At 56.9% G+C, this 69626-nt stretch overlaps 1 protein-coding gene across 1 annotated transcript; it reads left to right on the top strand.

Moving 5' to 3' along the window:
- The first annotated feature begins 19375 nt into the window (after nucleotides 1-19375).
- PMEPA1 (prostate transmembrane protein, androgen induced 1) lies at nucleotides 19376-57991 on the top strand. The gene is made up of 4 exons (XM_040988194.1): nucleotides 19376-19481; nucleotides 53890-54044; nucleotides 56084-56137; nucleotides 56322-57991. The coding sequence occupies exons 1-4, from the start codon at nucleotides 19376-19378 to the stop codon at nucleotides 56823-56825; spliced, it is 819 nt and encodes a 272-aa protein (XP_040844128.1). The 3' UTR covers nucleotides 56826-57991.
- The last annotated feature ends 11635 nt before the right edge of the window (nucleotides 57992-69626 follow it).

Genomic DNA, 69626 nt, shown 5'->3' with positions numbered 1-69626 from the left:
CTGGGAGTGGCTTCTGGGCAGCAGGAATGTTATACTGGCACTTAAGGGGTTATTAACACCTTTTATGAACCTCACTGTTAAAAAGCCTGCTATGTCAAACATTGAAGCATCATTGAACCAATGTCAGCAGCAATCCCAGGACTCGTACTCCGGAACGTTCCCATCAGGAAACACTCAGGAAATGCAGTGTCCTGGGCTCCCCGGGAAGAACAGGTGCCCTCTCAGCTCCCCTGTGGTGTCCCCAGCGTGACCTCCCCCTGCTTCCCAACCATCACCCCTTGTCAATGCAGCCTGCCCTGTGACTTTCCAGAAAACTCACACACAAATCTCCGTGTAAGGACACCCTTGGGAGAGGCAGGTGGGCACAAAGAAGGGACTGGACCGGAATCACAGCCTCAAGCCACGCTTTGCCTGGCTCACACTTGCCACCAAGTGACAAGGGCGTCTGTGTACTGAAGTGCTTTGCTTGCTCCTCTACACTTCATGGTCAAAGAAACCAGGTTTCAAATCCCTGTTCTGCCCCTTAAAAGCTGTGTGGCCTCATGCAAGCAACGTCCCCTCTCCGGGCCCTCAACAGACCACTTGTCAAAAGTGCATCCATCAGGTAGAATTAAGTGAGGGAACGTGTGCTTTTGACCTAGTAGATCACCTGGTAGGTTCCAGAGGTGACACTGCGGGCAGACTGGAATGTGTGCCCTAAAGGACATTGCCACATACGTTCCTGCTACCCTTATCTCTCCCAAAGCCGGGACAGACCTGTTGCTGCAGCCCTCGTCGGTGTATTTCCCACCTCTCTGGGGAGCCACCGCCCCTGACCAGGCCAGCTGAGCGCTCTGAGAAGAGCTGCAAGGCAGGCTCTAGAGGCTCCGCGGGCCTGCTGGGCCCTGTCACCACTGCTTCGTCCTGCCACAGAGCTCCAAAGCAGCATGGCTCCACAGAGACCAACCGGCGCAGCTGGAAGGCAGGAAGCCTAGGAGACAGGGCTGGCATGGAGCTCCAGGCTCCTGGCTTCGACTCAGCTTAATGCTGGCTGTTACAGACACTTGAGTGTATTACTGAATGGAAGATTTCTGTCTCTCCCTCCATCTCTCCTTCTTTCTGTGTAACTGCCTTTCCAATGAATACATAAGCCTTAAAAAAATAATTGGCAACAAGAAGAGCCTCAGAGTCATCCCAAAACCCTTGATACCAGCAGCCCTCCCGAGAGTCGTGGGGGTGAAGGGGACACGCTGAGATGTGGCAACGTGGTTCCCAGGCAAGGATCTTGCCCAAGGAATGCCACCACAGGATGCACCCAGGCTTGCCCACCCAGGAACACCACCGTGTCCGTCCACCCCGAGGGCGCCAAGAACACACACCGTGTCCAAACACGGATGCCCTGGGGCTGCGGACGAGGATGGCCCAGCCGTGTTCCTTCGCACAGAAAGCTGTGATTGCTAAGCAATCCCCCAAACCGCATCCGTGCTGTGATTCTATTTTTGTTTCAATATATATTTAAACAAGCGCACACAGACCCATGTGTGCAAATATGCGTAGACAGGAGACAGCGGGAAAACACGTCACAATGTTCACAGGATGTGTCTGGGTGGTAGGAGTCTGGCTCCTCTCCATGTGTCCTTCAACGTTCTCTCTCTCTCTCTCTCTCTCTCTCTCTCTCTCTCTCTCTCTCTCTCTCACTCACTCAACCATGAGCAGTATTGCTTTTATAATCCAGGACAGTGGAAATGTAAAAACACCGTAGAAACTTTTCTTTTTGAAAAATGGGGGCACAGCACGGTGGCCTAGCGGCTAAAGTCCTGGATCCCATATGGGTGCCAGGATCTCATATGGACGCTGGTTCTAATCCCAGCAGCCCTGCTTCCCATCCAGCTCCCCACAGCTTGTGGCCTAGGAAAGCGGTCGAGGATGGCCCAACATAGGAGACCTGGAGGAAGTTCCTGGCTCCCGGCTTTGGATCAGCGCAGCATCGGCCATTGCGCTCACTTGGGGAGTGAATCATCGAACGGAAGATCTTCCTCTCTGTCTCTCCTCCTCTCTGTATATCTGACTTTGTAATAAAAATAAATAAATCCTTTTTTTAAAATGGGCAACTTTTTTCTGCACTCAGGCAAAATTCTGAGCCCCAGCCTAGAAGCACAAGGCCAGCACAACCATTCTTCATTATTGCTGGGCAAGGCAAGTGGGGAGCAAACTGGGCAAGTGTAGATGGGTGGGGGGAGCCCAAGCTGCGCTACAGCACCTGTTTCTGGTTTGCCCTGCCTCAAGAGATGCTGCAGTCACCTGGCACTCCCAGGACCATCATGGGCACTTGATAAGCACCAACTGCCACAGCCATCTCTTCCCACAATGCCCTGTCCCCAGCTTCCCAGTGTCCATGACACATGGTAACACAGCAGCTTCCACCAGGACGTGTGCGCTAGCGTCCAGTTCCTGGGAGCTCGGGAGCAGCAGGATTGGCTGTTCCTGGCTCAGCCTCCACTGAGGTTGCAGTCAGAGCACCAGATGGGGCTGGAAGACGCACTTCCTGGATGACTCTAGGCACAACCTTTCACTCACTCTCACACACACACACACACACACACACACACACACGAGGCCCAGCTGAAAGTCAAAGCTAACGTGGTCCCTGGGTTCTGTCTGGCAGTGCTGCTACTGCACCTGATTTTTAAAAACGGTAGCCCAGGAGGTTGGGGAGATGAGTTTACCCTCACCTCAGCCTCATGAGCAAACCCACAGGCCCTGGGAACGGCTGCCCTGGGCCAGTCTGGGGAGGGCCAAAGCCAATACCTGCATGCCCTGGTTCTGAAAGAATGGAGCAAATATGCCAGACTATGCCCTGTGCCTGATGCCATCTTCACAAACTCATGTAGGACTCGCTGTGAAACTGACGGCTGTCTGAGACCTCAGTGGCACCAGACACTATCAGGCAACCCTCACCCCAGGAGACACACGACGATCTCGGGGAACAGTTTTGGTTATCACATAGCAGGGTGGCATGCTGTCACCTAGCCAGCAAGAGGAGGCCAGGATTGTTGCTGAATTTCAGACAGGCCCCAGGACACAGTCCCCTGCTGTTGTCCCTAGGTCCACAGGTGGCAGAAATTGTGGTCTGCCTCTGGGGGGCCGGGAGGAGCAGCAGAGGTGGCCTGGGACGAGCGTGGGGCACCGGGGGGCACCGTGGGGAGCTGCAGGATGAAACAGAAGACAAACGCACGCACATATACACACATGTCACATACACACACGTGCATACAGTGGGCACAGACACATGGACACACTATTCATACAAACCACACAAGGCACACAGATATGTACACACACCACATATGCAACACAAACCCACATGCCACTGTACAACACATAGATATGAGGCACAGCATGCAACACACACACACCCAGGAGAAGGCGTGCAGTCGAGCACTCTGCTAGCTGTGCCTGTCGGGGAAGTGTGTACGACGATACACACGGCCCTAACAATAATGAAATAAATAACTGAGAGGCCTGAATCAGCTGGCTGATGGTTCTAGTGTGGAGACTGCTACAGCTTGCTCCATGCATTCCAGTCTCCTCTGCTACGCTGGCCACATACTAGCTGTCTCAAGCCAAAAATCAAACATGGGTGAAAAAGAAGTCACAGGACATCGGAATTTCAAAACCCAGGGCCCCTAGCCTGGGAGAATAAGGCCCTGTCCACAGCTGGACAGGGCAGCAGCTCGGCACGGACCCCAGAGCCTAGTGGCTTGATTTGATTCCTGCCCTGGTAATGACCAGGCACCTTTGAGGGTGCTACAGCCTTGGCACAAGGAAAGACGCAACCTACATCATGGAGAAGTACACAGCTGGGCTCAGTGAGTCCATCGTGGCACCATCATTTAGCTCTGGCTCCATCCGAGCAGTTAACAATGTAAGGGTCCCTCTTCACTGGCAAGCTGGGGGCTGTGGCTTGCAGCCCAAAGCCTGTTTACACTCACTGTGTGCTGACGGACAGCAAGAAACATCATGTCTCCTGACGTCCAAAGTGCAGGCCAGGCAGGTCACACAACCCTCTCTGCACGGCCTTTCCACATGACATGCCTGGCACCTGCCGATCCAACTTCATAGCTGGGAGCTAGAAGCTCACAGCCAAGGTTCCCTCCCCTTCGGGGAGGTCGGCACGCATGGCCCCTGTGCAGGGCCCTACAAGGACACCTTGGGACAGCGTCGTATTGGGCCTCAGTTGCTCCCAGGACCCTGCCTCATGGGATCAGGCTCAGGCTTATTTTTCCACCCATCTTACAGAGGAGCAGCTGAGCTCAGAACAGCCAAGCAGGGTCCCCAAGGGTCTCTGCCTTCAAGCAGCCAGCACTACTGGGGGCACTTAGGTGGCAGGAAGCTGCCAGCAGACCCAGGGACCCTACTGGGGCTGAGCAAGCCACTCTCACCTCTGGAAGCCACAGGGTTGCCCCACACAGCCCAGCGGTGGCCTCTCAGTGTCCATCACGGTACCCCAGCTGTCCTCCTGCACTCCAGGGATGGGCTGACCCACACAACATGTTTTCCAATGCCAGGGTGGTCCCAAGGCACCTTGACTGCCTGTTGCCATGCAGACGACCCAAGTCTCCCACACACCTGCTTCTTCCTCATGTATATATAGATTTTTAAATGAAGATTCACTTATTTGAAAGTCAAAGTCACAAAGAAGGACAGAAAAAAAAAAATCAGAGGTTTTCCATCGTTGGCTCATGCCCCCATGGCTATAACAGCCAGAGTTGGGCCAGGCTGAAACCAGCAACCAGAAGCCTCTTCTGGATCCCCACTTGGGTCACAGAAGCACAAGGACTTGGGCCATCTTCCATTGCTGTCCTGTGTGCATCAGCAAAGGAGCTGGCGAGACATAAACTGGCCCTATATGGGATGCCAGCATCAGAGGCGGTGGCTTGACACACTATGCCACAGTCCTAGCCCCCACTCTTCCCTCCCTCTAACTCCTCTCCTCGGGGCTGTGCTGGGACGTTTGAAGACTGGCCTGACGAGGCAGAGCTTGGGTTGCTGTGGGCCAGGAAGGGCTTCTCTGTGCTCTGAGGGGAGCTGAGGTGGGCTCTGGCACTCCTGCATGTCCCTGATGGGACCTCGTGATGCTGGTCTCCCGGGGCCACGGCGCAGGGGTGTGTGACCTTGAGAAGTGCCCCTGGTGGCATTGTCCCCAAGGGCAGATGGAGCCCCCTGTGGATTACTGGACTCCACACTCAGGACTGAAGGTACGTTTTGGCATGTCATCCTGCCATTGGCATCACTTCCTAAGACAGAAAGGAATTCTCAAGACTCCACAGAGGGTCGGGGTGGCTGGCCTCACCAAGGGTCCTCAGCATCCTGCTGTCAACTAACATTACTGCAGCCTGACAGAAATGTCGCCAGGGGCAGAGCCGGCCAGCTCCTGGGCAGGAGATCTGGGAGCTGCAAACACAGTTAAAGGCAGGAGGGTGGGCAGTGGGGCTCCACATGCTGGACCTCAGGAAAACAAGCTGAGACCCCAGGGCACTGGCAGCTGTGATTCCTCAAATTGGTGCAGGCTGGCCCTCCCCAGCCACCCAGCAAAGCAGGTGCCATAGGCCTTCCCACCCCCACCTGCCGCTGTGGCCCAGAGAAGCAGCAGCATTTCCTGGGAGCCAGCACAGTCCCACAGAGTAGATGTCACCTCAGTGTTCCACAGGCCTGACTGGCAGGCCTGGGGACGCTCTTGAGCCAGGGGGTATGTTGATAAAGAGAGCAGACCTGGGGAAACTGAGGCAGCCTGGGCCCAATCTTCTGAATTATCAAGAGGAGCCAGACACACTGTTGATTTGTTAACAGGAAATCTCTTCACTATTGAATCTGCAACTAATTCCAAACATCTGAAGTGCTCTGCACATCAAACACAACCCAGGTACAGCCACCCGCGCTCCAGCCCTGGCAGCAAAGTCAGAGTCCAGCCAGGACCCGAGTCTCTCTCCCTCCCTCATGAAAGCCAACAGCTGAGGTGTGGAGTCTAAGCAGACGTGGGATCCAATCCACCAGCCACCACCTGCTGTGGGACCTCAAGCAAGGTGCGGCCTCCAAGCCTTCCGGTCTGTGAAGTGGCGCGACCATATCAGCCCCCAGCTTGCTGAGCTGTTCCAGGAGGCCATGGCATGGGCTCCAGCAAGGCTGGAGGCTGTGACCATTGTTTCAATATGGGGATGCACTTTTGAAAATTCTCCCCTTGGAGACATCAGGCTCTAACCTGCAGTTGCTGTAAGATTGAACCCAGTCAGCCCTGCCTGTCCTTGGTCTCCTGGAAGTTGCCTTTAAATGGAGTTTGTGACAATCAGAAGAGCAGATATCTCCCTGTCCCACGTTCACGAAAAGCAGTTCATCTGGAGTGGCCTGGCCCCAAGGATGCCTGGGCCCATCTCCTGCTCAGAGCTGCCTCTGGTCACTTCCATGAAGCCCAAGAACACAGCTTATGCTGTTACCAGAGACCCCCCACCTCGGGGTGCCAGCACTGGCGAGTGGAGAGTTCTGCCTGGGGCCAGAACACCCACATCTCAGCTCGTGGCTTCCTCAGCTCAGCAGCAACAGCCATGCGGGCTGGGGAAGTGACCGTGTGGAAGCCCAGGAGGCCCCAGACCCTGCTGACCAGAACCCAAGCTGACGGCACGCCAACCATCTGGACCGGCATTCCTGCTCCTAGCATAAGTCTCCGGAGAAATGAGAGCAAGCTTTGGTAAGGAAGCCCAGGAATGTCCACAGAGGCCATGCCCCGAGGCAGCCAACAGCTGGAACCACTGCACCAACGCCCAGCACCAGGGCCTGACCCGGGCGGGGCCCCACACGGCCATACCTCGGGACTTGCTCCCTGAGACTCATCAGGGACAAAGGGATTCACACCAGGTGAGTCCTGGAATGCAAGATTCAAACACAGGCAAGGCAGGAACACCAGAAAGAAGTCAGAGCCAAAACGGCACCTTTGGGAACACAGCGACCCTCAAGGCCCCGTCTGCGTTGGTGGGCCCCCGGATGAAGCATCGCTGTGGACTCGGAACTTGCACACTGAACCCTGTGCGTCCACTCTACCCCCAGTAAGACGTTCTGAGGGGCAGAGCAGCCACCCGCGGTGAGCTGCAGGTGGTGACCCCTCCAGCAGGGCAGGGAGTGTTCAGTCCACACACACACTGAGCAGGAGGCCTGGGCGTCTGTGCAAGGAGCACACCTCCCTGTTGTGCAGCAGACCGACTTCTAAGCGAGCCACCTCCCTGAGAGACGCAGAGCCCCTGGGTACACACCAGCCCATGCCAGCCACTGGATTTCCTCTAGCCCCCCATGATACCCCAACAGGGCAGCTCACAGCTGCCAGGGAGGACAGTGGCGGGGTTGTCCAACCCACCAGTGCCTAGCTTGGGATAGGAAAAAATAAATGCTGGTAAAGGGATGGTGTGGTGGCCAGGAGCAAGAGCCCTGCATGTGCACAGAGCCCCACCATCTCCCAGCCCCGGGACCAACTGACCTGGCTTCCCTCCGCCTCGGTTGTGCATCTGTATAATGGGACCATTCCAGGGCTCAGCATGCTTTTGTGGTCAGGAAGGTCGATAAGGTCTGCTAAGTGAATCAGATAGTATCTGTCAGACGACACCTGGTGCATTATTTGACCATTTCTCGAATACCTCAACACCTCCCTCTGAGCCAAGCCCAACGGGGCGGACCCCAGCCCTTGGAGCTCACATCCTGGCAGAGGCAAAAGAAGGACCAGGAGTAGTGCAGTGGGTCCCCCTCACCCCAACCCCTGGGAGCCACCTGTCCCCAGCCAGCCCTGACTAGACATGTGGCTGGTCTGTACAAAGCACAGATCCTCAACAAACCTTCTCAGTACAAACAGGTTCTGCGAAGCTGAGGTACTTGCCAAGAGCCCGGGAGGTGCGGGAGGAACTGCTTCCACAGATACCTGTGAACGGAACCCCCAAACCACGGGCAGGCCAGGTCCTGCGACTTTAAACCCGTGTTCCTGGCTCCCCGCCCCCTTGCCACCACGTGGATTTAAAACCCACGCGGCAGCCGGGCTCCTGCCCCCCTTCTGCCATTGGCCGAGGCCACCAGCACTTGTGCCCAATCAAACTGGCTTCCCCCAGAATCCGAACTTGGGATTGGTGTGTCCGCAGTGTCATTCCGGGCTGCCTGTGACGCAGCGTTGTCTGGCACCCCCGCCTTGCGAGTGTCTTGAGTCCCATTAAAGGGGCTGCATTGGTTCAGCAACTGCCCTGAGCTTTCTGCAGTTGAAGCGAAGGACGCTGTAGAAATGCATCGCGTTTATTCGCCTACTATGAACATCCTGGCGTGTTCTTGTAGTCTTTTTTTTTTTTTTTTTTACTAATTTATATATTAGGATCAGATTGTTTTTCCAATTAACTTTAAAAAGGGCTTTTCAATATCAACTAATTTTTTAAAGTTTATTTATTTTTAGGGCTATTTATTTATTAGAGGCAGTTTACAGAAAAAAGGAGATACAGAGAAACAGAACCTTCCATGTTCCCCAAAACAGCGACCACCACCAGATGTGAGCAGATTCAAAGCCAGGAGCCAGCAGCTTCCTCAGGGTCTCCCATGTGTGTCTCCTCTGCTGTTCTCCCAGGCCACAAGCAGGGAGCTAGATCAGAAGTGGAGCAGCCGGGACTTGAACCGATGCCCCTATGGATGTCGACCCTAGTCTGTGAGCCAGCATGCCACCCCCTCCTCCTGCATCAAACAATCTTTGAAAACACGATTTTGAACAACTCCATGATCTTTAGCCATTGGGGTTTTTCCCCCTTTCATTTTCACTTTTGCAAGGGAAAGTGAAATCAACATTTCGTCCTGAAGTCTTCCCTCAGTTCCCTGATTGTTTCATGTCTCATACACGGGATCAGGCGTACTCCGTACGATGCACCTTGACCTACAGAGCTGTCCCACAGCCGTGCCTGTTGGGCCCTCGCCAGCTGCGGCTGGCAGCAGCTCCTGGGGCTCAGGACTGGGGACAGCTGCAGGCAGTGTAGGAAAGGGGCTGAGGGAGCAGCAGAGGGGGCCTTCACGGGCCACCAGGACTGGGCTCCCTGGGTTCCAGCGGTGCCTGCCTGGCCTTCTAGAGACTGGGAGAGCCCTGAGTGGCTACTCCAGGGGTCATGTAGGGAGACACACAGGGCATAGTTAACCTGAAGGACAAGGCAACCGACAAATGTGTGGGAAGTAACAGTTCAAGAGAAGTCCTCCAAACAGAAGAAGGAGGCAGTGGGACTCACACAGGGGTGCCCTAGGCCCCACTCCGGCCAGCGGTCTGTACCCTGTGCAATCTCCATTCTCTCCTTCCTGCGGCCCAGTGTGCAGGGCCCTTCCTGGCGTCAGCAGCCTCGGGTTTCCCAGATGAGGTTGCACACAGCCAGAAGTGGCCACAGGCTCGCGTATCTGCGGCTGCCATTGCTGACTTCAAGTCTGGGGGCGGGGGGAGCACCAGGAAATGGGAGAGTGCAAGGGCAGACTCCCCAAGGGCAAAGCGGGCTGGCCACTGCCACTGTGTGCCCCAAGGGCTGGTGCAGAGCCCGGGATCGCCTCTGTGCCAGGCTAGATGCCTAGCACTGACACGGCCCAGGCTCCTGCACTTCTGACCGGTTTGGCCTTGATGTTCTCTCCCCCCTGCTCCAACCGCTGCCTCTCTCAAGGCCCAGCAACAAATGAGCCCTGCCCAGTGCCCTCCACACACTGCCCCCTGCTCCCCCCATGTATTAGTTTTCCTTGGTTCACAGCCACAGGCTGCAGGCACATTCTTCCTGGGAGATGCAGGCTGTTCCCGCTCCACGTAAGTGAATGACAAGCAGCCACTTCCAAAGGGATCGACATGGGAACCTTCCAGACCTGCTTCAGGCTTGTGTCACCTTAGGCTGCTTCAGGTAACCAAAGGCACTGAGGGTCCTGGGCCAGGGGGTCAGCAGTGGACACCAGCCCAGCTCTGCCTTTCCCCAGCACCTCATGCTCAGCCAACTCCCAGTTCTCTCCAGGCTTCCGTTGACCCATCTAGCAGAAAACAAGACTGGCACCACTATTCCCTTTGCCCCATGCCATGTTCCAGCCTGGGCCCTGGGGCTCTGTCTTCTCTGCAGAGTGAGCAAGTCCCTTGCTCAAGAACCGATGATGCCTGGGTGCAGCATGTCCCCTGTGGCCAGGTTAGCCCAGCTTCTTTGGATTCTTCTTGGGGACTTCAACCATGTGACACTTGTCTAGTACTTTCCATACCAGCACTGGGACACATATGACACAGCCAAGGAAATGCATCCCACATGCATACACATGCAAATGTACAGATAGACACACATCCTACACGCATGCATGCACAAATGTACAATCCAAACTAGATGCGCGCACACACCCGTGCAGCTTTATGGTCAAGACGCCTAGTTCTGCATTTGGTAGCAGAAGCGTTTGTCCTCCTGGTAGGCGCTGGCCCAGGCTTCTGGCTCCTGGCATTGGTGGAAGCCGGTCCGGGCCAGGCAGGAAGGAGAGATTTCTCAGCAAGCAAAGGTGTGGCCTGCAGGCCTGCGTGTTTAGGGGCCGCCACAGCACCTTGTGCACCGAGGCTTGCCCAGGAGCCACTGCACGCCAAAACCCAACAGAAGCAGCAGGGCGTGGCAGCCATCCTGGGGCTTCCAGGCCAGTGACAGGACAGGGAACTCACAAACGCAGACTCTGGCTGCTCTGTGTCTTGGAAGGTGAACATTTTACAGAGATGCCATTATGCAGGGGGTGAAGGGGTCCTGGAGAACCTTCTGGAGCCAAAGGGGCTGCAGTTGCCCAAGACTGGGGACAAGGACACAGCTCAACTGCATGCAACCCCTGGCTCCAACCCCCAGCCCCTCTCTGGTAAAAGGGAACAGTTTTAGTTTGGACCTCAAGGGGGTGTTGCGGGGGAACCAATGCCCAGCTGCCCGGTTCACATATTTGTTAAATGACTAAACGGAAGAATGTGAACAGGGCCTAGCCCAGGGCGGTCCCCAACACACAGTAAAGCAAGACAAACAAGAAAAGAAGTGTGAAGATGCTAACCTAGGAAAGCCAACTTGGGCAAGATGAACCCCAGGAAGGACCTGAGGGACAATGACTCAGAGTGGCCCAAGGTGGTCATGTCCCTGAAGTGGCCCTAAAGGCTTCTTAAGGATGAATCCGTCTGCGGGGACTGGGGGAGAGGAGACACAGGGCGGGTCAGCCCTGGGAAGTCCTGCCTGTCCGGCCCTGGCTGTGCTCACAGCAGGCTCTTTGTTGGCACAGTCGGACCATCTCCACAGTGCCCAACCACCCGGGGCCGGTGGGCACAGTCAGGATATCTTCGCCAGCCAGCTTTGGCCTTGGCCCAGCCCCATGCTGGCTTTCAGGGTCACCCAGCTGGCAGCCAATGCAGTCTGGCGTCCAAGCAGGGCTGGCTGCAGAATTTTCAGGGCCCCTTGGGCAAAAACCAGGAACTAGTATGGATTTCCAGACAACGACACAAGAACATTAAACTAAGCCTCTGTGGGAGCGTCAGGCCCCGTGGGAGGGCCGGGAGGAGGCCACGCCCCACTCCTCACCCCACCCCCAGCCAGCTTTGCCTCCTAGGGGTCCTGTGGCTTAGGGACACACAGCCAAAGTCTGTGACCATCTCTGGATTGGGATATTTCTCCTCAGTTCCAGTGTTGTGCACGGGCCTGCTGCAGCAGAGTGGCAGCCAGCACTCACTGCTAGCCGCCGAAGCCACTCAAGGGCGCCGGCTGTGGCCCACTACTGCTACAGATGCAAGCACTCAGATGCAAGCACACAAGGGGGGTTTATTCAAACTCGAGTTTGGGTCTCCAACTGTCAGTGATACAGCAGTCCTTGGTCGAGAGAGCCCCAAGGTAGAAAAATCACAGGATTCTTGCACAGTTCAGGGGGATTCCGCAGTCACACTTAGGATTGGTTAACTGTATCTCTGCCAGTCAGAATTGTAACTATCAACCCCTCATTTACAGTCTTGTCTCTTCAGGGAAACCTGGCCTTAATGTCACCTAGGCTAAGATGGAGTCTCTTAAGTTAACTGGGATTCTGAGGTCTTTCATTTTTTTTCACTAGACTTCATGGGCTAACCAAAACCCCTTAGTTTCTCTTCCCATAAAGAAGCTGGCCTTGGCACCTGCTACCCCTCTGCCGGGGACTTCCTTCCCACTGCCCCTTACACAACTGATTGCCACCATCCCAGAGAGGTCGCTGCCCTGACAGCTGGAGTGCAGGTCCTCTCCAGACTCTCTTTGTTAGTTGTTTAAAACAGTTCAAGTTCTAGTTCATATGATATTATGATATTACATGCAGCTAATTCCCACAACCTGGTTCCTTACCATGAGCCGAAAACAGCAGCTGCAACGAAGTATCTTAGAAGTATCTTAGGAGGTTTACTCCAGCAGGGCAGGAACAGGGTGGAGGTGGTGGACATCAGCGGGTGGCAGGGGGGTGGAATGGGAGGAAGAGGGTGGGGGCAACCGGAAGGAGAAGAGAAAGAGCCACTCCTGGGGGTCCTTTTTGTCACTCAGGTGAGCCTACAAGGTGTGGGGGGCGGGGATTGGGAGGGATGGAGGGCAGGCCCCAGGCGATTGGTGCCTGAGACTGTCACAGGTGATTGCCTAAGAATGATTGGTAAGTGGGCAGAGCTGGGGAAGGGGCTGGGAGAGTGGCAGTGGGATTCCCAGGTGAAACGCCCAATTAGTGGACAGCTGGACTGGCGTGAATTTTGTGAGCTGTGAGGAAGAGGAAATGGCGCTGGGTCCAGGGTGGGATATTCAAAATACTCCTTACATTCCTCCCTTTTGTTATATATAAAGGGGCATTGTTCTCTATGGCTTCTTCAAGCTGAGTTTTCTCTTGGCAGTGGTTGCAGTCTGATGGGAGATGGAGGGACACTCCTAGTTCTGCCAGAAAAAAAACACAACTGGTTAATGGTTTGATTAGAAAAAAAATTACATTTGAGTGGATGACACAGGAATGGGGGCGGGTTATGAAGAGTCCTTTTGCGAAGGTGGCTTGGGTTCTTTTTCTCTTAGCCAGGCCTTCTTGTGCTTCAGGCATTGGTTCTTCATTACTCCTGAATGGTCAACACAGACAAGGTAGCTCCACCAGGAACCAGAGACCCCGACTGCCTATCATGCCATCTAACCCCTCACATATCCAGAGGAACGAACCCCAACTGTTCGTAGGGATAAAGGGACGGCGACCGCTCTATCTGCTTCGAACTGAAGGGGGCGTTGTTGAGTAACAGCAGAGGTAGGGGCTTCTAGAGGCTCCTGGTAGAAGGTGGACCTCATCAGGTGTCTGAAGTACTGCCTGGCACTTGGAGGCTTCTCTCTGTTGAAGTCTAGATAACAAAACATAACATAACCTTTCCCAACCTAGTAGGTCATGAGTTCAGTTAGAAACCCCAGTTGGGATACTTGGGCTTTCAAGCTTAGATATAAAAGAATCGTCAGGTTTCAACCTTTGTCAGAGGAAACATTACTTTAGTTTAAAACTGTGGACTAGATTTATATCAGTTTAACTTAACTACTTCAAGTCCCAAATTTTAAAACAAACCCAATGAGTGCAATGAAACACATGAAACCTTTTGAATTGTATGAAATTGTTATCTGAAACAATGAAAGGATTCGTATGTGACATCAGAATATCAACCCATCCCAGGACAGGGAACTGCAAATTGACTTCTTGACTAACTTTGAATTATTGCATTTGATGTTGGAAAATGCTATAGTAGTTTTGCATCTAGGTAGGGAGTGGGCAAGTGTTAGATTTAACAATTATATTTTACCAATCGTTGCAAGCCCTAAAAGTTTCAGGAAGACATCTAGCCTAGAACATAAAACACAGCACTCAAAACATTCTGTTACAAGACCTACTAGTCACATTGTAGATGGCACAAGATTTAAACTAGTTTTCATTTACAATAATCTACCAGTTTATCGTATTCCAACAAGATTTTAAGAACTTTATACACTTCAAGGCAGAGGCAAGCAGTCTGCTAATTTATAGTGTAACAAGCCATGTACTGGCGATTGAAGAACACAAGAATCTTAAGTAGATGAGCTCAGAGATCCCAAATAACTTGGCAAATGAGGAACACATGAAATCTGTCTTACGGCAGTGAAGGTATCCTACGTCAGTGCAGTCTGGTAAAAACTGAAGAGGGAGATGGCAAACACGTCTTGTCGGGTCAGTGATGCAGGCTGAGCAGTTACAGGCTAACTAACTTTTACCTAGAAAAGCTTCTTTTCTGAGCATCTAGCTTTCTCTCTGTCACCTGAGCTAATTTGGGGCACCTGAGAGACCCTGACGGTCACTGTGAGAGAGGGAAAAAGCCAAAGCTAGCTGGGACAGAGAAGGCTGTGTCCATATGCAAACTTACAGTTTTCCCTTCCGCTGTGAGAACCACCCAGGGCTGTTGGGTGCTGTTCCAAGGTGTCACTGAAGTCCGTGGATGGCCTTGAGCCTGTGAAAGTTCACCGGCTGCTTCCGTCCCATGTGGCAGATCCAATGGGAAATGACTGACCTGAAGTACTTGGCCTTCATGAGCAGTCATATCTCGAATGACCTCTTTGGTAGCTGGGACGTGGCCCAGGGCATCCTGTCTGAAGATCCTTGGCGAAGTGTCCATGCTTCTGCAATGAAGAGCCCTTGGGAGGCCTCCGGGGGTCTCACTGGAACCAGGAGCCCACCTGTCCTATACTGCTCTGCCATGGGATCCCCTCCTGGTCTCTGAGGTAAAAGACCATGGTGACCCCTTGAAGAGGAAATCAGGGCACTTTCAGGTCCCATTTGTAAGTTTCCAAAACGCTTTCCTAAAGTCCAGGGCAGTTAAGAATCTGTTATCTGTACATCACCTACTCTTCTCTACATAGAATCTAATGGAATATATCAAAGTCAAGCATTTTAAGAAGCTGGGGGATTTCTCTGTGGCAATAAATCTGAGATTTATTTCAATCAATTTCAATCAAGCAATTCTCATCTATGAACATTTTCATCTATAAGCCAATTAGAATAGGCTACATAGCTTGCCACACAAACATGTACTTAGATACCAGGTAACATGCATTATAAAACAAAACAGCTTTTGTAATAGCCTTTTTGAAAAAATAGTTTTAAGCTCTAAAAAAAGTTTTAAAGTTACCAGTTATTTAGAATTACATCTTGCTCTTAGTAACACTAGTTGCAGGTGCTTTTAGTTGGAACCTGTAGTTTGCTGTTTAACTTTCGCTCTGTCTGCAGTGGATGCAATAGTGTCTCCTGGAACCTAGAAGATGAAGCACTTATTGTTAGAATTACAAAGTTATCAAGTATAAACATCTATTTACTTTACACAGCACACTGTGGAACCACCTGTAGGACTTTATGCACACTTGTGCTGTTTAGGCCTTGTTCATTAGGATAACAGCTGTAAACAATAATGCAATAATAAGATTATTAGGCTTGAGCGATGTTTTCACATTTGTACCAATAGCAGTGTTAATATTTCATCATCATAACATAAAATTTATACCACTTCACATCTTAACAGCATCTTTCAATAAAATCCAAACAGCCTAATCAATGGTCATCTCTACCAGAAGAGAGATAAGTTCTTTTTGACATTCCCATGGGGCCTGACTGGGAATATCAAAAATCAGCAAGTTTGAAATGTTTGAGTTTTTAAATGACTGCTAAATGACTGTGAAGGGCGCCTAGTAGGCTTAAAATGTGTGGTAAACCAATTGATTGTTGAACCCTAACCCCGCATCACTGGCCAGTCCCCTGGGGCCTGCCCTCCATCCCTCCCAATCCCCGCCCCCCACACCTTGCAGGCTCACCTGAGTGACAAAGGCCCCAGGTGCGGCCTCTCTCTTCTCCTTCCGGCCCTCCCCTCCCCCAGCCTCCCCACCACCCCATCCTGTTCCTGCCCTGCTGGAATAAACCTCCTAAGGTATTTCACTGCGTCTGGTGTTTTTGGCTCACACTAAAGAACCAGGTTGCGGGGATTAGCTGCGTGTAATAATATCATAATAATACCGCAGTAATGTATGAACTAGAACTTGAACTGTTTTAAATAACACTCTTGGTGCCTGCTCCAGCTCTGCCCTCTGAAACGGTCCCCCGGCCTCTGCTGGCTCAAGCGCTCTGTCTTGGCTTTGAGAAAATGAGGACTGGGCTTCTTCAGTGTAGGGTTGAGCTGCCACCTCCTTAGGGAGGGCTCCCCTGACCTCTCTCCACCCAAAGCTGCAGAGCTTTGGGGTGAGTGTGTCCGAGGCGCCTCTGTACTCCGCAGGGACACAGGACCTGGCACGCAGTCGGAGCTCAGCACTTGTAGAAGGAAAGGAGGCCTCTCCCCCTCGGGAACACTGGTTCCCACAGCTCCCCACACCCCAGCCTGTTTCTGTCCCTCTCCTCCCCCACCGCCATGTGCCCTGGGCAGAATTTGTGAGTCACGGGCGCTTCTGCATAAGCCCAGCCTGGCAGTGGCCTCCACGTCCTCATAACCACATTCCCAGCCCAGTGGCCGGTGCACGTGGGGTCACCAGACAGCCATTTACATTAGAACTTCAGATAAACAAGACCTAGTCTTAGTACAAGTATGTCCCAAATGCTGCCTAGGGTATACTTACACGGCACACTGCTTGTGGCACATCTGAGAACCAGATGGAACCACACGTCCAGAGTTTATCGCGCAGCTCTAGGCACGCTGTGCGGGCCTGGCCAGGCCCACACACCTCCCAAGGTCATCCTGCACTGTCCACTGGCCACTCCTGTGTCTGGGAGTCTACCTGCTAGTCGGCAGCGTGGACCCCCCTCCCAGGACGGCAGTGAAGATGCACATTGTGTCAACCTGCATCTGGCTCCCCACTTGCCCCAGCTACACCCCACCAAGGCACCATGAGTTCCCCAATTCTGCAGAGGAGGAAAACACGGCTTTGGGGGCCCTGCTTTGGACCCCTGAGCCCTCCAGGCAGGACCAGCTAGGACACAGGCTAAGCCAACCTCCGGTGACCCCATGAGCACAGCAGGGTCCCGCCTTGGCACTGTGTAAACAGTGGAGTCTCTGGGGACCCAGACGCAAGAGTGGGAGGTCTGGGCTGGCTTCCTAATCCTCCCTCCGAATTAACTGGTTATTTTGTCCAGCGGCTTTCAACCTGGGTTGTGTAAATGTTGCCTCATTCCCAAGACAATCAGTGGGGGATTTCTCCCTGCCAGACAGGCCAGGTCTCCGCAAGAGACGTCCCCCGGGGCGGGAGCTGTGTCCAGCGTCCTGGGCTGGAAGCCCAGTGAAAGTTTGTGGATTGAAGGAAAGAAGGTACAGCTGAAAGGAGGGGGTGGGGTGAGGGGGACCCTGGGCGCCGCGGGCCCCTCCCCCACCCCCAGGGTCTGCTGAGGGAACCCCGAGGGTTCCCGCTCCGGGGTCGCCAGCCAAGCCCTAGGGAAGACGACTGGCGGGGACGCCGTTTTTTTCTGCCCTGGCCCGGGCAGCTGGTGCCTGACCCCAGGCTGGTTGGTGCTCCAAGGCGCACAAGGGATGATGGGCTGGCATCTTTGAGCCTCCTTCTGGGCCAGCCACCTGGGCCCCTTATGACATTGTCCCAGGCAGCCATGCCTGAGCTTAGACCCTCCGGAGAAGTCCCCCAAGACAGGAACTCGGGGTGTGTGTGTGTGTGTGTGTGTGTGTGTGTGTGTGTGTGGTGTGTGTGTGTGTGTGTGTGTGTGTGTGTGTGTGTGTGTCGTTCTGCAGGGTGAATGCTCCCTGGGCTACACAAATTCTCCCAATTCTACCTACACTTTCCACATTCCTTCCTTATCCTGTACCCAATTTATTCAAAAGAAAATAATAGCAACTTTGAGCAGCTTTTTTCTTTTGCTTTGAAATAAAAAAAGCAGTCCTTGCTCATTACCAAAACTCCGGGTCGTAGAGGAAGCCGTGGATACTTAAAGGAAACGGGTGGGTGCTCGCTTCGGCAGCACGTTTACTAAAGGAAACGGGTGTGTGTCGGGGGCGGGGAGAGACACCCCAGGGACCTGGACAAGAGATTACCCCAGGGTCGTCCTGCCTGCCCTAGTTGGTGTCCGGCGGAGCTCGCGTTTGGAATTGCCGAGGCACACAGTATGCGCTGCAAAAGTGCTGGCTCCCAGAGGGGACGCACCGAATTCTGGGGAGGTTGCAGAAGGTGCCAGGGAGGGAGGTCTCTTGCGTAATATTTTAATATTTTTTCTTTATACTCCGAGAACGTGTGTTCTCGGAGCACTTGGGTAATTAAAACTTCAGGAAATAAAATCCCAGCCCCGACTCCCGCCCTCTGGAAAGCGAGCCGCGCCCCCCAGCCGGCAGGCCCCGCGGGCAGCAGACAATGGGTGTGGATTCGCCCGGGGCCGCCGGCTGGGGCAGGACAATACACCCGTCCGCGACACGTATTTACATGACAACGCTGCCGGGCGTGTCTACGCGAGTCCCAGGCTCCCCGAGTCCACCTCCTCGGTAAAAGCGCGAGGGGGGGTTGCGTCTCGGCCTAGGAGCCTCGTGGGGCGACGGAGAGATCCTCGTGCGAATTCAGCCCATGGGTGACTAGTCCGGGGAGCGTCCCCTTCCTTCCCCAAGGTCCCTTTCCCGTCTCCGCTTCGTGCTCCTTAGGAGGCAGGGTAGCCACCCTGCCCCGGCCAGGCCCAGGACCCCGGGGATGGCGGCTCGGGGAGGGCGCACCCGAACTCTCCGGCGCGCGCGGGCCAGGGCTGGGCGCCGTGGCGTGGGTCCCGGGTCTCCGCGGGCCGCCTGCTGCTGGCCCTTTAAGAGCCCGCCCCGTTTCCCGTCTCCCCGCCCCCCCAGCCCGGCCCGGAGAGGGGGTGCGGGGGAACCTCGGCGGGGATTGGCGCAGCGCGCGCCCCCTCCCCGGCCCCCGCGCGGTGGGAACCGGCAGCCCCGTCTAGCGCTGACGTCAGACCGTCTGCCTGCCTCCGACCGCGGTCTCGGAGCGAAACCCGATCTCCTTGGACTTGAATGAGGAGGAGGAGGCGGCGGCGGCGGCGCTCGGCTGGGGAAAGCCAGCGGCGGAGGCTCAGCCCCGGCGGCAGCGCGCGTCCCGGCTGCCGGCCCATTTCCCGGACGCTACCCACGGGCACTGCCGACGCACCGGGGGCGTCCGGGGGGCGCAGAGGAGCGCGGCCCCGCGCGCTGAGCCCCGCGGCGCCCCCGGGAACTTGGCGGCGCCCCAAGCAGGCGAGCCGGGGCGCGCCTTTCCCCTCTTCTCCCCCCGCCGCGCGCCTCCTGCATGCGGGGCCCTAGCCCTGGGCGCCGGCCGGAGCCCCCCCCGGTCGCCCCCGCGCCCCCCGAGCCGCGCGCCGCCGCGCCGCGCCGTCCATGCACCGCTTGATGGGGGCCAACAGCACCGCCGCCGCCGCCGGGCAGCCGAATGTCTCCTGCACGTGCAACTGCAGGCGCTCTTTGTTCCAGAGCATGGAGATCAGTGAGTGACCCCGCGCCCCTTCCCTAGGCCCCGTCGGACGCCGACCCCGAGTCCGGGCGCAGCCGCGGGCGGGAGCCGGGGCCGTGTGCCCTGCGCCCGCCGCGCCCCGGGCGCGCCCTCTCGGCCCGCGGCGTCTGGCGGCCGGCCCGGCTTTGTCCCGCTGCCCCGCGCCCCACCCGCCGGCACTCGGACCGGAGGCGGCGCGCACGGCACGGGAGGGCCGGCACGGCCGGAGCCGAGAAGTTACAGTTTTATTCCCCTAAGGGGCCGTGGCGGTGGAGCAATTAGGCCGGCTTTTTATCAACTTGGAGCGGGGGTTGGGTGGAGTGTGGCCGGCCGCTAGACGCTGTCTGGTCTGCGAAGTGTCTGGGCCCGGGTTGGTGTGTCTCGAGCGTGCGTGGCGCTGTGTCTCGGTCCCGGGAGTGGGTTTCGCTGCGTCTGCGGGATGTGCGTGTCTGCGTGTGTCTGTCTGGCGCTCGGTGCGTCTCCCTAGGTGTCTGCGGGGCTGGTGCGGTCTGTCCCCCGAGGACGTGTCTCCCCCGTGTGCCTGTGTCAGTGCGCGGCCCCGCGGCCCGGGTATCCCCGGAAACTTGGGGAGCCAACGGTGCTCATGTGTTTGAAGCTGGGGCCCAGCGTGGGTCCTGAGTGTGTGTGTCATCGTGCGCACGCCGAGTCCCCGGCCCGACTATATATAGCTCTGTCTGGCCGGCATGGCTCAGTCTGGCTGGGACGGTGGTTAAAGAGGAGTGGAAGTTTGGGACTGGGGAGCAGCTGGACCCAGGGTGGGGAGTGGGGGCGTTTGGGCCTCAGGGCTGGCGTCAGCGCCCTGCATAAGCAGAAGTTGAGACAAGGGACCTCCGCCTTCCCTTGCTGCCTTCCTACCTCGCCGCCCACTCGTGGGTATTTGGTTCAGGGGTGAATGGAGCCTTCTCCCCGACCCCAGCCCATCCTGGTGGGTGAGTGGTTCGGTGGGGGAATAGAGTCCCCTCTCCCTCCCCCAAGCTCACCCCCTTTTAGGGGGCCTTTTGCCTGCCTGAACTTTTTCCTTCGCTTTGTCTGGACTCACTGGGGAGGCGTCTCAGCTGTTCCTTGCTGTGCCGCCTTCCGCAGCCAGGACCCCAAGTCCCGAGGCAGCTGCTGGGTGACTCATGAAGCCGTCGTCCATGGCCCCCCCAGCCCTGAGAGATCCCCAAGAGGTACAGATAACCCGGAACCAGCCCTTGGCAGCCCGGGCCAACCATCTTCTCTGTGGTGGGTCTCCGTCTGCCCACCCCGTTCCTGCCCCGCCTCCACACCCCCAGCTGCCCAGAGCCAGGTGGGGACGTGCCAGGAGAAGGTGCCCGGGGCTGGCGATTGTGGAATTGACTTGCTTTAAACCAGATTGCTTCCCAGAGGCCCTTGGTGAACTCGGGTTAATGAAACGCACGAGGATATCATTAAATATGCTGGCACTTGTTCCAAGAGACGCTGCCTGGGGGGGCCTCCCGCCCAAGGGACCCTCTTGGTGCCATGGCCCTTATCCCAGGGCTGGCCACGGCTTTTTAAACATTGACTGACTCCTCGCCCTTCTTGAGCTCATCAGCCCTAATGTTGTGGCCGACACCAGGCATCTTGTTAAATTCCTTGCCTGCACCCGTCCGCCCGCTGCTCATGCTCTGCCTTGGCATCGCAGCCAGACCCTTGAGGTTAGAACCTGGATCCTGGCCCCTGCCTGGGTGGGGCACTACACCCTTTGCCCACAGCAGTTCCCTGCTTCTCAGGAAGCAGCTAGGGAGGGCAGACAGGCCTGAGGTACAGTGTAACAGTTTGTTGCAAGTGTTAATCAAGTTTCCTTGAAAGAGTGGACTGAGGGAGCCCTAAGGCCTGGCGCTTGCCGAGTTCCTTGACAACAAAAGATGGGAAGGAAGGAAGGGAGGGAGGGAGAAGTTGGAGCTGCGGTGGGTTTCATGGACCCCATCCTGGAGAACTCGCTGTGGCCTGGGATCAGGCAGTCCTCCGCAGGGATGCCGTCTTTCCGTTGGAGATGGGCCTGTTTGGCCCTCAGGCCACCTTGAAAACTGGGACCATGCTGGTGGGCATCTGAAATCCTGGTGGGGCTGAAGGCTGCTGGCTAGGCCTCGTTGCCTAGCAGGGCTCCTCGCCTGCCGGTGCTGCTTCTCTCTGTCTGGGCTTCAGTGGCCCCAAACTTCAGACCTGGGTCAGGGCAGCTTTGGTGAACTTGGAATTCAAGGCCCTTAGTCTAAGAGATGAAGAAGATCAGCAGGAAGCTTTGCCCATGGGTCCCTTGAGGAGGTATGCCTTGAACTTGGGGTCTGGAGCAGTTCAGCAGTGTCACTCTTGTCTGGGAGCTGGGGCTGGCTCTGGGAAGCCACATGGGTGGGCCTTGGCACTCCAGGGGTGAGGGTGCTGTCTGGGAACCAGGGGTCCTGGGATTGAAAGTGCTTGGCCCGGGTGCCTGCAGATAAGGTCTCCAGCTCTCTGCAGCTCTTGGAAGTTTCTCCTGTTTTGCCTGAGACGAAGGGGACAGACAGATCAGTGTGATGTGTGCTGTGTGGACAGATGGGAATCGGGTGCCAGACGGCGCTGGCTAGCAGGAGTGCCGACTCTGTGGTGGCATCTCCAGGGGCACTGTTTGTTGAACACCGGCAGGTGCCGGAGGCCTGGGCCTTCCCAGCAGCCTGTTCCAAGCAGATATTCCAAATGCTGGAAACGTGTCGGGACGCCCAGCCTTCCGTGAACATGTCTGGCTTGTGCTGCTCCTGTTGGAATGCAGACATCTGGGCCAGAGAATGGGGGTGGGCATGGGGTGGCAGATGTGGAGTGGGCATGGAGCTGTGAGGGGCTCTGGGCTGCAGCCCTGCATCTCAGGAGCTGCCTTCCACCACCTGACTTCCAGCTGTGTCTTCCCAGACTGTTTCCAGATGCAGCCCAGTGGCTCTGGTGAGGACCACAGGTGAATCAGGTGTTGGGGTTCCCCATGAGGTATTGGGAGACCAGGGGACAGCACGAAAACCCCCAGGCAACCTCACCTCCCTTCCAAAGTCCAGGCCTCCAAAGGCCTGAGTGGCTTCACACTTTATGTCTGCCACCTTGGCCTCCTACGTCTTAATTTTGGTGTGGAGTAGGTAGGGGAAGGATGAGGGCCCCCCCGGGGGGGGTGAGGCCCCCAGTTTTCGTCTTAGATTGCCATTTAGGGGCAGGCTGGTGATTTAGGAGTCTGATTAGAATTGTGCTGTGGGCCGGTCTCCTCTCCCTGTGGCTGTCTGGGCTGGGACTTTTAACCTGCATGGTTTCCGACTGTCTGGGTTTTAGGTTGTGGTGCAATAAGGGACTAGTGTGTGGTGACTGCAGTGTGGGCCCAGACACTTGGCAGCAGCCTGCCGTGAAATGTGGGTGAAGCTCAGCGGGACCAGGGTCAGGGTGAGTCAAGAGGCGCCCTCAGGAAGTGGACCTGTCCCCACAGGTGCACTTCCTGCACCTCTGGCTTCTCGGCTGGAGAGGGGCCCTGGGCATACCTTGTCCCTGTGAGTTGTGCAGATTGAGGGGAGCGTGCAGTGTGTGCATTGCCTGAAGGAGGAGGCTATAGGAAGACCAGGCTTTCCTTCTGGAAGCTTCTACAGCCTCCTGTCTGCAGGGTGTAGCTTCCTCCAGGTAGCTCAGGTGTGACCAGACACCTGCTCCATACCTCCCAGCTCCATTCAGGACTTGACAGGGGCTGGTCCTGAGTGCTGTCTGGCTCTGCACTGCTGTGGGGGTGCGGGGCTCTGCGCATGCAAGGGGTGCGGGGGTGTCAAAGCAAGGCTTTTTCCACAATGTTGCATAATATGGGTGTGGTTGGAGAGCTGTGGGTGCTGGTGCCAGCTCTCCATGTACCTGGGCACACTGGGGGCTTCATGAGGCTGGCAGAACAGGCTTCAGAGAACTGTTACAGGGAAGTAGAGGGCGCGATTTTGCTGGAAAACTCCAGGATGTTCTGTACTGCCAAGAGGCCGCACAAGTGGCCTACCCTATTCGAGGCTGTGTTTGTGGTGGGCCTGGGTTCGACTCCAGTGTCTGTCCTGCTCAGTCCCCCAAGGCCACAACTGGTACAGTGCCCAGTAAGGAAAGTGGGCATGAACACCCCACTGGAGACCATGACCTTGAACACGGAGGTAACCAAAGATTTGGGTCACGCTCCTGGTCTGTGCCAGACCCAGTGCGAATTGAGCTGGCCAAAGCCTACCATGTCTGCCCTTGGCCCACACGGCTCCAGACAGTCTCTGGCCTACCAGTGGGTCCCTGCCCCCAGCACTGGCATGGGTGCCCAGCAGCTGGGAGGGGGCCATGAGGTCAACACACCAGCTAGACTGCAGCTCCTGCCATGTCCATTTCCCAGGGAGCAAAAAGCCCCGGACAGGTGGGGTGTCTTGAGCCTCTCATGTTTGAACATGAGCTTCGGTTGCTCCCTCGTGTGTGGAATCACAAGAAAGGCCCTACCTCACCAGTGCAGGTTTCTCTGCAACACTGATTGCCTCATTGTCCCGCTGGGTGACACTGCCAGGCCACACTTGTCAATCATCGGCAGAAGTGCCAGGATCCCAGGGTGACTTCCCGCCAGCAGGCAGGCCTTTAGCGCCCTGGCCAGGCCTGGGGACTCAGGGCAGCCTGGAGCCGGGAGCCTCCAAAGGACTTCCTTCCCCACACAGCTCCTGAATTTTTGCTTCCGCTGCTTGTCCTGGTTGGATTTGGAGCCATTGTTACATGCCAGGTGCTAGTGACACATTCCTCCTAGTTTTATGTTTGTTTTGTTTTGTTGGGAAAGCAGATTTATGGAGAGAAGGAGAGGAGGAGTCTTCTGTTCACTGGTTCACTCCCCAAATGGGCTGTAATGGCCGGAGCTGAGCTGATCCAAAGTCAGGAGCCAGGAGCTTCTTTTGGGTTTCCCACATGGGTGCAGGGTCCTAAGGGCGTGGGCCATCCTCTACTGCTTTTCCAGGCCGCAAGGAGGGAGCTGGATGGGAAGTGGAGCAGTCAGGACACAAACAGTTGTCCGTATGGGATCCTGGTGCTTGCAGGTGGAAGATTAGCCAGTTGAATCATCACACCCACCAGCGCGGAGATCAGAGAGAGTGGAGCACTCACTCTAGGCCACACGTGTGAAGTGGGGATTCAGGTGCTTGCTTCCTCATGGCCTCACCTTCGCGCCCCCTCCCCGACCCAAGGGCATGTGTCTGAGCCTGTGCGTCAGGGAGGAGCTGCTGGTGCCTGCGGGTGCATGGAAGGCCAGAGTTTGTTTGAGGACAGGCGGCAGGGATGACACCAGCAGAGGTGTTTTTGGAGAGCCCCCTCTCTCCCAAAGCCATCATGCTGCAGGGGTTCTGGGAGCTCCCCAGCTTTCTTCCGTTCCACCTGTTTGAGGATGGTCCATAGCTATGCCTCGTCTGTTCTCCCTGTAGTCACCAAGCACTGAGGGGTGGGGATGACCTCTGTTTTGTTCGCTGTGCACCCCCAAAGCCTGGCCGCACTGCCTGATTTGACAACAGGATCAGTGGGCAGGGAGGTGGAATGGGCCATGGTAAGATGTTGCCAAGAAGGCTTGGCAGATCTTTGAGCCTTCGCTTTTTCCTCTGTGACATGACTGGAGGAAGGACCCTGTCACGCTCTGAGGAGGACATGCTGTGTGGAGCGTGGTGTTTTGGTCTCCCGCCCACCCCAAGGAGGGAAAGTTGCTGGTGGTGATGCAGCCAACCTGCCTGGGGAGATGTGGGTTTCTTAGCCATCAGTCTGGTCCACTGTGGGTACCAGGGCGACCAGAGAGCCTTGCCAGGTCCCGCCCTGCCCCCTAGAACCGGGTCGGGCAATTCTTGGCACACACCTGCTGTGGATGCCAGAGTGTGTTACAGTTACTCTGGCAGCTGCAGGTGGGGCTTATGTTTGCTCAGACGTGACGTTGAGATGAAAGTGGGAAGCCACACCATGAAAGTGGGAAGCCGCCTCTGTGACTCAGGTGGCGGCTGGATCCCAACGCAGGCAAACTCGAGTGTATGCGCCTTGCACCAGGGCGACAGTGAGGGGAGGAGGGGAGTGTTGAGTTGGTACCTGAAGCCACCTGGCAAAGGTGTCAGCAGCGTGGGCAGCCCTGCAATCTGCTGTCCTGCCCTTCAAGTGGACTTTTTGAAAGATTCATTTGTGTTTATTTGAAAGGCGTGGTTAACGGAGAAAGCAGGAAAGAAATAATCATCTTCCATCTACTGGTTTATTCTCTAAGTGCTGCAGTGAACAGAGCCAGGCCTTCGCAAGCCAGAGGGTGCAGGGGCCAGAGCACTGGGCATCTGTGCTGCTTTTGTAGCCTAGGAGCAGGCAGCTGGATGGAGAGTGAAGCGATGGTGTCTGTATGGAGGGAGGCTTTAGCCCAGCTCAGTCATGATTGTATCTGGGGCTTTGGGCTATGGCTCTCTTGGCAGACAGGAAGAACCCTGGCTACCTGGTGCCAAATTTGAGAGTTCCCATGCTCCACAGTCGGGATGTTGAGTGAAGCTTGCTCACAGCCTCCTGCCAGCGATACCTCCCAGTTCCTCCCATTGCCAGGCTGAGCGGGTGTAGCCCCTGCCTCCAGACAGGACAGTCTTGCAGGCCCAGGATGCCACCCTGACTTCTAAGTTTTGGGAATTGTCCCATCAGCTTGTGTGGCTTTGGTTTGGACTGCAGGGAGAATAGCGGAACAGGGTACCTGGATATCCCTCCGTTTCCCCCTGGGTGGCCAGGGCATCACTGATTCTTGCAAGGGGTGGCCCATGGTGGGGTCACTGGCATTGCCCCCCTTTGCCGTCACTGTAGGGTTCCCCCCACCAATCCTCAGTGTGCAGTTGACATAGGTAGCAGGGATAGCAGAATTCAGGTTGGTCTGTTCCATCTGTAGAAGGTGTTGTTTCCTCCCCAACCTGGGGATGGGGAGCGGGGACCTGAATGGGACAGATGCCACTGTGGGCTTGTCTGGGTATCTGAGGCTCAGAATGTGGAGTCCCCCATGCAGGCATGGGTCCCGAATCTGTTGCTCCAAGACAGGAAGAGGTCACACCTGTCCTGAACACATATAGATTCCCCCTCTTGTCATATCCCCAACACAATGCAGCAGGATAGTATTTACGTAGCATCAATCTCATTTAAGGTACTATAAGCCACTTAGGGATGGCTTGAAGTGTATGGGCCCATGCAAAGGCTGGGTCCTTCACGCCGTGGACACAAGTGTCTGCAGATCTCGGTGTCTGTAGGGCTCTTGGCACAGTCCTGTGGACACTGGGCAACTACTTGTTTTCATGTCTGTGCAAGCCATGTATCTTACACATTGTCTACATGGACATATCACACACGGGCCGGAAAGGTGTGACTTGCACCTGCCGAGGCTAGAAGGCGTCTCTGGGTGCCTGTCTCCTGCAGGGGTACCCCAGAGGCAGTGTCAAGCCTTTCTGCAGCTTTGTTCCTACAGGTGGGGTAAACCAGGATTTCCAACTCTGTCCTCGGCTGTAAGGAATGTGACAGCTGAGTCTGTTTTCCAGAAATGGGGCCCAGCAGGCCATCCTTGCCCCAAGAGGTTTCTCAGCCTTGGTGATTGAAGTTACTAGCCTACCCACAGCTCACATAGCACAGGTCCCAAGAGAACTGCGGTACCACCTGCCTTGTCTTTCCGGGACAGTCCAGGCAACTGATGTCTGGCAGGGCAAGGGACCTTGTGGCAGGTGCAGGGAGTCGGCAGTGCTGCACAGTGTGATATTCGGGAACTAATTCTCCCTGATCTTGTAGACTAGGATCTGAAACTCCACTCTGATGTGATTGAATGACCGGCTAAGCACTTGACTCAGAGCTCAGCACTTGGTAGCTGCTTGATAAAAGCTAGCTGGGGTGATCCAAAGCTGTGGCTGCTGGCAAGTGGGACTCCATTTGGGACTGGAAGCTGGGTCTGTGGGACAGGGTGAGGGATCACTCTCAGCCTTGGGGAGAGCTGCACTGTGGTCGCCGTGGCCGGCCCAGGCCTGCGGGCTGACTCGCTGCAGAGGCAGCACCTCCATCTGGCAGACTGAGACTTTGCATGCGGCCACAACAAAGACCATTTGTCTATCGGTGAAAAAGAAAAAAATGAAGTTTATGAAAGATTTGTTTTTTTGAAAGGTGACTAGGGCTCGGCCAGCGCGAAGTCGGGAGCCAGGAGGAGCTTGTTTCTGGCCTTCCGTGTGGGTATTAGGGTCCAAGCACTTGGCTTCCTCTGCTGCCTTCCCAGGCCATTAGCAGGGAGCTGGATGGGAAGTGGAACAGCGGGGGCTCAACCTGCGCTTATAAGGGATGCCAGCATTACAGGCGGTGGCCGAACCCGTGACACTACAACCCCATGACTGCCACCTTTAGGAAGCAAGCTCCAAGAGCTCGGCTGAGGTTCTGGTCACCGTGCTCATGTCTTCACACCTTGTAAGGGTGTTGCTTAAGGTCCAAGTGACCTTCCAGAAGAAGGCGGAAAGTGAAGTGTGAGGGTGAGCAGGATTAGCTCAAGTCTCACTCAAGTCTGGGGACCCCGTGGGAATTTGAGAGCCGCCCCCACCCCTCCCTGCAGATCCTCTCCTGCCTGGGCTCTTGTGCCGGAGCCCGTCGCAGCTCTAATTGCCTTGCTAAAAACAATTTAGTCGGTAATAATTCTGTGAGCTTATGAATCAACTTTGCGCAAACACCCTGAGTAATTTCTTTGTTCTCTTCTCTCTACTTTGTAATTGGTGTCTGTAAAAGCCAAAGGGTTGGCCTTGCGGAAGGCGTGATTCATTTATTGGTGTCTGCACCGCCTCGTTATCGCTCAGTCATTTCAGAACGCCGGCGCGGGGAGCCCCGGTGATTCATGCCGGCCTGAGCTTGCCAGCTGGTGGGGTCACGGCCACAGGAGGAAATGACTGTTTCTACCCTATTGATGGTGTGGGAGACAGAGGTGTGGAGATGGCGCACAGGGTGTCGGTTGCCCTGGCACGTATGCCCAGTGTGCTGGCACCACCCCACCCTTGCAGGCCACTCTGCCGCATCACACTGATGCGCACTCGGGCCTCAGGGTCTCATGAGCACCTCGCCGTGATCCTGGGCCCTGACCCTGAGCAGCTGCACCTGCACGGGTCACGTGGTAGCCACCCGTGCAGAACACCTCACGGGCCCACCATGGAACCTGTGGCTTAACGTGTCAAGGGATTGTTGGACCCTGTCACTCCTCCGCTGGTGAGTTACTGGCTGTTTGTTCGTAATTGTCAGGTGTTGGTGTTGTTTGGAATCTCCACGTGTTGCTACCAACTTTGCCTAATTTTATTAGTTGTTTTGGGCCCTACATAAAATTGTCACCGTCCTCCTAGCCCCGGCAATTAGAGTCACCTGCCCCGTGGCCTGGAGGTATCATAATTAAGAGTCTGGCTTCTTGGAGTTGCTGTAATTCAGTTGAAGAAAGTTTCCTTCCTGTGGAGCCCACGCTACCTGACACTGTGTCCACAGCCTTTCCGTTCAGCATTGCTAGCGTGAGACCAGGGCTAGCACCTGTTGGTAGGCATCCATCCCGTTCCCGGCCAGTGAGAAAACTCGCTGGAGCAGAGACTCGCTGGTAGCTGACTCCCAGGCTGCAGAAGAACCCTGCTTCCGCAGGTGGCCTGCGTTTAGGGACCGAGCCCGATGCCCGGCCCGGTGGGTTTGCTTCCTTGTCCGACTCTGACAGGTGCAGGTGCTCGGCTGTGTGCTGGTGCGCCCCACCCCAGCTGGCCGTCTGTCCGTTAATCCAGTTCCTCCTGAGGGATGGGGCTCAGGCACTTGCAAGAAGCACGGAGCTGAGAAGTTTCTGAACGTGTTCTGCAGAGCTGAGCTACAGAAGCACTTGAAGGGCTTAGTGGTCCCTGTTTCCCACCATGTACTCCTTCCCTTGCTGGAAGGGTCATGGAGCAGCAGGGACTAGGCCACAGTACTCAGGGCGGGGATGGTTTGGAGTTGTGCTGGCCCAGAGGCAGGGGACATCGCTGAGACGTAGTGACAGGGCCATGGCAAGCACAGGTGGAAACAGCCCCCAGGGGACTCCAGGCTCAGCCATCTCCTTTCTCTCTACACCATTTTCCTTTCTGTGCAGAGGGTCCCCTCCAAGCCTGGGGACCAACCTGGAAGATGCCGCACAGCCCTGGTCCAAGCTCCGGGTCTGGTCTGTCTCACTGGGAGCCCACATTCCCAGCTAGGTTCTGTGGATCGCCGTGTGCTTGCCAGACGTGGAGAGTGAGTCGCTGCCACTGCCCAGGTCCAGCCAGGAGGCCGCTGTGTTCCCCTGCCGTCCTACCTGCACCTGCTCCTCTGCCCCTATTCTGTGGATTCCATCATCACAGGACGTCTGTCTGTCACAGACTGTCAGCAGCTCTGTTCACTCCTCTTCTTCTCCGGCTGAGACTTGGAGACCCACCTGTATTGCCATTCTCTCCGCCCCCTCCCATCACTTTTTTTGTTTTAGATTTTTTTTTTGAAACACAGGTTTTACAGAGAGACAAGGAGAGATAGGGTCCATGTACTGACTCATTCCCTAAATGACTACAGCGGCCAGACTTGAGCCATCTTCTGCTACTTTCCCACGTCGTAAGTGGGAACTGAATCAAAGTGGAGCAGCCTGGGCTTGAACCTTTGCCCGTATGGGATGCTGGTACTGCGGGTGGAGGATGAGTGTGCTGTGCCACTGCACCAGCCCCAGTGTGTTGCCATTTTCAACAGAGCAAGACAGTGGGAGTGGAGCCCAGAGGGTTGTCTCAGGGTGGAGCCCCGGGCATCCCCACAGGGAAGGTGTTTTTGTAACTAGATCTGAGCTGCAGTAAGAGGTGCCGGGGACCCAGCCCCAATCTTGAGGCCGCGCCTCTGAGGCCCGGTCCGGTCCCAGCCCAAAGCCGCCACCTGCCCACCTCACCTGTCGGGGAAGGAGGATGTGGGTGATCCAGACAGTGATGATTCATGTCTTGGGGCTGGTTACTCAGAGGCGCTAGCGGCTAGCCTGCCGTGCTCTCCCACAGCGAGCACACTGACCCGGGACCAGGCGACCCGTGCTGTGGCGGTGGGCCAGACAGCCTGTGTGCCTGTCCCCTCTGCCCCTGTGGGGTCTGAGGAAGACCAAATCGTAGCAGCGCAGCCACACATTTGTGATCGTGGCTTTATGACTCACAGGCCTTGCTTCTTCACCTGTCGAATGCACAAGCCAGTGAGGAGTTCTGACAGGGCCTGCCCTGTGTACCAGGCCCTGTGTGAGCTGCTGGGCCCATTTTACAGATGGGAAGACTAAGGCTCAGAGGACGGAGCCCCGTTGAGCCCACCTGAGCAGTTGCCACCACACCCCGTGAGTTTCACAAAGTCTTTAAACTCTGAGCAAGCCAGCAACCCAGGAGACAGTTCTGGGTGGCACATGGGTGGGTGTTGAGAATCGCATGGTTATGTGCTGAGGCTAATGCCTGTGAACTGTGTTTGGAAAATGCAGCAAGCACCTCAAGTCTGGGTAGCAAAAGCAAGTCGGTTGCATAATCACTTCATTTGGGAAGGAAATACTGAGGGGCTTCATTCTTTTCCCAAGATTCTTGGAGATGGCAGGAGGCAAGAAGGCTGAGCGAGCTGTCTGAGAGCCATGTCAGTCCCAGCGTTCTTGGGGTCCCTCAGTGGCCAGTTACAGCCCTGGCCCCTCCCCCATCGGGAAAACATTGGCTCTCTGGCCTTATAAAATCCACCTGACTATCTGAAGACCGGGGTTAACTTGATTCCAGGGTGGTCAAGGTCATGGGATCCTGCCGCTGTGGGACAGGGCGGATAGGGAGAGCGAGGGGTTGGCCGTCCTCGGAGAAGCTTCCAGTAGGTGATGGATGGCCAGGGTGCAGCCTGGGCACTGTGGCCCCTCCCACTTTGGGCCTCTCAGCACCCCCATGCTTGGCACCGGAGTCCATGGAGCCTCGGTGTGGCCCTAAGTGCCAGGCTCCAATGTCCTTGTCTATGTTGGTTTTTGGCAGCAAAATTTGCTGAAGTAAGTTGCATCTCACAGAGGAGCGCCGTGACTTCCAATCCAGCCCCTGCCGTGCCCTGGTTGGCTCTAGTGAGAGGAGAGACCTCAGGCAGCCGGTGCAGCCAAGGGCACGGGTGCATGGCGGGCATGTGGCTCTTGCTGCGCCCAGCTGTTGGTGGGAACCGAGCTGGGGAAGCCCCGCCTCCGTCTGGCATGGGATTGGCAGCCCTTCCTCTGCCAGTGTCAGCTCCTGGGCGTGGGTGTGGCTCTGGAAGAGGTCAAGGCGGCCATGCCCTAGCCTGCAGGTCCTACTTCACCCGGGGCCAGGGCACCGCTCTTTCCCCTGCCCAGCTCGTCCTGGGGCCTGCCTCCTCCCTGACTCCCTGTCTAGGAATTTTTATTGCCTCCCAGAGGCACTGCAAGCCTACTGGAATGTGTGAGCTCCTGGCCTGGGAGGTGAGGGGCGGGCGGGCTTCACACAGAGGGACAGCCATGGCTGGACCACTGAGTGGGAGCATGGAGGCGGCAGGTCGCTGCCTGGGCACTGGCTGGACTTGTCGTGTTTCTTTGGGCATTGGCTCTGCCCTGTTTATCCGTTTCGGTTTTGGTTTACCGTTTGCTGGAGACCTTGACCCGCACAGGATCTGAGATGAGTGGTTGATTCTGGTGGGGAGTGGAAGCTGGGAAAGGGCACCTAACTGGGCATCTCTGCCATCGCCCTGAGCCCAGCTGAATCCTGCCCTGCAGTGAGAGATCTGCACCTACCACGCTCCCGGCTGCATGGGAAGCAGCCTCATGGCACAGATGTGGGCACCGAGGAGCACAAGGAGCTTGTGGTAGCCTCACGGCATGGAAGGGACAGACCACTTGGCCGTGTGCCTGGTGAGGGGGGCAGGAGTGACTTCCGGGGTCTGTCAAGTCAGCTCCTGGGCCCTGGGCCCTGGGATGGGTAGTGCCCAGGGTCCCATGGTGAAGATTAGGCAGTGCCCATACTTGTAAGACCTGCCAGGCCCTAAACTTGCCATCCTGCTTTGCCCCTCCTCCTGGAAGAGTGCCCAGGCCTAGGAGTACAGGAGGGACCTCAGGTCTCAAGCTGGCCCTGGCTCTGGCTCCTGCACGCTGCCCTTTTGGCTGGCACGGGCGCATCGCTCTGCCTGTATCCTGCCTGATGACCTCGGCCCTCCATGGCCAGGAGCAGGGAGGCAGCTGCAGGGCCAGTGCTGTGGCCAGACGCCTGGGCTGACCCCCACCACTTAGGAGTGGAATGGGCCGTAATCGCCACCTGCTGCCTGGGGACAGTTACTTGAGATAAAGAGGCAACAAGTGTCTGCTCGAGGCCCCTTGGGAACTTGTGAGGGCTGCACCCTGTTCTGTTATGGAGTTGTGGTCAATGCTGAGGCCAGTGGCTTCCGGGGCAGTGCTTGTCCAGCACCTGCTAGGCTCCGGAAGTCTGCAGCGGTGCGTAGACAGGCACCGCCAAGCGTGGTGGACAGGAAGGAAGCAAGGACATTGGCGTGTGCACAGCACAGCTTCCCGGAGGTCCCACAGGAAGAAACGAGCCACACAGCATCGCCTGTCTGACATGCTGTCTTTTCACTCGCAGGCCCAGGAGCCTTCATATTCATAAGTTCTCTCTGCAGAGGAGCTCTCTCTAAACTAGGGGCCTGGGAGCTGTGGTTGCTCGTGGAACAGTGGGCAGTCACGTTCTTGCATCCGTTCTGCTCGACTGCTGCCTGGCAAAGCCTCTGGGCGAGCGGTGGAGCCACAGGCAATGAGTGTGTGCGCACTCTTTCTCACACACACACACAACACAACACAGCCTGCAGTAAGCTTGGGGACTGGCTGCAAACTCCCTTGGTACCACAGTCCACAGATGCTCCCTGAGGCTATATGTTGGATTTACCTGTGACCCACCCATATCCAGCGAGGTCACCCGGATGACTGTGACACCTCGTGGACAGTTGTCCAGCTGCGTGGACAGTTGTCCAGCTGCGTGGACAGTTGTCCAGCTGCGTGGTTGAGGAGCTTATGACCAGGCATAGCGGTGTTTTCTACTGAGGCAGTTTTTGTTTGGAGTATTTTTCAGTCCGCCACTGGCTGAATCCTTGGATTTAGGGCTCCCATAAGTGTCGAGGAGTGATTGGAATAGAGGGGACCTGGGTGTCCTCCACACCCCAGGCCATGTGAGTTAAGCAGTGTAATTTCTGACCTGCTTTTCTGACAGAAAGTTCTGTCTGAGCTTCTGAATGAACTTGATAACTGACAAAGGCCAAAGGCAGTGTGGGCGAGGGGAGAGGGCGTTGGTGGGGGGCGGGGTGCTTATTCTGTTGATGGCATTCCTGAATGGGGCGGGAACAGCGGGAGGAAGGAGCAGGTGCAGGCCTGGTCACTCCCAGACAGCAGCTTTGGGGGAAGCATGAGAAGACCCACCAGGCGCTTGCTACCCACCCTGAGGCTCCTCCCGTGAGTGCAGGCTCACAGGCTTGAGCAGGTTTCTGCTCATTGCCTCTTGCTCCATGGTCAGGGGTCAGGGACCAGAGAGGAAGAGAAGCCTGGAGCAGCACAGCCAGCCTGAGTCCATTCCTCCACTTGGGGCAAGGCCTGCCCCCAGGTTCCCCACAACCTCCTCCCTCTGGTCCCCTCATAACTCCAGCCTGGGATGCTCACACAGCCATTGAGCTGTCAGGTGGCTGCTGGTGCCCATAGGTGCCGGAGGGGACCCCTGTGCTGGTCTGAGATAGTGTCCAGTGCTGGCAGAGCCCTGGGAGGGACTGGGCAGGTCCCTGCTGTCCCACTGCCAGATCCACCGTTGTGGCTGGGAAGGCTGGGCCGCGTCCCGGTCACACAATACCCTTGTCTCGCATACAGACGGGCGGTCTAGACACCCTGCTCCCTTTTGTTCTGAAGGGTCAGGGGCTGGGGGAGGGGGGCCTGAAAGTAGGACTGGAACTGAGATAGAAGGACAGGGTGGGCACAGGGTGAGGGGAGCTGGCTTCAAAGGACATGGCCCCGTCCCTTCCGCCTACCCGGTGGGTGAGCAGCCCCAGTCTCAATGCAGTGGAGGCAGCGCCCCCGCTGAGCTGACGGCCCAAGCGCCTGGAACTGCTTAGCTGACACGGTCTAAATAAAGCCCTGTGGCTTGTGCCAGTCTGCGGCAGGCTGCCAGCGGGAACCGAAGGTCCTGGCTGCACTCAGCTGGTCTCCCTTGCTCCCAGCCTGTGCTTGCCAGGGGTGTGTGCACCATGTCCGGGCAGACCCCAGAGTTCTGGTGATGGGTTAGCAGGTGCTGCCTTGGCCCGACCTAACTCGAGCCTCATTTACCCCATATGTGAGATGGGAGTGCGTGTCGCAGCTCCCCGCTGAGGCCCTGGCTGCTGCAGGGGGACGCCCTTGACCATGACCATTGTCTGCTTAGCATGGTTCAGCTCTTTGAGTCAGGACCTGCAGGTTGACAACAGCCCCTCGGGAATAGTTATAACTTGGGCTTTGGCGGGACACTGAGACTGCCGCTGGCACCCAGTGAGTGAGGCTGGGTGCTGCTCTTACAGGGCAGGGTCCGTGTCCAAGCCCACCCCCCCCAGCATCCCAGTCTAACTCAGGCTGGCCCCAGTTTCTGCTCGCACACTTACTGTCCCAGTGAAATGTGACAGGAGTCTGACCTGGGCAGGGACGAAGCTCTGGGGGTGGGGAGGAAGTATCCAGTGTCCTGAAGAATTCCAGGCCAGAGAGCACAGGCCAAGGCCACGGCAGGAGAGGAAAGCTCGGGAGACTGGGTGTCGTGGCGGGGAAGATGGGGTGTGCCATAGTGGGTGGAGGGTGCCCTTGGCTCCCGGCTGGGTGTTGCAGTCAGCTGCTCGCTCTCTCTGCATTATGTCCTCCCTGGACACCCCTCTGTGCTCTGGGTCCTGTGGGCAGCGGGAGAGGAAGTTTGCAAAGCTTTGCAAAGCCTGTGTGCAAGGTGAGAAGGGGAGGTTAGTGCCATGGCTGGGGGGACGGCCTCATGTCGGGGGCCTGGAGGGCCGATGCTGGGGTGCTTGCGAGCCAGGGAGGTCACTGACGCCATGAAGATGGTGGGCTGGAGGCAGGGAGAGCCCTGAGGGAGGTACTGGCCAGCTCTGGGGCTTGGTGCTGTGCCAGACGGAGGGGGAGGCTCAAAGTTAGGGCAAAGGCAAAGATCGTAGAGCAGAGTCCCGTGGCTTGCAGGGAGGAGAGATGGGGACACTCAGCCTTGGGAGTGTGGGGTGCAGAGGTTGCCCTGGAGCCTGATGGGAGAACCACAAACCCAGGGATAGAGTGCGCCTGGAGGGGAGGCCCAGGCAAAGAGACAGAGCTGAGCCGGGACTCTTGGTGCCCTCCCGGGTGCTTGACCGCTGTGGTCTTCCTGCCTCCTCATCTAAGTGGTTTGTCATTTCCTTTCAGGTCAGGTTCCCCACCTCCCACCCTCACCTGTGACTATATGTGGGAGAACTGGCAAAAACGTTCCATTTCCCTGGTGAGGGGAAGTTCCTGAGGCCAGGGCTGTGCCCTGGGAGCCAGTGTGGTAGTTGATTAGTAATGTCTGCTGTGGTCCCAGAGCCAGGAGTGGTGGTCAGTGTATACAGGGGAGTGGGAGGGCCTTTCTCATGCTGGCTGGGTGGCCCCGGCAGGACACAGCCCCTCTGGCCTTGGAGTCTGTGAAGCATCAGGACTGGCTCAGCGGCCTCTTAACCCTTCCTGTTGCTGGAAGCCTCAGACCTGCCCCTGGCCCAGGAGACCATCTGTGGAAGCAGGAAATTGCTCCGGCAGAGCCTGGGCAGAAGCAGTGTCCAGGACTCGCGCTCGGCTCCGGAATCGCCAGAGTCTTCCGGAACCTGCGTGTCCGCATATGAGGGGGGCGGGGGCCAGTGTGCACGGAGGCTGCTGGGGCAGGAGCACCAGAACAGGAAGTAGCCTTAGTAGCCTTTCAAAAAAGTGAGGGAGCCCAGGAAGGGGCTATTGAGAGAGCCAAAGTTTGAGCCTGGCCCTGAAGTCTGGGGTGCAGGTGTCGTAGCTGCTGCCAGACACCTGAGGGCAGGGTGGTTGGGAGTCCATTTCCCAGATGGGAAGACCAAGGTGCAGTTCACAGAGTGTGGTGGAGCAGTAGAAGGTGAACAGCTGGGGTTAATGGCTACCTCTGCAGGTGCAGGCCTGCAGAAGGAACCATCGGGCCGCACGCAGACCTGGAGCTAGTTGCGGGAGCAGGGCAGTGGGGACCCTGAAGAGGAGGCCTGGCCCTGTCTGCTCATCCCATTTTCATGGACAGTGCGGTCCCCCCTCCCCTTGAACCCGTGAGGGCTGAGTCGTGGCCCACTGCTTACCCGCCTGGTTGGATATTTCGCCACATTCGGGGTGCAGCCAGGGCCGCCCAGCAGCCCGCTCCAGGCTGTCTCGGTGGGATCCTCTGTGCTGGGGAACTGTGCTGTGCCCCCCGGGCCTGGATCTCCTTGACAGAGCAAGGAGAGGGCTCTCTGTGGCACTCAGCACAGAGGTGCCAGGTGGAAGGCAGCCCAGGCAGCGCCTTGCTGGGCGCCCCTCCCTGCCCACTGGCAGACCGTGGAGCAGCCTGATAACTTAGCACTTTCATTTAAGCCCATCTGACAGATTGCTTTAGACGGAGAAAGCAATAGGGCATCCTTAAATGGCTACTTTGTCAGCGGCACTGTGAAGTCCTTTGTTCTGGGTGTCTAGACAGCACGCTGGTGGAATGCTGGGTCTGTGCAAGGGGAGAGACCTGCCGGACTGACTCTCCAAGCCTCACTCCTCCACTGTGAGCCGCGTTTGTTCCCGGAGGGTGCTTAGCGTGGGGCCACGGCAGGCCGGAGCCCCGGTGAGGGAGCCGCCGCCGCTGGCAGGTTTTCTTCTGCTGTCGTCTTGATGACTGTCTAGACGCCCTGCAGATGCCACCCTGCAGCCGCTGCCCTTGCCCTGGGCTCTCCCTCTCGGCCTCCTGGTAGGCAGGGACTTGGCATTGTGCATGTGTATGCTGGCTTTACCCTGCCAAGGAGCAGAGGGGGTGACTCTGAGGTTCCAGGGGTTGGACACCCCATCCCTTCTGTGTGGCTGTGTCTTCTTACCGCTCTTCCTTTCGCAGTCTTGGGGTTTGTCTTTTGCTTGAGGTGGGCCTGAGGGCTTCAGGAAGGAGAGTGGCCCTTGCCCTGCCCCCCATGTGGCCGGATCATCATACGTAGACTAGTAAAAGCACCAGAGGTTGACTTTCTGCTGTTGAGAGGGAACGAGGGAGAGAGAACACGAACTGGCTCCCGCCTCCCCATGGTTCACGCCCAGAGTGCCCTCGGCGACCAGGGCCGGAGCAGGCCGAAGCTGGGGGCCAGAGTCTGCATCAACAGGAAGCTGGCATCGGGATCTGCCTCCGGAGGCTGTGCATCCGGATGTGGAACGAACATTGGGCATCTTGGCCACCAGCCGCATGCCCACCCTGGGGTTGGCTTTTTTAAGGCCAAAAATGCCAGCGTTGTAGGAAGGTCTAGTGGTTGTAGTGTTGATGAACATGCACATTAGTCGCCATAGCAACTAGGTCCTTGGGGGCTGAGCGAAAGGGAGCCAGCCATGAGGGTGGAGGGTCTCTAAACGCCCCCCAAACCCGCCTCCCACCGCCTCCCCCTCCGCAGGTCCTGGCAGTGACCAGCGAGTGCAGTGGTGATGGGGTGAAGTTCTCGCCCCTCCCAGGAGGCAGCCTGCTGGCAGCCAGGGGACCTGACAGTCGGACTGACAGCCAGGGTGTGTGCAAGGGGGCTGAGGGCTTCAGGAAGGAGAGCGGCCCCTGCCCTGCCCCCCATGTGGCCAGATCCTAACTGCTCCGCCAGAGAAGCCATTGTCATCACTCCTGGCCCTGCGCGAAGCCTCGGATGCTCCTCCATTACTACTGTCCTCACTGCCTTGTGTGTGTGTGTGTGTGTGTGTGTTTTAACATTTATTTATTTTTATTAGAAAGGCAGATAGATTTACAGAGAGAAGAGGAAAAAGATCTTCCATCCGCTGGTTCACTCCCCAAATAGCCACATTGGCCAGAGCTGATCTGATCTGAAGCCAGGAGCCAGGAGCCTCCTCTGTGTCTCCCATGTGGATGCAATGTCCCTAGGCTTTGGGCCATCTCTGCTGTTTTCCCAGGCCACAGTCAGGGAGCAGGAAGGGAAGTGGTGGCATAGCTGGGACATGAACCGGTGCCCATATGGGATGCCAGTGCCTGAAGGTAGAGAATTAGCCTATTGAGCTAGGATGCCTGCGCCCAGCCTTGGGATTTACGTAGTAGAGGCTGCAGGAAATGGAAGGGGGCCCTCGACCAGCCTAGGGTCTCCAAACCTTGACTTGGTTCCGTCCAGCAGGAGCCAGTCTATCCCCCAAGCCTCCTACCTTTCCCCCCGGAGTAAGGGCTGCAAGCTGCACCATGACGCTGGGGACCACATCGCTTCTCGGTCTGCCCCTGGCGTTTCTGCCTTAGAAACCAGCCAAGGTGCAGCCTGCCTCTGGCCGCTCAGCTGTCCCCAGAGTCTGAGGGAGGCCTCAGGGTGCTGGGATCTGAGGTGTCACCTCTGTGGCTCTCGGCCTGTCTGCTCGGGAGAGACAGAAGCTGGGCTCCTGGATTTATCATGCTGCAGGTCACACACACGTGAATAAGCAATCTGTGAACTCGGCAGTGTGGCTGTGTCTTGAAGGAGGATCATGCAAAATCGTGTGTTTGAGGGAGGACAGGACAAGAGGTTTGTGTGTGGTGCAGACCAGCCGGGCACAGGTGTGACTGTGGCACAGCAGGGCTAGGTGAGGCTTTGTGCTGACGGCGTGTGTATGTGTGTGTGCGTGCGCACGCGCTAACAGGTGTATGCTAGGGTGGGTAAACGCAGTGAGAGTGTCAGCCTGGCCAGTGTGGCAGTGAGAATCCAGGTACCACAAGAGCCACCCTCCTGGGCACCTGGCGTGTGTGCCCTAGGCTGTGTGGGATCCTGGGGGCGCAATGAGGGTTGTCCTGTGCCTTTTTATCTGCTTTTGTAAGAAGCTGTGGGGCCTTGGGGTTCCCTCCTGGTTTGAGGACAGCCCTGATGGAGGCCATGCCAAGCACCCAAGAGATGGCACGCGGCCAGTCTAGCTTTTCGCCTTCCTGTCGGCGGGGGGGGCCTAGAGGTTCCTCTGGTTCCGAAGCTGGAGCTGCGAGACGCTCTCGGAGTGCGGCCTCATTGAGGAGGGAAGTCGCCGATCATTTGCCAGGCAAAGCAGATGTACCAGGAGACATCTATTTCCCTAATTCCAGACGGATCTGGCGTGCCGCCTTCCTTCCCAGTGGGGCCTGCTCATGCAGAAAGCCCGGCTCCCGGCAGTGTTTAGCAGAAATATTTATAGCTTGTCAGCTGAACTTTGCTTCCTCCAGGAAGCGCTCGTGGCTGCTGGTGGTGAAGACACAGACTCAGGACAAAGAGTGGGTGTGTGGCAGCCAACCAGTTGGCACAGGGGTACCTCGGCCAGCGGGTCTTGCCGTCTTCCCAGTGTAGGGCTGTGGGCTAAGGCTGGAGCAGCAGGGGCCATTGTGACCTGGACTTGGGGAGTGTCCCCTGGGAAAGCAGTGGGCTGCCCTGGAGCTCCAAGAAAGGACCTATCCTGGGCCCCCAGTTGGTCGGGGCTTCATGCTTAACTTTGCAGAGAGCAAGGTCTTTCCATTTTGTGGAGAACACTGAAGCCAAGAAAGCAAAAGCAACTTGTGTGTGATCCCACAGTGACCTGGTCCCTTTACCTACTGTGGCCCTGGGCAAGTTCACACGGTGGTATCACGCAAGAGGATGGGCCCGATGCTGGAGGGAACTGGCATTGCCTGTTGGAGAGGACGGTGGAGAAGGGACAGACCTCTCCCTGCCGCAGGGAGCCTCTCCACTCCTTGAGGAAGCCAGCAGGGGCATGGGGCCTGGCCCCGGGTGCTGTTTGAGGTGTGTCTGAATAGGACCCTTGGGAGTTGAGTGGGATCAGAAAGATATGGCAACAGGCAGAGCTGATGTGGGGATGGTGTGCTCCCGGCTGCCTGCCCCCTGTTCTGAGGGGCTGGCTGGCCTCTAGCGCCCATGACTGTCCAATGAGGAGTGGCTAGAAGGGATGGCAGCTCCTGATCTACCTGCAGGCCATGAGTGACAGCCTCTGTCAGCTGCCCCGCGACTAGGGCACTGGGTGCGGGCTGCATGGAGATATCTGTCACTTCTTACACTTGTGTTTGAGTCTACAATTATCTCAAGATAAAAAGATCCCCCCCCCCAAAAAAAAACTAAAAATAGGTGTACCATACAATCTAGCTCTCCTGCTTCTGGGTAACTGAGAGACTCCGAAACACCAGATAAGCTCATTGAAGACGTTTCATTTGGTTCAGAAGTGAAAGGTCCAAGAGGACCCAGGGGACACTCCGAGGCAGAGCACACTCCACAACTGCTCTCGTTGGCACCTGTGGACTGTGGGCCAGAGGCCGGGCTCCAGGCAGCGGGGCCCGCATTGCCTGGCAGGTGCAGCTCCTGCTGGCAGTATGGGCTTGGGGGTTCTCACTTGGGTGACTCCCCAGAGAGGACTGCCCCACAGTCCTGCTGCCACTCAGGGCAGACACCAGTCAATCGCTGCGTGCCTTGCTGCTGGCTTGGATGCAGCTCTAGGCAACACATCGGGAGCGTGAGACACACATGCTGTGGTGGTGTCTGGGCTGTGGGATGGGAGCTCCTGAAAGCCTGCTCCCTGCCCTGCCAGCCCCACCCAGCCCCAGCGCTGCTCACTTCCTTCTGCTACCTGCCCCCTGAACCATCTGTCTACTTGGCTTTTGCCCTCTGCTGTAGAGCAGCCAGGGCAGCCAACCGCTCTGCAGCGCTTGCTCTCCTTCACTGATTCTATATACACACATACTCACTCTCTCTCTCTCCCCCCCCACCTCCAGAAGGTGGCGATCCTGTTGTCTTTAGGGCATTTTGTAGTAGAATTGTCGGCTGAATTCCTTGCACCTGTTGTATGTGCATTGGTGGCTGGCTGGTGCTGATGGAGCAGGTGCTGCAGCCCCACCCTCCACCCTCTGGATGTTAACTCTCGCTCCACTGAATCTAGAGTTGCTGTGGTCAGTCACGAGCTCCCTGTTCACTACATGACCCTCACCCCCCCACCCCCGATCCTGACACTCCCATCCTAGTCATGACAGTCACAGGTGTTTCCAGCTGTTGCCAGATGTCAGGGGGAGGGTATGAAATCCTCCCAGTGGGAATATCGCCTGAGCCGGAGCAGGCTGTGCCATGGAGTCTGGGAGCTGTGAGTGGCCCTGACTGGGCTGCCCTGGCCACAGAGGTCCCCCCATGTGTCTGATGGGTAACAGCTGTGATTTTGTCTGGGGTTCTCTGAGGCTTGCAGTGTGGGCCAGGGTCTGTGCCAGCTTCTAATCCCACCTTGCAGAGATGTGCAAGGTCACAGCCCTCATGGCCCTGCCCTGCCCGAGCCTCCGGGGTGGGCAGCCTGTACCCTAGAGACCCGGAGACTTAGGCAGTTGCTCTTCCCAGCTCTGCTCTGTAATGCTGGATGACTGCTGTCCTGTCCCATTCTTTCTGCCTTAGACCCCTTTCTGGGGGTTCCAGACCCCTGGGCCCAGCATCTGAGTGGCTTTGTGTCCTTGGGTGATCCACTACCTCAATCCCTCGGCATCTGCGGGTCGCTCAGGGTGCCAGGGGTTGCCCCTCTCCACCAGAACCAACAGCAAGACAGGGTGCCAGCATTCACCACTACACCTGGACTTTAGCATAGAGTTTATTTGGACCAAGAATCCCACCCTTAGAGGAGTGAAAGTTTCGTGGACATGGCAGCTGGCAGCAGTGCTCTGTTAGATGTAGAGTGCCCTTGGCAGTGCTGGTTTAAAATCATACTGGGGGGCAAAGATTCAAGGGACTTTGTCAAAGCTCGCAGGGTTTGTGTGCTGTCTCTGCTGTAAGCACACACACAGCCAGGCCCAGGAAATCTTGTAAAAGTTTTTGTGTATTCATTTTTACTCTATTTGAAACAGAAAAGCAGACACAGTAATCTCGCATCCTCTAGTTCACTCCCCATATGCCTGCAAGAGCTGTTGCTGGGTCAGGTTGAACCCAGGACCAGGAGCTTCCTCTGGGTCTCCGATATGGGCAGCAGGTCTTGGAGACCTCAGGTGTGGCCTCCCAGACACATGTGAAGAAGCTGGGACTCCAGCCAAGGCCCAGGCTACCGGGTGCATTCTCAGGGGGGCCCCCAACACCCACCTTCTGGTCAGTCTCACCTGCAGCCCATGTCGGGAGCCTCGCCTCTGCCTTCCTGGAGTGAGACCAAGGCTCGCTCTCCTGCAGGTCTCAGCTGAAGGCCACCCCCAGGTACAGGCAGCTCCCAGCCTGCTCCTCCAGGGCATCCACCTGCCTCAGAGATGCCTGCACACCCTTCAGTGCTGGAAGTGGTCCCTGGCAGAAGTTTGCGATCACTGTTTCCTGTGCTTGTCAGGGACATCTGGCCTTGGTAAAATACAGGTGTGTGGTCCAGGTGGCACCAAGGGACTGCCAGGCAATCAGGTGGTTTCCTAAAAAAACAAAAACAAAAAAACACTTTGCTTTGAGGATAATTTGTCAGTGTGCGGTTGTGAGCAAACGCCTCCTCCAGCATCCTCCATGGTGACACCTTTGTAAGCACAGCATGGCATCAAGGCTGGTGCCTGGCATCATGTCCTGGCCACTGACCCAGCTTGGGAGTGTGTGTGCTTAGCCTAGGGCCATGCCGTCACCACCACTGTCAGGATTCACCCCTGCAAGGGCACACCTTCTCTATCCTTGCAGAGGCACGGCCACCCCTGTTGCCCCTGACCACCATGGAGGGTGGAGTTTGGTCAGTTTGAGGAGGAGGAAGGAGCCATCGGCAGGGCTCTATGGGAGGCAGCTTTCACAGACCAGGACCACCGGGAGTTTCTCAGGGTTGCTGGGTGCCTCCAGCAGCTTGCAGCAAGTGCTACAAGGGAAGCTGCTGTGGATAACCCTGCCGGTTTGTGCCTGAAGCTGGGTCTGCATTCAATGGGAGGAACCCCAGAGCACTGGTCCCTCTTGTCTTGGGCACCCAGAAGTTGATGTGAGGCCTGGAGGGCAGACATCTGATTTGGACTCTTCCAGGAGGGCACCTGACTTCCCTGGGCGTGGGTGAGTCCCAGTGGCCGCAGCACGAGCCAGGCAAACGAGCAGGGAGTGAACCCAGATGTCCCTCCCAGGAGTTCACGTGGTCCTCTGGGTCTCCCGATGGGATAGTGCCATCGCCTGCGTGGTACGGACAAGGGGGCACAGAGAACCAATCCCACAGCCAGCATGTGATTGCCCAAGCCCCCCACCCTCTGTTGCCAGGCTCTTGGTGGCTCCGACAGATCACCGTCAGGTGCAGAGAGGGTGAGAGATGAGAACACATTTGGGATGAGTGGCCCAGCAGAGTTCTCTGTGGCCAAAACCGATGTACAGAGGGGTGGGAAAGGGAGCCTGCCAGCCCAGCTGAGTGTAGTGGGCCAGGACAGAAGATGGGCAGTTGTGGTGGTGAGGTCAGAGGGGCCTCTGGTGGCGTGAGTGTGTGTGATGGAAAGTTGGTGATTTGATGCATGTTTTTCATCTGCTTCACTGGGTGCAGAATAGTTTTGGGGCTACACTGGAGGAAGCAGCCCGAGACCAGTGATGGGTGGGCAAAGTACCTGTTCTTTATAGATAACCCCCAGTCTTGGCGCACCTGGGTCCTGGGTGCAGGTGGTCAGCAGTCCACAGCACAGGGTGGCATCTTGGGGTGGGCCCACCTCTGCCTTCCACTTCCCCTACCCCCTTTCCCTCTGCAGCCAAATCATGTGGTCCATCTGGTGATGTGCTTTTCTGGTTTCTCCATTTTTCTCGCATTTTCTCTCTATGCTGTTTGAATTTGAATTTACCTGCTTAGCATCTGTCAGTTCAGACCATGAGCAGGTGGGCATCTGAGGTCCTTGTCGCATCTGTCAGGCTGTGCCCCGTCAGGTACAGCTGGGTACTCCAAGGATGGTCACCTTTGAGCTGTGCTTGCTGCATACCAGCTGGTGTTTAGGGAGTGACACCTTCCCACCTGCTCTGCCAGGCTGTCAATAGCCCGCATGGGTCATACCAAGGCTGACCTGTGCCCCCACTCTTGGTGGAAACACCGAGGTAGGGAGGCAGGGAAGCCCCCGAGTTTGGGAAGGCAGAATTTGAATCCAGAGCGTCTTCTGCCTCCTGCAGCTCAGCAAGGCCTCAGGCAGCCTCGCCAGCAGGGGACCTGCTCCTGGGACCTGCCTTCCCTGTTGCTTGAAAGAGGACAAGGAGGAAGCGATTCCAGACATTAAAGCCTTGGCCAGTCTAGACCTCGGGCAGGCCACTGTGGGAGACAGACAGCCACACCCTGTGTCCAGAAAGGAAGGACATGCCAGGAGGAGCTGGGGTGAGGCCACTCTGACCCTTCAGCACGAGGCTGGCCTCCCCACTGAGCCTCCCACCCTGGCCTGGTGGTCGTCACTGGCCTCCTGCCAGTGCAGCTAGCGTTGTACACTGGAACACCACCACCACCCTCCCCGCGCCGAGAAACATGAGTAAGGAGGCTCCTGCGTGGCCTCAAGTCCCACAGTGAGGCAAATGAGCAGGTTGTGTGGGAGAGATGGACGTGACCTCTGCCTCGGAGGGACCCAGGAGACGGAGCTGCCCATGCCCCCCGAGGTGGGTGTTGGTGGGATGGAGGTCAAGGCTGCTGCCTGCTGGGCGGTGTGTATATGTGTGTGTGTGACACCAGGCTGCCTCGTTGGTGACGGCAGCTCCCACATCCCTGGTGAGGGGTGTGCCTGGCGCTGCCCTTCACACTTGTGACCTCGGGTGTATTTTTGTGACTCTGTGAGTCTCCAGTTCCTGTGCCTCATGTGGGTAGTAATATGGCCAGGGCTGTTCCTGGGAGCTGCTGGGAAAGTTAACTGAAACGGGGCTCAATGCACCTGTCACCCACCCGCTGTTGTGGGAACAGCTGTGGAAGATTCCAGGTCATCGGCCGGATATCCACGTTCTGGGGGCTCAAGCTTGAACTCCTTTGCTCCACTGTCCAACTGGAAGGGTCTTGGCCGCTTGGGGAAGCCCAACTGTGGGGGCCTGGTGCAGAGCCTGGTACGGTAGGTGCACAGTCCGTAAGTGCTGCTCAAACGGGCACATGAACCTGCAGAGTCGCTCATGGCAGATTCAAAAGCTGAAGACAATTTGCACGGAAGGTAAAATGAGGCCCCCTTCCCCAACCCAGGAATCCACATGTGCCGCTGGAAGGCGGGGGCTGCCGGCTTTCTGCCCTGGAGGAGCCCACTGGGCCGCTGTAGGTCTGTCCCCCAGCGCAGGGTACCCATAGCCTTGCTCCCCTCCATCCCCTGTCTACAAAGTGTCTTGTCCTGCTTGGGCTGCTGTAACCAAATGTCAGTCTGCATGGCTCAAATGAGACACTAGTGGAAGGTTAAGGTTAAGGTTCCAGCAAGTTGGGTGTTCTGGCAGGGGTCTGCACAGGTTGGCACCTGCTGGCCACTCCTTCCCTGGACTCGGGCTCTCCCTGGAATGTGCCTGCATGAATCCTCTGGGTTGCCTGGCTCATCCAACTTCACTTAACCCAGTCTGAACACTGTCCTGGAAGTTAGGACATCAGTACACACGTAGCAGGGGAATCCAGACCCCAAAACACAAAGCTTGACTTCCCTGTGGGACCATGCTGGGGTCTTAGGAGACCCCTACAGGCTCCTGTCACAGACACACTGTGAGAGGCACTGAGTCAGCAGGTGAGGAAATGAGCCTGGAGAGGCACGATCTTCACCAACAGCCAGCCAGGTAGCAGGTGGCCTACACCTGCTTCTGGTGCTGCTCTCAAGGTGGGGGCTTGAGTGAGCTCTGGGTGGGCTGGGTGCCAGGGAGGGACTGGCAAAAGGATGCCTTCGTCCTTGTAGCACACGTGGTGTCCTGAGCATAACCCTGGAGGAGGATGTAGGCCCTGAAGAATGAGGAGTCCACCCTTGGAGACTGGCAGGAGAGCCCCTGTTAGCCAGGCTCGTGTCAGCTTGGAGGAGGCTGCGGGAGGTACCTCACTCTGACCCAGTGGCCATGCTGTCCGGGCAACAGGACAAGGCTAAGTCAGCTGGACACCGGGACACCGCACGTTTTCTTACAAGCCATGGCAGATGGCCCGAGCGGTGTTGACCGGAGTATCTGCCACGTGGGGCCAGGCAGTGGGGGATCTGGTGAGAGAGAGACTTGAGAGGGTACAAGGACCGGAGCGGGTCTGGCCTGGACAGGGGGTGTAGGAGTGGGGGTCTGGAGGGCCCCGTGAGTGACAGCTGGGCTGAGTGCCAGGCCCTGTCTGCATGTGCACAGGCCCATGCTACGCCCAGGCAACAGGCTCCTGGTGCCTTCCAGCAGTGCTGTGCCCGAGGGGCGGGGCCTCAGGCAGGGGCCACTGGGCAGTCAGTGGCTGCAGGCCATTGTGGAGGGAAGGTTCTGGTGCTGTTGCCTGTGGTAGGAAGAGCTCCCAGGTCGTTTCTGAGCATTCTGCCCTATCCAGGGCAGCCCTTCACCCCACTTCCCTGCCCCTCATCCCAGCACTCAACCTGCAGCTCCAAACATCCTGTGTGCTGAGACCCAGTGGACCTGCTCTGGGCTGAAGTCATGTGTCCCACGCCGGGTTTGCCCAGATTCATTGGGTGGCACCTCTGTCACAGACGGCCTCACTCCCCACGTGTTCCCTGCCCCCTCAATCCAAAGAATCCTTCAGCTGTGCCCCCAAGGTGGCCATCGATGGCAGCTGCCCCCTCACTGTGAATTCCCTCTGCACTGCCAATATCTGTTGAGCGATGATTGATATTTTGCTGACAGTGGGTGTTTAAAGATGTTCGATGTCAGTGACAATAGGAAGAAAAATCCCATTAGTTCTTTCCATTTGGATAATAGCGAGAAAGATAAAAGGCACGGCTTTGTCTTTTCTTATTGAAGGGACGTTTAATCATGGAGCTCTCGAATGGTTGTGAAGCCCCATGTTTTCCTGGGTCTTGTCCCCCACATGCGCGTTCCAACTCGGATTTCCTCCAGGGCTGCAGGTGCGGCCTCTACCACAGCCTCCTGCAAGATGACCTTGGAACTCACAGCAGTGGACTTACTCTGTGTGCCTCTGTCAGCAGCACAGCGGAAGTCAGCCCACCCCCAGTCGTTGGCAGACGAGGGAGAAGCCACCTACACGGAGTTGTCTTTGGACACTTAAAGCCAGACCCGTGTTCATTGTCTGGTAGACTGAGCGTGGTCCACTGGGGCGTCCAGAGGTTCCACCTCCACTAGGGCACTCTGTGGCACCTTCCCTGTTACCTCCCTGCTGGATCCTGATTGGGGTGGGAAGATCTGCCCAGCTGAATCAGGACCCCCAGGGCAGCATCCACACTGAAGAAGGAGGTCCAGTACTAGTTACTGTAAGCCTGGGCAGATGGGGCGTACCTGCGCATGTGACCTGAGATGGAATGCCTGTGTTGGGCCTCTTGCCTGGTTTGCGAAGGGTGGATGGGAGGATGGATGGATGGATGGATACACAGTGAGTGAGTGGGTGAGTGGACGGATAGATGGACAGGTGGATGGATGAACGTTGGAGAGGAAGTATGGATGGCTGGGTGAACGAATGGGTGGTGGTTGCGTGGATGGGACAAGGATTGGAGGTGGCTCCAGGTAAAGGGTGAGAAGGTTCCTGAGGCAGGAAACAAGGTGCTGAGCAGTGGTCCTGCGAACTTCGTCAGCTACCCCAAGGGCCGGGAAGGACGCAGGGCAGCCTCCGTGTCTGGCTACATGTGTTCACTGGGTCCCCCAGGCCGGGGAGGGAGATGGCCTTGTTGGCTGGTGGGGTGACACCTCATCATCTGTGGTCTGAGGTCCTTGCATACCCTGCCCTCCCTCCCAGCCCTTCTCCCGCACCCTCATCAGACCAGGATGACAGGTCTTAGCAGGGATCAACTGAGATGCCTCTTGATGGGAAACTCAGGCTGCTGTGGGCACTTGAAATGTCCCCCAACTCTCTGCCTCGCCCTTCTACCGTAAGTGTAGTTCTGTATGCCTGGATATGCTGGCAGTGCAGGCGTGTGTCACACACAAAGGGTCCTCCCCCCAGCCTCCTCCTGCACCCTGCTAGCCCCTGGCCTGACAGACACTCAGGTTAGTGGGAGAAGGTCTGAACCCCAGACTTGTCCATCCTGCTCTGTGGCCTCCTGTCAGAACACACTGCGTGATGTCCCTGCCTCCCTGTGGACACTGGCAAGGAACCTGGTTGATCTGGCTCTGTCGTGTAAACTTGCGTGGGTCCCAGCGCCACCCCTTGCACAGAAAACGCGTTTGCAAGATTCTGTGCGCCTGTCCTGGGGGTAGACTCTGGAGGAGGCAGGGACTGGCCTGGGGAACTGGGAACTGGGCCTGGGGTTGGGAACAGAGGAGACGAGGTGCCCCAGTGACACTGTGTGCGAGGGGTCATCAGAGGACCAGAGCAAGTGGATACTGGGGAAGGAATAGTGCATGCCAGGGTCCCAGGGTAGTTCGTGCTTGGTGATCAAAGCAGAGTGAGCCCGAGACAAAATCCTAGGAAAGAAGTGTGGAAGACAAGCCCCCCAGCAGGTGCATGGGGACAGAGGGACACCTGACCGTGTCACCCTGCAGAGGCATCAGAGAGGGAGAGAGACAGAGCCTCCGTCCACTCATTCACTCCCTAAATGCTTGCGATAGCCAGAGCTGGACCAGGCACTCCTCCCAGGTCTCCCACATGGGTTCCTACAGACGCCTGCTGCATCTTAGGTGCTACCGGGCATTCAGGGACCCTGCCCTCTTATCCCAGTTGCAGGCTTAACCCAGTACGCCCCTCCTGGAGCTGGCTGAAGCTGCTCTGGCCACTGTCAGCCCGGTGGGGACGAGATCACCTCCCCTTGGTCCCCAGATAAGGATGTGGAGTTACCCAAGGTCTTAGCAGGTGGCTGAGCCCTCACGGGAGTTCCCTAGCCTGCCTGTCCCTGTCCCCCAGTCTCTGCCACTCCCAGCACCTCACTGTGCCTCTGACCTAGACCAGGCGCCTGCTCTGCAAGCTATCTCGCCTGTTTTTTAAAAAGAAAGAAACTGGCCTAGATTTGAAAGTCACCCCTGAACCCTCCAGAGAAAGGGGGCAGCATTCTGTTTTAATCCGTATGAGGTCAGGTCTTCCCGTCGGAAATAACCATGCTGTCGGGGGCCGCAGCAGGTTGCAGAGGTGCCAAGAGTGACCAGAAAGGCTACTCCTTTGATGCCCGGCTCAAGTTCACTTGAAACTCAAGAGTGGGGGGCTTGGGACTGGGGGCGGGGAGCCTGGTTCTTTTTTTAGTGCAGGGTAAGGGGGTGGCACTGGAAGTGGCTGGCTGAGAGAGCGAACAATGAGGCCCTCCTGGCAGGTCTCGTCCCGGCAGGCCTAACGAGATTAGATTTTCATGAATTTCAGACAGCAGCAATTCCTAATTCCTCAGTGTGAGGCCAGACAGGCCACGTGCACAGGCTGTTTGTCAGGGAGACGCAGGGGGGGAGGCTGGGGGCCGGGGTCATCTGTCTAGAGGCCTCCCTTGGACTGGCAGGAACCAGGTGGGGAGCCAGCACCTCGTTGTCCCTAAAGTTATCAGAGGGACAGGGCCCCCCCCAGCCTGCTTCCCTCCCCGACTGTGTGAGCTGGACGCGTTCCTCACACATTGACTGGTTTTTCATCTGCTTTCTCCCATGGGTGTCTTGGCTGTGGGATGAGGGGAGGCGTCCTGCCCTCCCCTGAGTGCCAGTTGAAGGGACCACAGCTCTGTGCATGGCACCTGGCCTGGCAGAAGCCCCAGGCCCCAGTCGACACGCTCGGGTTTGCTGTGGCCTTCCTTCCGTGGGGCTGCAAGGATCAGGACCAGCGCCCACATAGGATCCTGACATGTGCAAGGCGAGGACTTTGTCTGCTAGGCTACCGTGCCAGGCCCCCAACACCAGCTTTATAGACCCCGTGGGAGGCCCTTGTGATGTGCCCATGCACCTGTGCCATTCCTCATGTCCCAGGCCCACCTGGCATGGGGCAGTCGTTCCAATGCGGCTGTGAAGGCGTAGGCTTTGGTGTCGGAACAGGAGCCCTGGGGCTCTGGACTGCGCTCACTGGTCAGGATGTCGGACAAGATTCGGTAAGCTGGTGGGTGAGGTGTAGGGCTCAGTGACCCTGGCACACAGTGCTTTGTTGTGAATCAGCCCAGAAGGGCCAGGGCTGAGCCCACATCCCCAACCCGAAGCAGCACCTGCCAGATGTGAAATGAGAGTGCCCCAGCCTTGCACATGCAGGGTGGGTACAGCCGCCTTTAGAATCTGCCGCCACCATCCCTCGTGCCAAGAGGAGATTACAGGGTGAATTGGCAGGAGTTGGGCCTGGGACACAGAGAAGGAGGGGGCAGACGGGACGTTGCCCACGGCCGCGTGCTTGGAGCAGAGCCCTGCGGGTCGGGGAGCCAGGGGATTTGGAGGGTGGACAAGGCGTTCTCTCCTTCTCAGCTCTTGCAGGACGGCTCTGGGATTTGTGCAGCTTCTCCCCAGTCTTGGTTGGCTCAGCTGCCAAGGGGGCACAGCAAATGGAGGCTTTAAGCCCTGAGCTGGGGCACATAGGGTTTCTTTTGGAACCTCCATGCTTACAACAAGTTAGGACCGTGGGCTAGACCGTACACTCTGTCCCCCAGGTCTGTCTCCAAGAAGGTGAGAGCCCAGGTGTGGGCAGGGAGGGGTGGAGGGGTGGCAGCAGCGCCAACAGGACGCCTCTGCCTCCCGGCGCGGTCTGTTGGCTTGGGGAAGCTGAGACAGGATTATATGCCGTGGGTGTGGCCTGTAGGGTGCTGTTGCATCTGGTGGGTGAGCTGCTGCAGGCTGCGTGGCCTCCCAGGGCGTTTCCAGGTCCTCTGGAGAGATGTGAGAGAGGGCCACGTGTGTCCCGTGCCCTGGGTGCTCTCCTGAGGGCAGGGTGGGGTCTTTCCTTGGGAGCCTGCCAGCGCCGCTGCAGCCTGGGGGACGCATGCGAGGGCCCGAGAGCGGCTGGGAAAGCATCCGTACTGATGCACCTGCCACACTTGGATCTTGATCCTGACACCTTCGGGAAAGGTGAGGCACCCTTCTCCAACTCACAGGGGCCTTTGCAGGTCTGGGCGTGTGTGCCAGTCGGGTAGGGAGCTTCTGCTTTGTGAACTTTGCCTGCCAGGTGCACAGGAGCGAGCTGTAGAGGTGTGGATGCCAGTGGGTGCCAGGCAGGTAACATGAAGGTGTGACATGTGCCCTGCAGCTGGCACAGTCTGTGGAGTGTGGCTGCCTCAGCTGCGTCCCCTTAATGCCAAGCCTGGTTACTGCTGGAGCCAGGGACTAGGATTCAGTCGTCTGTGCGCCCTCCCATCTGTGGTCTTCACCATGTGTGGGGTGCTCCTGGGAGCTGTGAGCTTGTTCCCTCGGGGCTGTGTATGCTGCAAGCAGTGGCAGCCTGGGCATGGACAGGCAGGATTGGGGGGTGCTGTTGGCAGGACTGGAATCCCCCGTCCACACGGCCAAGGACAGTTCTGCCACTCATGCTTCTCCATGTCTGAGAAGAGGGTTACCCAGAGCCAGCCCAGGACCCCAGTCATGTGACAGAGCACTCCCCCGCGTGACTCGGGCCGCCTCCAGGCTCTTGGGTCACAGGGTCGGAGATGAGGGGTCATCAAGTGTGGCAGGGCCACTGCTCTTCCTGCAAGAACATTCCCCTGCCCCGCCTCTGGGCGGCACATCTGAGCCCCAAGCCCTCTGCACTGGAGCCTTTTTCTTCCCCAGTGGACAATGATCCTTCTCCCACCCTCCCCGCCCACCTGGCAGGTCAGGAAGGCTGTGCGGGGCTTGTCCACACTCCCCTGTCGGCCCCGCTGGCCTTGCTGCCAGAGTCGCCAACACAGCCTCGGCTCCCACAGGCCTGTCCCAGCTGGCTTGGGTCCCGCAGGCTGCCAGGTCCTGGGTCGGGGACAAAGGCAGTCTCAGCCCACTCCCTCGGGGCCACTGGAGACGACTGGTGGGAGAGGGCTTGCCCCACTGGGGTGCACGGGGCTGGGGGCTGGACATCGCAGGCCACTCTGGGGACAAGGCGTGGGCGCTGCACAAAGCGGGCCCTGTGTTCCGTCAATGCCAGGCCTTCTCCTGGCCCAACAGGCAGTCCTGAGCTGGGTTGCCCAGGCCTGTGTGCGCTTGCCTCGGCAAGCAGGGGGTGTGGCTGCAGTGACCTGTCCCCAGGTCCTCTTCGGTAGCAACCTGTGGGTGGCAGGTCTTCCTGTGTGAGAGGATGGAGTGAAGGCAGCTGTGCAGCCCTGTGTGGGGGCTGGCTGCTGTCTGTGAAGGACCCTCCTGACTGTCCGGTGTCCCTGGGGACGGCATTGCCTGCTCGGGAGCACAGGCCTGGTATGAGGCAGCAGGGAGGGAGTTTTTGACTTGCACAGGATTCTCTCACCGGGAGCTACTTGGTGTGGAGAAGCCGAGGCAGGTGGCAGGACCGGTGGGGGGCAGGGAGGACCTCACAGGGTTTAGAGTTGGTTTGGGTGCACCCTGAGGGGGCTGTCGGACCTGTCGCCCCCCTTCCATCTCCACTGTCTGAGCCGGCTGGTTGCCTCTAAGCTCCGACAGCTTTGGGGCGTCAGACCCCAGGGAAGACACCCTCCTGGGCGCACTGAGCTGGGCCAGGCTGTCGGAGCAGCCTGCCATGCCACGTCACCTCCCAGGTGCCCTGCATCCTAGGTGATGCTGGGGTCTGTTGGCACCAGCGGGGGCTAGCTGTCAAGGCACAGGCCCGCTTGAGTCAGCACAATCCTCCCGGCTCAGGCCGGATCAAAATAACTGCCTTCCTTTTCCAGTAGTGGCGGGTTTTTCTGCCTTCGAGGGGAAAACGGACCCACGGACCCAAGCCGAGCCAGGAGTGGCGGCACCTGCATGGGGTGTCCCGCCTCCTGCTGGCAGCGGGGCCAAGTGGGGGTGGGGAGCATCCCGCCCCAGGCCTGTGGGGGTGATGGCAGTCGCACGTGTTTGATGCGTGTGGTGTGCTGGCTCTGGTTGTGTGTGTTTGTGTCCGCAGGACACCTTGTGTTTTAGCGTGGTCTGTACACACTGGGGGGTTGCCTCCTTGAGCTGCACAGGCCCCAGGACCCTCACCCGGACAGTGATAGAGTGGTGCCCGGCCCTGCTGCGCGCTGGGAGGGAAAGCTGCCGCCCTTTGATGCTTGGTGTGGGAAGAGGGGCTGGAGACAGGCAAGGCACCTTGCACTTCCTTCAGACCCTGGCTTGGGGCGGGGCAGCTGGGCCCCAGCCTCGCAGTCACGCGCCCCTCTCTCCGCAGCGGAGCTGGAGTTCGTGCAGATCCTCGTCATCGTGGTGGTGATGATGGTGGTGGTGGTGGTGATCACCTGCCTGCTGAGCCACTACCGCCTGTCGGCGCACTCCTTCATTGGCCGGCACGGCCAGGCCCGCCGGAGGGCTGATGGCCTGGCCTCGGTAAGAGCCTCGGTGGAGCGGGAGGGGTGGCCGGGAGGGGGCTGAGCGTCCGCACGCCCATGCCACTGTTCTGCCCGGGGCTCTGGGAGGGTGGCGGTGGCACAGCTGGCCCTTGCCATCGCAGAGCCAGAGTTCCAGGAGAGAGGGGAGACAGCCGTCGGGGATGACAGTGTTGCGGTCAGCAAAGAGCCCCCACACCCTTCAAGTAGGGGTCAGGGCAGGAGTGCATGGTAGGCAGGGCCTGATGGGACGGGCTGCGGGTGCTCGGGGACCACCAGGGTCCTTCTGGGGCCTGAGTTGCCTCTGGGCACCACCCCTGACCTCAGCCTGAGGTGTAAATGGGGCTTCAGCACCTTGTGACCATAGAGTGCGCCCCTGAAATGATTTGGGGTTCAGCACTGAGGGCCCAGCCGCAGCTGGTTAGGGAACCATTCCTTCCTTTCCTCTGCCCACACCCATGGTTCACACAGGGGCTGCCAGGGCACTGGACAGGTGTGCCCAGGGGACCCCTGGGATGGTGACTGAGGTGCTTGGCGCAGGTTGCTGCGGGTCACCCTCTGAAGGTGGGGTGCCGGGGAGGAGAGCAGGACCAGGCTGGTTCTTTCTCAGGAGCACGAAGCACCATGAAGACTGACCAAGGGCCGAGCAGAGTTCAGCATGGCATGCGTGTCCCTGTGTCCAGCACAAGGGACTCCGACTGAGGCAGGAGATGGCTCGCTGTGTTGGTGGGGAGGGCATGGGTCCATGTGGGCAGTCCTGGCCTCCATGTAGCCCTAAGCCGTGCACAGAGAGGACGCCAGCAATGTAGGCAGAGCGTCCCTCCTCCCCCTGCCCCAGCCAGCAGGGGGTGTCTTGTGGGGTCAGGCCCGGGTCATTGGGTCCAGAGCATGAGCGATGGTGCCTGAGGTGGAGGTATGGGCCCCTGAGGTCCAGCCTGTCTCTCTTGCTCCAGAGGAACCCACAGATCCAAAGGGCCCCCCTGGACTTGCTGTCTCCGCAGCTGCCAGAGCAGAGGCTGGGGCTTGGAGAGGGCCTGAGGCCACAAAGCCCGTCAGCAGCTGTTACCCTGGATGACTGGGAGTTACAGGGACAGTGGCCCTGTGCGTGGCCTCTCGGGCCTGGCCGCTGAGACAGCTGGAACCCCAGAACACCCGAGGGAGCTGGCTGGCAAATGGGAGCTGGGTTGGGTCTGCATCTCAGCACAAGCGTGTGGAACTCCCACTAGGACCATCCCAGGTGGTGGTGTCTGAGGAGCAAGTTCAGGGCCCCCTGAGAGCCCCCGTCACTGGACCAGGCATTGTCCTGCCTGCCCAGCCCCGCCCCTGCCCACCTGCAGGTCCCAGGGGGGTTTAAGCAGGGGTATGATGGGGCCAGTGTTGGGTGAAGTCTCCAAGGACCCCCAAGGCCAGCAGGGCAGGCAGACAGGCAGTGCAGGCCATGCTGCATGAGGTCGAGGACCCCAGGTTGGGACGCTGCACAGCTGGGTGCACTTGAACTGCGCATTGTGTGTGTTGGGGGGTGTGGTTCAGGGGGAGTCCTGAACTTGAGCAGTTTCGAGGCTGTGCCTGAATTAGCCGCCACCCTGGGCCTGACAAGCATGTTCTGGGAGGGACAGTTCTGAGAGCCACAGCGCCCCCTAGTGGCCCTAAGGGAAATCGCCGCTATCTGGCAAGCTGCAGGTGAGCCGAGCTTGCTACCTGCAGAACGGGCTGACGGCAGGTTGCTCCACTCTCTAGGTTGTGTTAGCGTAGTCAGATACCCAGACTTGGCAGGTTATGTGCCTGGAAGGTGTGCGTTTGTTGCCTCCCAGTTACATCCCAGGAAACCATAAAGCTGAACGATATCCCTTACTCCTTGCCCCATGGCTGTCCCCAGAGGCATCTGGGGCGACTGGCCGGCTCCTAGCATGGCTCTGCTCACACCACACGATGGGAGGCTAGGTACCCAGAGAGAAGCACCGCAGGGTCGGGGAGGTCACGCTGGGCTGGGGCGGGGCCCTCTCTCTGCTCTCTGAAACTTCCTATTTCCTTTCCCTGCAGGAAGGCTGCCTCTGGCCCTCGGAGACCACCGTCTCGGGAGGCGGAATCCCTGAGGTGAGCCCCAGCGCCTGGCTGGCCCCCTCTCCTTGCAGCTGAAGGGAGGCTCCCATCCAGCTGTCCAGCAGGTGGGGGGGGAGGACAGGCCAGCTCGGGCCCCACCATACCCCCCTCCTCCATGCTTGCCCTCTGCCTCCCTCCCCCAGAGCCAGGCCTCAGGTTCTGCCTCTGCCCCCTCCAGCCACAGGTCTACGCCCCGCCCCGGCCCACCGACCGCCTGACCGTGCCACCCTTCACCCAGCGGGACCGCCTGCACCGCTCCCAGCCCACCTACCCGTACCTGCAGCACGACATCGACCTGCCGCCCACCATCTCGCTGTCGGATGGAGAGGAGCCCCCGCCCTACCAGGGCCCCTGCACCCTCCAGCTGCGGGACCCCGAGCAGCAGCTGGAGCTGAACCGCGAGTCAGTGCGCGCACCTCCCAACAGAACCATCTTCGACAGCGACCTGATGGACAGCGCCGTGCTGGGCGGCCCCTGCCCCCCCAGCAGTAACTCGGGCATCAGCGCCATGTGCTACGGCAGCGGCGGGCGCATGGAGGGGCCGCCCCCCACCTACAGCGAGGTCATCAGGCACTCCTTCCAGCATCAGCAGGGCAGCGGGCCGCCCTCCCTGCTCCACCACGCACACCTCGCCCCGCTGGAGAGCAAAGAGAAGGAGAAATACAAGGGGCACCCTCTCTAGGAGCCCGGGGGGCAAGGAGGCTGTTCCTAGGACGGAAGGGGGGTGGGGAGACCCGGGCGGTGCACCTGCGGCCCTCCCGCCCGCCCCCCGCTGTACAAATGCTCCGTGTTCTGTCTGCTCTGAATGCACAAGCTGAGGAAGCTTGCAAAAAGCCCCGTTTCTTTGTTGTGTCTTGAAGGCAGAAGAAACCACTCCACTAGACTCTTGCGTTCCTAGTCGAGCTGCGTGCCGAGTGCTTGCTTCTTTTCGTGTATGACGGTTTCACTTAACTTTAAAGACATATTTGCACAAAAACCTTTGTTTAAAGATCTGCAATATTATATATAAATATATATGAAATAAGAGAAACTGTATGTGCGAGGGCAGGAGTATTTTTGTATTAGAAGAGGCCTATTAAAAAAAAAAGTTGTTTTCTGAACTAGAAGAGGGGAAAATGGCGACTTTTGCGTGCCAACTCGGAAAGGGTGTATTACCTTGTAGAGAAGCCATGAAAAAGCAGGGCTCTAGAGTTATTTATATAAATGTTGAGATTTTGCACTATTTTTTATTATAAATGTGTCAGTGCTGGTTGGGTGGCAACTTGGAGCACGTCTGTGAGACTTTAAAAGAGACGTTGATGGTCCAGGCGCCTGGCCGAGGGCGTGGGTGCGTGCAAGGCCCGTATAGCCCAGGCCGCGCCCCGGCTGCACAGCGCTGGCACTCCGGCGTGGTCAGCCTCCCGGAGGGGTCCCGCCTTCCCTGCCTGGGCACGGCAGCCTTGGCAACACAGGTGAGGCTGGGACGTCACTGCAGAAGCGCCAGGTCACAGCTGGCGTGCTTTCTTTCCTCCAAATGAAATAAACCATTACTGAAGGATTCTTAGTTTTTTTTTTTTTTTCCTCCTTTTTAACTCCCCTGTCCCTCCCACTGCTCCCCTCAGCCCCAGTCCCTACCAGCTGCAGCTTCACCACCTGCAGGTGCCCAGGGACAAACAGGCAGCAGCTTGTGGGTTTGCGAGGCTTTGGTTCTGTCCAGCTGGTGCCAACTGATACTGCATGTTGGTGGATCGGCAAGGCCCCAAGTGCTAGCAGCAAAACCTCTTCTCTGCCTGTCTGTCCCGTGCCGAGGTCTCACACCCTGAAGACCCAGACATGAGGGTGGAAAACCCAGCTTTACCTCCCACACTCATGAAAGGGTTAAAAGGAACAGGATGGCAGACCTCTGCTTTTGAGCTCCCAGCTCCCTCCCCGTGCCCTGCTCCCCCTCCCCTCGTGGGAACCGACAGTGGGACAGGAGAAAACCAAACGAGGGCATTTGGCATCTGCCAGGGACCAGGACCAGGCCTGTGCTCCACTCTGCAGACTCCCACCCAGCAGGGAGTGCTGCCCCGGGGCAGCGTCTGTGGTAGCATGGACCCTGTTCGTGGCCCATAGACCAGCAGAGACACGAGGCAATACACCTGCTGTCAGTCACCAGCATTGTTGTCCCTTGAAAGCCGTGGAGAAGTTGTGATTCCAGCTCTGTTGGTAGTTGGGCATGGTGGCCAGGCACTGCGTCAGCCTTACCCTGAGCCTGCTGCTCTCCGAGAGAGACCCTCTTCCAAAGCCATGAAGGGAGGGGCAGAGTAGCACCCCGTCTTTCCTTCATGAGTTGCGTCTCTGGTGCCTTATCTAGGGGACCTCGTGTCCCCGCCGTGCCCCTGCAGTGGTGCCCAGCATGGCGAGAGCCCCTCCTGTCCCTATAGACCTTTCTGTCCAGGATCTTAGGTCACTCGCCTGAGTCTAAAATCTGGAAGTGGCCCTTGAATGCATGAGTGTCATTGGCCAAAAGCTGCAGGGTCCCTCTGTCCTTGAGCTGCCCCCTGACCTCTTGTGTGTTCGCCTCTGCTGGAGGAGGGGGTAAGGAAGGAGAACTGGCCTGGGCTGGCTGGAGGGCATAGCCACCTCTGCTGACAGGTGCAGCCATGGACAGTGGCGCTCAGCAAAGACGGGGCCAACTCCCCCTTCCATATCAGAATGGGGCCATGGGGGCCCACGGTCCTGGGTGTTGTCGCTGTGTCTTTGTAAGCAGCAGTTCCCAGGATGCACCCCCCTCCGAACACAAAGTTTGGTGGGGTCTTTGGAAGCGGCTAGTTGCGGGGGACTGGGCTGGTCTCGGGCCACATTCCCCCCAAGTTTCAGAGTCGAGCTCTCCCCTGGATTCCTCCCTCCATGTCAATCACCATTTTCCTTCCTTTCGAAAGGCTGGGCCGAGGTGTCCATGGACTTAGCAGATTGCTGTAAGCACCAGTGAGGTTGCAAAGGCCACAGTGGCCTCTCCCCAGCAGGGCAGGGCGGGGACCAGACCCACTCGTGTCCCCCTAGCTCCTACTGCAGGGGGGAGGGCACACGGAGTGCAAACTGCACCTTTTCCAAAACAGGGTTTTCCTGGTGTGCGACACCAAGCATCCAGAAGCACATGGCGCCTCGGTGAGGAGGAGTCAGTATGCTGTGCTTTTCTGGAAAGTGTGCTGGGGGCTTTGGCTGTGCACCGTGTCCGACGTGCAGGCTGCGTTCCGGCCCAGGGCCACACCTTCGCTGCCTGTCTCCCACGTTCTTTCTGTTCGAGTTAAACTTGTGTGAGCTCCGTGGCACACGCCACTGCTGGTTCAGACTGTTATCTGGAGGCCTGAAGAAACTGCTTGTTGTATCCGTAATCGTTAGTGGCAATGATAACTTCTGAAAAGCTGCAATACTTACACAATAAATTTTACAATTCTTTGGATTGTTTCTTGGGTTGTGTTGCTCCTCCCACCCCCCACCTCTGGCCTCTGCCTCCACCGTGACCCCTATTTCAGTGACAGCAACACTGGGGTGGGGGGCGGTGACGAAAACTCCTTGGCTCCGGCAGGTGGCTGTGACCAGTTATGTTAGGAGAGTTCACAAACATTTGCTCCTCAGGCTTGGATGCTCCTTCCCCACCTGAGCAGCAGGCGAGCTCCGCTGAGGTCTCAGAATGAATGCCTTCTCCAGTGAGCCCTAGGACCCAGACTTGGGGTTCAGGGACTCGGGGAGGGCTGCAAGGCTGGGCAGGGGTGACAGGTTCAGGTACGGTCTCTGCCATACCTGATCCTGCATCTGTACAGCACACCTGTGACAGCGGCGGCTCCTGCATCCCCCTGGCCCTTGCTGCCGAAGTGTGGAGCGGTGAGGGGTCCCAGAAGCCCCAACGTGGCCCTCTGGATGCAAGCCCCTTCGCAGCAATGAACGTGGCAACTGTGGTGGGGGGTGGTGAAGGACTTTCCCCCAGCACCAACTATAGAAGTCCTGTCGCATGTGTCCCTAAATGAGATCACCCCTACTGTCTGGCCAGAGCTTGTGAGCAGAGAGCTGCCGTGAGCTCTACCCTGTTTGGCGTCAGCCCCAGGTTCTCCTGGGCTCTGGACCATGGAGCCCTGGAAGCATCTGCAGCTCCGAGCACCAACAGGACACGGCAGCCTCTCGCTGGAGCAGAGCTTGTCGCCCATCCGCCCTCCTGTCCCTCGCAGGCAGAGGAAATGTGACAGTGCAGGAAGAGCTCAACCCCTCACTGGCGAGAGCCGACCCAGCGCCAGCAGCCAAGGACATGACCTGCCTCTGGAGTCCCGCCCCTGGCAGACCCTCAGATGCCCGCGTGGGATGGGGCTGCCAATGGCACACCTGGGGTCTCAAAGGACAATCCGGGGCCCTGCAGGCTGTGCGGGACTAACCAAGTCTAACCTGAGTCTGTGTGCGGTCCCTGGGCTAGACACAGGCAGGACTACCTCTGCCTGGTTGGTTAGGACATTGCCAGCTGAAGAGGGGAGTCTGGCCTTCCAACCAGAGGGGTTCCCCTGCACCAAACTGGCTCCAGCAGGAACAGCTGTCGGCTCAGGCATGACACGGGACATCAGAACAACTGGGACTTGCTGGGCGCCTGGTGTAAGGAGGGTGTGGCACCACACACCCTCCTAAAGTCCACAGCGCCGCCCCCTCCCCTGTTAAAGATTGATTTTATTTTTGATGTAAAGTCAGATATACAGAGAGGAGGAGAGACAGGAAGATCTGTCTGTTGCCGCAAAGGCCAGAGCTGAGCTGATCTGAAGCCTGGAGTTTCTTCCGGGTCTCCCACGGGGCTGCAGGATCCCAAGGCTTTGGGCCATCCTTGACTGCTTTCCTAGGCTACAAGCAGGAAACTAGATTAGAACCGGCCCATGCGGGATTCCGAAGCATGCAAAGTGAGCACTTTAGCCACTAGGCTACAGCACTGAGCCTCCCACAGCGTCTTTCAGGGGCCCTTTTCTGCTTGTTCTGAGCAGGGCTGGGTGCCAGGCCCCAGGTTCAGCTGGGAGATACAAAACCTCAGGCCCAACCCTGGGCCTCAGAGCGCCCCCTGCTGGTCCTAGAGCCTGACCCATAGTCCACAGTGGTCCTGCCCCTGTGGCTGGATTCGGTGGAGGTTTCAGCTTTGTTTAATGTGTTTTATGTATTAGAAATGCAAAGTTAGAGAGAGAGCATCTTGCATCCGCTGATTCACTTCCCAAAGGGTCAGAATGGCCACACCGGGTCAGTCCAGATTCAGGAGTCAGGAACTTGTGCTGGGTCAAGCCCTGAGGAAAGGGGCTGTTTCTAGAGCAAGGTGTCCCCAGATAGCCCAGGCTCAGCAAGCCATGGCCCACACGTCAGACCCCTGGCTGCTTGCTTCAATCCATGAAGCCCTGTTGGAGCAGAGCCACCCCCCGTTCTGGCTTCTCCGCAGCTGCCTGCCAACTACCATGGCAGAGTTGAGAGCTGCTGCCAAAGCCGGAAGTCCCGATTTTTTTCTTTTCTTTAATATTTACTTATTTATTTTGAGTTACACAGAGAGAAGGAGAGACAGAGAGATCTTCCGTCAGCTAGGTCACTCCCCAAGTGACCACAACAGCCAGCGCTGGACCAGGCTGAAGTCAGGAGCCAAGAGCTTCATACCGATCTCCCACGTGGGCCCGGGGGCCAAGCTCTTGGGTCATCTTCTGGTACCTTAGACTGTTAGTGAGAAGGCAGGTCAGAAAGTAGAGAGCCAGGACTCGTCATCCGTACGGAGCGCCGGTGTTGCGGGGGGATGGTCTCCGTCTACACCTCAGTGCCAGCTGTTGTAATTCTTCAGTGACGTTTCTGGTCTTCCTTGTAGAGTCCCACATGGCAACAATAGCTGCTATAGCTCCAGCAGAAAGAGAGACATCCTACTTTACACCTCTCTCCTGTGAAGAAAAAAAAAACCTTAAAAAATAAGTTTTATTGGGACTGGCATTGTGGTACAGTGGGTCAACTTACTCCCTGCAGTGCAAGCATCGCATATGAGTACCAGTTCAGGTGCCGACTGCTTCGCTCTATCCGGCTCCCTGCAGAGGTGCCTGGGAGAGCAGCAGAGGGTTAGGACCCTGCCACACAGGTGGGAGACCCTGATGAGCTTCCTGGCTCTTGGCTTGAGCTGGCCAAAGTGGCCTTTGAGACTGCTTGGGGGGGGCGGTGAGCAATCGGATGGACAACCTCTTTCTCTCACTTTGTCTCTTCCCACCCATCTCTACCTTTCCAACAAATAAACAATTTTTAAATAAATAACTTGTTCTCAGAATGATTTTTATATTTGTGGGAAAGTTGAGAAAATTGGCTTCCACATATCCAGCTTTTCCTGTTCCTGACATGTTAACCCAGTAGGATGGATGTGTTACAATGAATAAATCAACGTTGATACATGATCATTAAGCTTAAACTTTATTCAAATCTCCTTAGCTTGATTGGGGCAATGGACTGTACCAGGCCCTGTATTGTAAATACACGCAAGAATCTGGTCTGGGATCACCTCAGACAAAGTTTCTTTTGGGATCTCCCCAACTGAACTGCCAGATTCAGAACCCATGGTCTGCCATGGAGTGCAAGTGCCAGAGCCGAGCCTCCTCAGACAGAGCAGTGGAGAGCATAGCCAGCTGTACGTGGGGGATATGACAGTCCATCGGGACCTGCAGAGGACACCTGGCACCAACAGAGGACAGAACAAATTAATCAACTACCCCAGCCATATGTTGGCATGAAAAACTGGGCAAACGGAGACTCTAAGATGGACCATGTCAATCAGTGGATTCTGCAGGGACCTCGTCGTGCTTGGAGTGGCGAGATCGGCAGCAATTCACAACTGTTGAACTATCAAAACCACTTGAGCAGGACCCTCGGAGCATGCCCCACATTGGAGACCTGGGCTGGGTGGGAGACTGGGCGGGGCTTCTCCTTGAACCTTTGTGCCCTGTTTAACTATTTAAAGATTGTTAAAATAATGAAAAAAATGAAAAAAAAAAAAAGAAAGCAAGCAAAAACATCACCAAAACACACACACACACAAACCCCACCAAATGTCCTTATCTTTTCCTGCTTTCTGTCCCAGGACCCCATGCTTCAGTGAGTACTAACACAGCATCTCCTGTGATTCCTCAGGCCTGTGGCTGCCCTCAGCACCAGCACCACTGTCTCTGCTCCCCAGCCTCTCCTTGTTTCTAGCAACCTTGGCGGTTTGGAGACATCGGGTTTGTGCGTTGTTGGGAAGAAGAGGGAAGTGACCTCAGCCTGTTGCCCTCAGGGCCTGCGTGACCCCTTGCTGTGTTTTATTTCTTTCAAAGATGTATCTATGTATTTGAGAGAGAGATCTTCCATCCACTGGTTCACTATAATAGCCAGCTCTGGGCCAGACCAAAGCCAGAAGCCAGGCGCTTCCTCTGGGTCTCCCCTGTGTGTGCAGAGTTCCAAGTGCCTGGGCCCTCCTCCTCTGCTATTCCAGGTACAGCAGCAGGAGCTGGCTCTGCAGCTGAACAGCTGGGACTAGCTGACGCTCATCTGCCTTTACCTGTTAGGCCCCAGCTCCAGCCCCGTCTTCCCACTGTAGATACCGAGCCTGCGTTTCTGGCCAGGTTCCTCAGTTTCCAGCTTGTTCTGTCTGGAATGAAGTAGTGCGTGCAGTCCACACTGCTACAGGCTCCTCTAGGGCAGCGTGTCTGCGCATCTCTCGGGCTTTTGTTACAGAGTCCAAGAGAGATCGCACGGACAAGTACAGTATGTTAGGGGGAGCTTTATTGGCCAAGCCTGGCAACAGCAGCTCCCACTACACTCTAGGAGCAACCCGGGCAGCTGAAGTCAAGGCACTTTAAACTCTCATCCTCCAGTCAGCTTGACAGCAAACGCAGTACAAAGTTTCCAGCCAAGTATAAAGCATTCAGTTAACTAAGTGGCAGGAGGAAGGAAGGGAGAAGATGGAGCCCAAAGTTTCCAGTTAGTCAATTAACCTAAAGTAGCATGGTAGGAGGCAGGAGGGGCCTGGTGCCTGGACCCTCCAAAGCCATTTTTGAGTTGTCAGTTAACAGGAGTTGTCAGTTAACAGTCACATGCAGAGCCTTCCAAACTGGCTTTGCACATTCACTTAATTTGAAAGATGTGGGAGGAGGTAGGAAGGGCAAGGCCCAGAACCTGTTTCTGGTTGTGCTGTCAGTTAACCCAACACGCAGGTGCTAGCTATCAACCGGCTGTGCTCCATCACACTGCCTTACTGCTTGAGTCTCAGTCATCCCTGAACCAGCGTGGACTCACAAATGCTTCTGTTGCACTTGGGGTTCTAGTCCATTTTCACCCATGCTGTCCTGGTGGTTGCAGCTCTGGCCAATGGCCCCTGTGTCCCTCAGGTCTAACCCACTGCACTAAGGTGTTTGGTTCTGTCCCTCCATGATGTTGGTAAGGCATTCCCAGCTCTTGCAAACTTCCTGCCCCAGGTCCTAGAATCCACAATTTCTCCAAGCACTCCTGGTTATTTTTTCTTGGAGAGGGGCATTACAATGGTTGGAGCTGAGCTGTGATCCAAAGGTAGGAGCTAGGAACTTCCTCTGGGTCTTTCACATGGGTACAGGGTCCCAAGAACCTGGACCATCCTCCACTGCCCTCCCAGGTCATAAACATAGAGCTGGATGGGATGTAGAGCAGCTGGGATATGGATTGACACTCGTTTGGGATACCAGTGCCATTGGCAGAGGTTTAACCTGTGCAATGCCATGGTGTTGACCCCAAGACTGTGGAATTGTTCCAGCGTAATTTCAAAATGACCATCTTGTCTACCTTCCATCGCCTTTGCACTCTGTCAATGGTCAGTTAACCTTTGCCTTAGCCAGCCCTTTGTTACTTCAAGTAGCATTCCCAAGCAGAGCGTCTCTCAGCTCATGGCATGGAGGTTCCCGTTCCAGATCAAGTAGCCCTGGAATCTGGGAAGACGTTTCCTGAGGGTCAGTGTGCCAAGACCTGGCCGTCTGGTCCCTGCAGCTGTCCAGACAGCCCTCAGATGGTCATTCTGAGTCCTCAGAAGGGGCTCTTCCTCAAGAGTGTGTTGCTTCTCCACATCCCTTGCCTTTCGCAATGACCTTTAGAATCTGTCAAAAGCTACAAAAGACCTTGAGACTTTTTCTGGGGTTGGATTGAATCTATAAATCAAGCTTGGAAGAGACAAGATCTTAATAATATCAGCTCTCCATGAACACCTACGATCCAGTGACTGTTTGATCTCATTCATTAGTCTTCATAGTCGAGGCATGTAGATCTCACCCATTCTGTCAAACTTACACCTGGATATTTAATTTGGGCAGAGAGCTTGTTCTTTTTAATTGGATTCTTTCTGCCCACGTGGGATGCCGGGATTGTATTTCGATCACTCAGCTTTGATCTAGCGTGGTCCTGGGGACTTTGTGGGGATTTTAGTAGCGAAACAGTGGGTGGGAAAACTGTCTCCCACCCTCTTAATCATCTGAGCCTGATGCCTTGTTTTACTAGAGGTTATTCACTAATAGCTAATTCATTTATTTCTTGATACAGGTATTCAGATTGCCCGCTGTTGTGTGAATTTTTGCAGTTTGTGTATTTCATATAATTTATCTAGCTCATCTACATTATCAAATTATTCTATGTTCCTGGGAAGTTCCTCCGTTCATCACGAGACTGTGCCCGCCTCTCCCTGGTCACTTTCCTTGTGGGACTTCTGCTCTTTTGAGATTAACACATCAGCCGTTTCCTTCTCTTCAGAGTGATTATGGCTTGTCCTCGTCAGTTCATTTACTCACAGCCTAGTTGAGTTCTGTATCTTAAGGGACCTGGAGACAGTACATGATAGAATGATTTAGAAAATCTATTCCTGGGCTCAGAGCAATAGTCTGTGGCTAAGGTCCTCACTTTGTAGGATCCCGTATGGATGCCGATTCATGCCCCAGCTCCTTCACTTCTCTTCCAGCTCCCTGTCTGTGGCCTGGGAAAGCACTAGAGGATGGCTCAAAGCCTCGTGGGAGACCCGGAAGAAGCTCCTGGCTCCTGGCTTTGGACCTGCTCAGCTCCAGTCATTGTGGCCATTGAAGAAGTGAGGCAGTAAGTGAAAGGTCTTAGTCTGTACATCTTCCTTTCAAATAAAAATCAGTAAATCTTTAAAATAAATAGAGATGGACATTCTGGGGTTGGAGCTGTGGCACAGCCAGTTAAGTTGCAGCCTGGGACACCAACCAGCTAGAGTCCCCACTCGTCTGCCTCCTGTCCAGCTTCTTGCTCATGATGGCAGCTGATCCTGGCCCAAATGCTTGAACCCTGTCACCAATGTGGGAGACCCCGATGGACTTCCAGGCATCTGGCTTTGGCCTGGCCCAGCCTTGGCTGTTGCAGCTGTTGGGGACAAGTACCAGTGGGTGGCAGATCTCTCTCTTGCTACCTCTTTCTGTGTCACTATGCCTTCCAAATAAATAAAATAAATCCTTTTTAAAAAGTGAACACTTTTATATATACCATCCAATTTGTTCTTGTATTCAAAACTTCTGGAGGTCATCTGAAACCCTTGTTTTAGCATTGGGCTCCTATTTTTTTTTTTTTTTTTTTTGCAAAACAGGCAGTTGAGATTTGCTAAGCATTGCACTGGATTGGTGTGACCTTTGGCGAGTGTGGCCACCCTCATACTGCTGTGTCCCCCCCGGAACACAGGGTGCTGTTCCATTGACTGAAGTCTTTTAGTTTTGATGATGTTCACATAGTCGACGAGGGTGAGAAGGGTTGAGGACCAAGGGGAAGTGGGTGAGACCATTGCCTCCAAACCTTCCTCTTTCTGTATCTGGGGGAAGGGGAGAAGCCACACCCAGCCTTCCAAGTGCCTCAGCACCCAGGGCTAAGGGACAGCCACCCAGTGCCATTCCAGGGCCCCCGATGTGCAGCGTGCTCTGAGGGCTCTGCTCAAGTGGCCTCGACAGTTCTGAAATGCTGTTGATCTCACCAATCCAAGAATGAAAAAATCCTTCCAAGGTCCATTGGCTCACACAGTCCACCTTCGAGTCTCCATTCGCCCAGGCACTTGCTGTCCATGCTTGACTGGGGTAGTTGACCAATTTATTCTGCTCTCCTTCCTCTGCTGTTACACCAGATGTCCTCTGCAGGCCCCAATGGATTGCCATATCCTCCATGTGCATCTGGGTGTGCCATCCAAAGCTCTGTCTTTTCCACTGAGGAGGCCCAGCTCTGATGCAGGCACTCCACAGCAGGACCACAGATTCTGCAACTCCAGGGATGAAACCCAGTTTCTCCCAGTGATGTGTTAGAATTCCTGTGCACTAGTCTTGTGTTTCCCTTGCAAAATGTACATCTAAGTCATTCATTCCTTTTGCATTTTTAAGAATGTGTGCCCAGAGCTCTCTGAAGTTCACTGCTGAATTATCGATTGCTGGTCTATAGAAACTATTGGTTTCTATGTATTGATTCTGTACCCAGCATCCTGATGAACTTGCTTATTAGCGCTAAGCTTTTTAGGAAAATCACCCCATTGTCTTTGGAAAAAGCATGTTGCGTGGTTCTCATTCTTTTTCGTTGATTGGAACTGTGTTCCATCCTAACACGTGATTTGTTTGGAAGAACATTCTATGAATACTTGTGAACAATGTGTCCCCCCCCCCTTTTTTTGTTAAGATTGATTGATTTTAAAGGAGTTATGGGGAAGGAGAGGGGACAGAGAAAGACCCATGGGAGGAGGGGGAGAGATCTCTTGCATTCCCAGGTTTACCTCTTTCCAAACAGGCGTCAGGTTGAAACCAGGAGCCTGGAATTTGATCTGGGTCTCCTGTGTGGATGGCAGGGGCCGGTCACCTGCTGCCTCCCCAGGAGCATCCGCAGGGAGCTGGATCAGAAATGAAGCACCTGGGATTTGAACCAGAGCTCATTTGGAACACCAGGGTTGTGGGAGTGACATAGCCCACTGTGCTACGACTCCGGCCCCTAGGGCTGTGATTTGTCATTGGCTTAAGGGTTCTATAGAAGCCTCAGATCGTGTCTAGAAGGTTCTTCAAGTCTTCTATTTCCTTGTTGATATCCTGTTATCAACAGTATCAAAGTCTCCAGATGCTGGTGACTGGCTCTTTCTACCTTTGTCTCTAAGGAGGCAGCCTCGGTGAGGTAGGTGGGGGGAAGTTGGTGACCAGCTGCACCTGGAGACAGGAGCGGCTCAATCAGGCAGGCCCTGTGCTTGGGACAGCAGCCAGTGGCGAGCGGGAGAAGCTGCTGGGCTGCACAGCCAGGACAGCTGTCCCCGCAGCCAGGGCTGTGACAAGAGCAGGTGTGCACAGTGGCCAGCTCCCCTGACTCAGGGTCTGCCCTAAGCTGATACTCATCTTCAAGTTTCCACCAGGTTCACCTGCTCAGTAGGGCTCCCTTGACACAGGAGCCGTGAATAATTTACTGTGCAGGGCACTGGGGGCGGGCTTTCCTCTGCCCACCACAGCTGAGCTGCTCACAGACCCCTCACGGTCACAGTCACGGAATAAGACGGGGGCTTTGGACAGAGGAAGGGCCGGTGGGGACCAGGCACCTGCTGAGCTGTGGTCCCACCTAGCGAGGGCAAGGGTGCAGTTTGGCCTTCATTACTATCATGAATTACTCAGCTCCTGAGCAGGAGGGACTTGTTTTGGTTTATGGCTCTGCAGCACCAGGGTCCAAGCCACCAAGGGCCCTGGCCACCTGCTCCTGGTAAGAGGCCAAGGGTAAGGCTGTGTGGCCTCGGTCCCCACCCCCACAGGATACCAGGATTCAGTATGGGGGCTGTGCCTGAGTGACCCACTTTATAACCACTCCCCAAAGAACCCGCCACCCGACCATACAGCCATAGTACAGAGTGGGGGATGGGGAGGGCAGAGTGGACACCATGTGGGGCCACAGCAGACTGCTCTGCACAGCTCCAGAGTGCCGAGTGCAAACTGTGCACTCCGCCCATGACCACAGGGGTCCCTCACTCCCCCCACAGACACAGGGGAGGAAACTGAGGCTCAAGGTAGGCTGTGGTTTCACATGATGGAGTCAGGATGGATGTCAGGCCTGCCTGGCCTGTGACCCACCCTCAAATGGGGCCCTGCTAGGGGGCCAACTGGGGCGTTCATGGGGCCCGGCCGGAGGGGAGAGCGGGGTGACGGTCGAAGGAGGGAGCGAAGGCAGAGCTCCTGATGAGAGGACACTGCGTCTGGACAATTCGGCCTGCCAGCTATGCCCAACAGGACTTTGGTGAGGAGAGCGGAGCTCAGCCCGTGCTGCCAGCACGTGCCTCTGCCAGGGGGTGGGGCGGCAGCTGCCTCGGCCGTCTCTTGACTCCCAGCGGATCGCAGTTACTGTTTGTTGAGATGTGTCTGGCTTCCTGTCTCGGCCGCGGAAGGAGGTGTGATCCAACAGAACACGCGGAGATGGGCGCCAGCGCCTGCTGCGTCTTCCTCAGCGCTTGGTACAGTTCTGAAGGCAGGGAGCTGCGTCTAAAAATAAA

The sequence above is a fragment of the Ochotona curzoniae genome, unplaced genomic scaffold (genome assembly GCF_017591425.1).
Source record: "Ochotona curzoniae isolate NIBS_2020 unplaced genomic scaffold, NIBS_Ocur_1.0 contig_48, whole genome shotgun sequence".
Classification (NCBI taxonomy): Eukaryota; Metazoa; Chordata; class Mammalia; order Lagomorpha; family Ochotonidae; genus Ochotona; species Ochotona curzoniae.
Note: the sequence above shows the minus strand (reverse complement) of the source record. Positions and strands in the feature narration are given on the sequence as shown.

Excerpts from the sequence above, each read along its gene's own strand:
- PMEPA1 (XM_040988194.1), top strand. The coding sequence starts at position 19,376 with ATGCACCGCTTGATGGGGGCCAACAGCACCGCCGCCGCCGCCGGGCAG. Across the intron at positions 54,045-56,083 it reads GGGCTGATGGCCTGGCCTCG|GAAGGCTGCCTCTGGCCCTC; the intron begins GTAAGAGCCTCG and ends CTTTCCCTGCAG. Across the intron at positions 56,138-56,321 it reads CGGGAGGCGGAATCCCTGAG|CCACAGGTCTACGCCCCGCC; the intron begins GTGAGCCCCAGC and ends TGCCCCCTCCAG.